The sequence below is a fragment of the Nanorana parkeri genome, unplaced genomic scaffold (genome assembly GCF_000935625.1).
Source record: "Nanorana parkeri isolate BGI_ZX_2015 unplaced genomic scaffold, ASM93562v1 scaffold220, whole genome shotgun sequence".
Taxonomy (NCBI): Eukaryota; Metazoa; Chordata; class Amphibia; order Anura; family Dicroglossidae; genus Nanorana; species Nanorana parkeri.
The window spans coordinates 1,389,171-1,450,402 of record NW_017306488.1 but is presented as its reverse complement, the minus strand read 5'-3'; the positions used below and the strand labels follow the sequence as shown (position 1 = coordinate 1,450,402).

The 61,232-nt window shown below is 42.2% G+C and overlaps 1 protein-coding gene across 1 annotated transcript; it reads right to left on the bottom strand.

Moving 5' to 3' along the window:
* Positions 1–542: 542 nt before the first annotated feature.
* On the bottom strand, positions 543–28,718 carry FGR (FGR proto-oncogene, Src family tyrosine kinase). The gene is made up of 11 exons (XM_018555962.1): positions 28,511–28,718; positions 27,933–28,032; positions 25,553–25,651; positions 24,107–24,210; positions 19,994–20,143; positions 17,108–17,263; positions 14,160–14,339; positions 11,928–12,004; positions 5,022–5,175; positions 1,039–1,170; positions 543–795 (listed from the first exon to the last, which is right to left on the bottom strand). The coding sequence occupies exons 1-11, from the start codon at positions 28,716–28,718 to the stop codon at positions 587–589; spliced, it is 1,569 nt and encodes a 522-aa protein (XP_018411464.1). The 3' UTR covers positions 543–586.
* Between the last annotated feature and the right edge of the window lie 32,514 nt (positions 28,719–61,232).

The following is a 61,232-nucleotide window of genomic DNA, read 5'->3' as shown; positions in this document are numbered from 1 at the left end:
GTCTGATGTAAAGGGGGTCTTTTGATGTGAAAGGGGGCTTCTGATATGAAGAGGGCTGCTTATGTGATCCCGATCCCTATGTGGACTAAGGGTCTGGTATAGATTTTGAAGGTGCAACATGTCATTTTTTTACATTTGTTTGTTACATTGTAGACTGGGGTGCCTAGAGATTTTGCATACTTTTAAAGGGTGCCGAAACTAAAAATAGTTTAGGAAATGCTGCCCTAGACTGTCATGTCCTGTCTTCAGCTATTATAGAGCTGCAGTCTTCAAAAATACTCCATCTACTACTGTGGAACCACAAACATTCACACAACATTAACACAAAATGCTAAATATATATTTTTTCTTTATATGTTTGTGGAAAATAAAAGGGACATAATTTACAGTGAGGCTAAACAAAGGGAGAAGCTTAGGGAGCCAGAATTTCTTTGCCCACAGGCACAGGTATAAATCCAGCACTTGTAGTCACAATAACAATCGTCATCTCTTTCATGAGGAAAGTCCCTTGGGGTTTTATATTGCAAAGATCCAAAAGGTGATTTTTTTTTAATTGATAATGCAGTTCCCACAATCTTTCTCAGTCTTAGATGTTGTCCCCTGGCTGATACTGAGGCTCAGTGGCTGTAAAATAATCTTCCAGAAAGGACTGCATGTACTCAAATGTTGGCCGTTCCTCCGGGTCACCCTTCCAGCATTGCAGCATAATGTCGTAAAGAGATGGGGGACACCCTGGAGGGCAGGGCATACGGTACCCTTTTTCCACCTGCTCAAGCACTTCTCTATTATTCATTCCTAGTGTAGAAATAAAATAAGCAACAGTTATCTAAGGGGAAGGATTAAAAAGAAATACAGGCAGATCTATAGGGGGAGAGTTGTTTTTATAAACATCTAAATGTGGGCTTACTCATACTTAAAACTGTATGCTATCTGTACATATCCATCTATTAGTGTGTTTTTCAAGTATAGCTGTGTATCTGTTACATTACACTAAGCTCCCCGGATCCTGTTGCCTAGCAGATTTTTTTTTTTTTGCACCTGGATACGGAATTCTTCCCTTCGTCACCAGCTCAGACACCATGATTCCGAATGACCACACATCAGATTTTATAGTGAATCTGCCATACATGGCTGCTTCTGGAGCTGTCCATTTGATGGGAAATTTGGCACCTGTTTGAAAGCATAGTGATAAGAAAGAAAAATACACAGTTACATCAATAATTAAGGTGCTTGCATTAGTTGCATTGAAAGAAAGGGCATTGCATTTTGTATACTGATCCTATGTGAACATCAAGATACGCTGATTTATACTGCAGAAATGTAAGGCCTCAACTGGACACTGCAGTGTGCATAATGATATACTGTATGTGACATTACCCTTAACTAGCTATTCAGGGATTGAACTTTGTCATTTTCCTGCTGAATTGGCCAAAAGATCCGTGGGTGGCCCTGTCTTACCACTCAGCTCCACACAAGTCGATTCTTCAATTGAGTCACTGCAGTCACTGTTCTGGTATTCTGACACCTGCGGGTGCCAGAAAACAATAGCTGACAGGGGAAATTTGTCCATCTATGCTCTTTATCGTGGACTGGGGAATTCAATGATTTCTCTCAATCAGTCCTTGGGGCTTAACAAGAAAAATCTTATGGTGGACGGGCAGCTTAACTCTTTGATAACTGTACCCAATCATAATATAGCCAAGGATACCTTAAACTTCTGTGTGTTTTGCTTGCATCTTGGGCTTATTTTTATAGAAATCGTGCATAACTTATTTTCAGTTCCATCTTGGGACCTATATGCAATATGTGCTTCTGAAAATACCGCTGCTATTTGTCTGGGTTTTATGCATGCCATAAGTACATAAAAAGGGCCTCCTGCATATATTTATACTATTTAGAGTTAAGGAAATGTAAACTAAAAACAAAAATGTAAGTAAGCCAGTTATAGGAATATGGGGGCTACCACTGCCAGCCAGAGCATGTGCCCTTCAACAAGAGACAGCAACTTTAGAGAGTGCTCCCTCCCTGATGCAGGTACCTTCATCACCGGCTGCTTACAGCCAGAGCATCGCTGTCCCTCTATTATTATTATTATTATGCAGGATTTATATAACGCCAACAGTTTGCGCAGCACTTTACAATATAGGGAAGACATTACAATCACAATACAATTCAAGACAAGATGGTAAGGAGGGCCCTGCCCAACTATTGACCTTCTAGGTTTAGTAAGTGATGTCACATCTGAACTACCACCAGGCTTCAGTTCACATATGGGCTACAGCATCCTCGAGGTGGTAAGAGGCTCTGAATGGTACTGTAACAATTCAGGTAAGCTTGGCAGCCCTGCTCAAAGAGTATACAATAAGTGCAAGAGGGCAAACAGATAGGGACAAAGGGGGCAGACTCCCAATCCCACATGCCCAGGCAGACCACCAGAGCCAAAGCCAAACTTTCTACCCCCAGGTGGTATTATTAGCTTGCTCTGTAAATGAGTGGCACCAGAACAGAACCGTGATAGACAAATATGTCATATTGATGTGGCGATGCTGTGCTGTATGTTCTACATTCCACACTGTCCCACTCTATATGCTGTGCTGTATGTTCTATTCCACACTGCCCCACTCTATATGCTGTGCTGTATGTTCTATATTCCACACTGCCCCACTCTATATGCTGTGCTTTATGTTCTATATTCGACACTGCCCCACTCTACATTCTGTGTTGTATGTTCTACATTCCACACTGCCCCACTCTATATTCTGTGCTGTATGTTCTACATTCCCACTGTCCCACTCTATATGCTGTGCTTTATGTTCTATATTCGACACTGCCCCACTCTACATTCTGTGTTGTATGTTCTACATTCCACACTGCCCCACTCTATATTCTGTGCTGTATGTTCTACATCCCCACTGTCCCACTCTAAATGCTGTGCTGTATGTTCTATTTTCCACACTGCCCCACTCTATATGCTGTGCTGTATGTTCTACATTCCACACTGCCCCACTCTATATTCTGTGCTGTAGGTTCTATATTTGACACTGCCCCACTCTATATGCTGTGCTGTATGTTCTACATTCCACACTGCCCCACTCTATATGCTGTGTTGTATGTTCTACATTCCACACTACCCCACTATATATTCTGTGCTGTACGTTCTACATTCCACACTGTCCCGCTCTATATGCTGTGCTGTATGTTCTACATTCCACACTGCCCCACTCTATATGCTGTGCTGTATGTTCTACATTCCACACTACCCCACTCTATATGCTGTGCTGTATGTTCTACATTCCACACTACCCCACTCTATATGCTGTGTTGCATGTTCTACATTCCACACTACCCCACTCAGTCATGGACTGAGAGCCCAACAGTGTCAGGAGAGAGGAGGGGATCCAGAGGCATACCTCATCCCGCCGGGTGAACGTCCCCTCCTCTCTCTGCTGGCGTCCAGCACCAAGATGGCCGCCGGCAGGCGTCAATCAGATGGCCGCGCAAGCGCGATGACGACACTGCGGGGTGTCACCCAGTCTGGAGACTGGGTGACACCCGGTCTTGGGACGTCCCTGCTGAAATGCTGGTGTATTTTTTCTGGCTTCTTGATTGAAAAGCATGGAAGGAAGAAGATCAGCGTCACAGCAAGACAAGTATTTTCAGCAATGGCAGCCTCTATGTTCATATCCTGTTTTAATTGTATTGTAACTGTACTGCCTTCCATTCATTTGTATGAGCTCTGCAAACTGTTGGCGCTGTATAAATCATGTATAATAATAGCAATAATAATAATGCAGAATATTAAGCTTTATGAAAACATAAATACTGTGTACATGTTGTTAAGATTCATTAGTATGAATGGGCTCCAAGGATCAAGAAACAAACACAATGGTGAGACACAGTGACAAAAGTCCGTATTTGGCCAGATTTGATGACAGTTTCATGTTTAGGTGCCCTGCACACAACCACTTATTGCTCCGGGGGAAAAGTTGGCTGCTCAGGTTTGAAGACTTGAAGACTTACTCCATTGACTATTGTTTCTTTTGTGATAAGCAGCATCGGTAACATCTGCCAGTTCCACCCTCCTCCTTCCTGCCTTCACGTATGACAAATATTGGCTGCACTGAATGGTTATGTTTGTGACTGTTGTCCAAGGACAGTCAGATCGTGCAAGTACATTCAGCTCACCTTAAAAGTATTTCCCTTTTAAGTTTTTCTTAAACTGAATATTCCTATAGGAAGAGGGTTAGGGATTACTGTTTAACATAATGTACCCTGTCTGTACTGTGCTGACAGATCTCATTATCAGTTTTAAACCTAGTTTTGAACACTGTCTGTCCTTAAAAAGTATTAGAATGACTGCAGTGCAGCTTTGTGCACTTTTGATGCATCTGCGGCATGAACAATCTCTCTTCTTCTTTACTGTTTGATTGGGACTGGGCGTGTCATTTGAGGAGATGGGTGAGTAGGGTGCAATATTGTATTCTTTGTATTGTTGTTTATACTTTTTGTTACTTGTTTATGGTTGTTGTTATATTTGGAAAACTTGTCAATACACATTTTAAATCAATACAAAGAAAAATCTCTGTTTTGAATGTTTTCGCATTAATTTTTATATTGTATGGACAAAGAATATGCATACGTAAACTACAAAAAACGTGCATATAATGGAAAACAATACACATTACTGCATATGCCCTGCATGTGCAATACCCCATACATCACATTTCATCTTACCTTCAGAACAGTCTTACATGGCTGCCTATTGGATGCTCTGAGTTGCTGTATTTTGCATTTTGTTCTGTTTCCTATTGCATACACTTGGTAGTATAATGTAGCCTGATCTTTCTTAATATGTTACTTAATTCTGTTTTAAACCTGCCTACTGAGGTTTCCTTGTCAGAGCTGGTGCAGTTCATCTACCCTCATCCTTCCTACAAACACTTTAAGTTTACCCAGAAGCCATCGCTGTTATCAACTTGAAATGGAGACCAAAAAGTGGAGAATAAATGAAATGTCATTACCCTGTCGAGCTGTGTATTCATTGTCTTCAATGAGACGAGCAAGGCCAAAGTCTGCAATCTTACAGATCAAGTAGTCCCCAACCAGAATATTGGCAGCTCTGAGGTCACGGTGAATATAATTCATTCGTTCAATATATGCCATGCCAGAAGCTATCTAAAAAAACGGAAACGATTTGGTCAGACGGATGAGGTTGACAGAGTGGGGTTGAGAGTCCTTGGCAAGTGAGAATTAAGTGGTCACATGTGCCAGGGAGTTCTAAAAGTAGAAACTAATATTGATGGAGAGTCTAAGTGAAGAAAGTAAGCAGAACCAGCTTCTGGGTAATGCTGGCCACACATACAATTATTTATTAACCAGTATAGCAAGCTTTTGAGCTTTCTGAATCCTTTACATGTGTGGACACTACTATAGTTCAAGAATATAATACAAATTACCAGCATGCTAAAAAAGACAATAGGGCAGCAGTTACTGAAGTCCAATATGCAGCTCAAATGATCCTTTCAGTGCATGTATTAATGAGCATATCAGCATTAGAAAATAATTACATTCTAAATAACCACAACTTACTTCTTTTTTTTTGCTATGAGTAAAAAAAGTTTTCCTTATATGACTTACAGTAAAGCTCAGCTTGTAAAGAAATCCCTCTGGTATCTCCTCCCTTCTCTAGTAAGCTGTGGTGCTGTGCCCTCTGGAGGTGTTATCCCAGGGGTGCCACAGAAACACTATGGATTTGGGACCACACTGTGTGCCATTGGCACAGGGTCAAGGCACTCCAGCCTTTTCTGCACAAAGCTTCTTGGGCAGGCCTTGCAGCCAAGATTAAAAAAAAAATGCCCCAGGCAAGCTGGAAGGCCTGCCCAAGAAGCTTTGTGCAGAAAAGACTGGAGTGCCTTGGCCTTGTGCCAGCGTGATGTTACTTATTTATAGCACTTAGCATGACACTTTTTACCCCACAGATGATGGAGGGTGTGGGTGCCTTTGGGGCCCACCCTGGTCTCTGGGGAGAGGCTCTGTGGTCCTCTTCAGGTCCTTTCCTTTCCCCAACCAATTACTTGGTAGACTGGCTTCAGCTGGTCCCTAAGGATCATCTGGTTTCGGTCTAATAGCTTATTGCCCTGGGGGTTCAGAAATTCGAGGCCCTTCCTCTTCAGAGGAGGACCACAACACCCTTGTGCACTTTTATCTGTTGTGTTATTTAACGCTTCACTTTCCTTGTTCACAAAGGATTGTTTTTGATGCACGCACTGCGGGGTCTAATGCTCATTAGGTCTAGGGGCTATAACATACCTTGCAGCACTAAGGCCCCTGGTTCAAATCCAGGTTCAGCCAAGACCCTGTCTGCATTGAGTCTGCATATTTTTGCTTTGCTTGCAGGGGTTTCCTCCCACCCACTGCTGGTGGGTTATTTGGCTCCTGTCTAAATTGGCCCTAGTATGTGTCCATGTGAAATAGGGACCTTAGACTGTAAGGTCCTTGAGGGCAGTGGCTGATTAGAATGAATACTATTTACATCGCTGCCAGGGCCAGATTTACTCTCCCTGCTGCCCCAAGGCCAGGTTCCGCAATTTTTTTTTTTTAAACTTTTTTTTTAATCAGGTGAGAGGGGAAGACTGCTCTCCCCTCTCACTGTGTACACGGAGTGAAAAGTAACCCTGCCTCTCTGCTCCCTGCATCGGCCGCAGGGACTCGAGACAGGAGAGAGACTCGGCGGCAGGGGAAGGACGGAGCCAGCGAGGAGAGAGTTAGATGCGGGGGGTGGGCGAATGGGTGAAGGGGAGGACGGACAGGCTGCAAACTTATTACAAGTGATCTTGGCGCCATCGCGGAGATCACTTGTAAACGCTTCCCTGTTCTACATTTAGCCCTGCTTGTGCAAAGCAGGACTAAGTGTAGAAAGCAACTTAGGCCCCATTTACACTGAGCGATTTATGGAGCAATTTTTGCAGCGATATCGCTCATATTTCCACGCGATATCGCTCTATGTAGCTTCTCCAATCTATTTCAATGGAGCTGTTCACATCTCGTCGCTCAATATCGCTCAATATCGCTTGTAGCTCGTCGCTGGTAGCTTGTCGCTCCTACATGTTCCTTTTTTAGAGCGATTTTGAGCGATATTGCTCCTGATTGCATACAGCCCAATAGGAAAAGTCGCGATAAGTCGCTCAATATCGCTCAATGTCGCTCAATGTCGCTCAAAGTCGCTCAAAGTTGCGTGATTTTCATGTCGCTCAGTGTGAATGGGGCCTTACCGCCCGGCACCCAGAGCTGTATGTTCCGGAATTTCACAGCACTGCCGCCTCTCTGCGCCCTGCCGCACCGAGGCCAGGCCTCGGTGGCCTTGTGGGGAATCCGGGCCTGAGCGCTGCATACATTGACGGTACTACAGTATATATAAACACCTATAGTAAATAAAACCGTATGCCTTGCTCCCCCCACTAGCAGCTCCCGAAAAGGAGGTGGGGCCCTGATGTACTCACATACAGTGTAGGACCACTGGTTCTGCATTGTATGTGATGACGTCGGTGAGGCTGCACGACTGGCGCAGTGGAGCGGCTTTGAGTGGAGAAATAAGGAAAGTATTTTTCTGGTACAGCCCCGATAACTTAGTGAGTTTATTAATACAGTACTTGAGACGGCGACAGCTACCAGAGGGTATTTTTTACAAGCTGACCGGAGTTCAACTTTAAGTCAAAGAAGGAAACAATTTTCACACACAGCAAAAAACTGCGTTGGGAACTGTTAGTTGTGCGTTGAATGCTTACTGGTAAAATTAGGATGTTTTGTACCACAAAATCTTTACACTGAGTTTAATAAAAGACAAAGCATTTCAATTACAGAGCTGCGGCAATATATACCCGCTACTGTCTAATTGCAGCACTGTGTCCCTCAATCAATGATAGAGAAATTAGGATTTTTTGCACTCAACGTAAATACCTTTTTTCCAAGTTTATTACATGACACATCACTGCAATGACAGACCTTTAAGTATATACTGCCACTCTAATTGCTGTGCTGTGGGCCTCAATGAATGATGGACAAAGAAAAATTGGATGTACAGTAGGTACTGTCTAGTGAAATCAGAAAACATTATTTTGAAAACAGAAGCTTTGAAAACAAAATAAACCAAACCAATTATTATTTACTATTAATGCATGTACAATGAAGGTGATTTAAAGTAAACATGTCATGAGATAACTATGGTTGCAACTGCCATTGCTGATCTCTTTCTGAAAATAAGAGTTACTTGGCTGCTATGCTGACCATACTGTCTTTAATACTTTGGGTTACTGACCCACAAGAAGTCAGGAGATAGGGAAAGTCAAAGAGGCATCAGAGGTCTTTAACTGCATACTTGCTCTGGGTCAGTGAATTAAACGAGAACTATGGGGTCAGTGTTTTTCCCCATAGTTCTCCTTAGGGTAACGGGAGGACACAAACTAGCGTCCTCCCGTTACCCTAAGCTCAGTATAGCGCGAGCTACAGCTCGCGCTATACTGAGACGTCGCAGCCGGAGCGGATCCCGACGTAGATGACGGGATCCGCCCAGCTGCGTGATTGACAGCTGGCTCTGCCTATCTAGAGTCAGAGCCAGCTGTACCCGCCCCCTCCCCCATCCGTTCCGCCAGTCAGCGCTGGCAGATCGGAGCGGGGAGAGGGGAATCCAGCCCTCCCCCTGTCACGGCAGAGAGCCGTGACAGGATCGAGAGGTGAGCGAACCTGGTATGTGTTCGCTCACCTCCCGATCTACTGAGCCGACCTGTGACAGTCTCATTGTCACAGGTCGGCTAGAACTATGAGGTGAGTGGAAATCACTCATCTCATAGTTCTCCTTTAAGTGCATTGAAGTTACAGCCTATGTCTAGGGTAAATAAAAAAAAACTCCCCTTGCAGAGGGGCTACACCTGCACTCCAAAAGTTAACTGCTCGTTTACGTCTAGAGCAGTGGTTCTTAACCTGTGTAACCTCAGGACCCACATTTGTCCTTGGCCATTAAGTCGCGACCCAAGGTGCACTGCAATGGAACACAAGGCACCGCGTGTTCCGCTGTGGGCGTACGAACTGTGGGTGGGAGGTGCGCTTGGGGCACCATTTAAACTAATTGCAACACAGAATGTGATGTCATTCTGGTACAGGCACCTCTACAACACACATGAGGGAGCTGCAAGCAATGCATGTGTGGATGGAGCTCCCTCGAGGCTATACCCCCAATACCATCTCAAGCTGACACTCGGCATAGGGCACAATATTTTGAATGGCTGCTTGGCTATAGAACTGGCTATAGAACTTGGCAATGGGGGGAGGCAGAGGAGCCTCTCACCTAGAAAAATGGAAGCCATGTGGTGACCCACTGAACACGGGGTCGCAACCCATATTTGGGTCACGGCCTACCAGTTGAGAACCAAGGGTCTGGGGTATCTGTGAAAAATCACTTTCCCCACTTCCCTGTCAGTCAGCGCTCACCTCATTTCTCCTACAGTCCTTCTTGTACACTGTCCCTCAGTGTCCTCACATATAATGAAGGTCTATGGGCCCTGCGCTCTATGTGATAATGTCCAAGGGGCCTCTGGAGTGGGGGGAACAGGTTACGTACGCTGGTCTTGGAGCATGTGGGAGCGGGGATTAGGTAAGTAAAAGTCCTTTACACAAGTACCCTAGACAGAAAAGAGCAGTTAACCCTTGCAATGCAGGGGTAGCCCTACATCAAGGGGTGTTTCTTAAGTTAAGTCTTAAGTTAAGTTGGGATTTAAGCAAAAAGGGCACTGAAGTGCATTGAAGGAAGTAGGTCAGCCTGACAGCCACGCAACTAGCAAATTCAGAAAAACAGGACAGTAGTGGAAGCATCCATGTTTTTTCATGGAACAAGATTAAAAAAACAAAGGCGTTGATTTTGTACAAACCACAGCATCCGTCAGTATATCGGACTAACTCTGCCTTATACTTTCTACATATTTACTTTCTCTTACATATCTATTTAAAATATTGTTTGAATACAATTATTTTCACAATCTCATCCTCCTGCTTGGGCACAAAAAAATAGTTGATCTTTTACGGGAGTACAGTGAACGCAGACCAGCATGCACCCCAAGTGAATAAAATCATGTCCTGGGCTCATAAAAAGTGGGTTAAATGGTTCTGGGCATAATTCAATATAGAATAGGACCAGCAATGGATCAGAGAGTGATGAGTCTGTGAAACAGCACCAGAGAGGAGGTGGAGGAGGTAAGTATTGCAGCCAGAGGTGCCTTTTTTTTTTTTTCTGCTGCAAGATCAATATTTTTTTTTTGTTACAAAAGTGGAGTGGGGCTTTAAATACATAAGGTCCTGTGAAAGTTGAGTTTGGGGTTACTAAATACCAATAGGATCTCTATTTTGTACAAGCAACACTACCTTATTTACTCTTACAATCTCGCTGTTACACCAGCATTATATTTGGCACAATGAGAATATTAATGTTTGCACATGTTGCCCTAACAGTGATAGAAACATTTAAATAGGTATATTGATTTATTTACTGTGCTAGTACTTCATTGCAGATTGTAGCGGCCTTTGTGAAAGCTGCTAATGTTTAGAATTGGCTTTGTGAGACTGAATCTGAGTGAATGTTTTGGCGGAGACCCTGGGCTTGATTGAGGCAGGAACATTAGAGGCACGAGAGACCTGTGGTTTACAGGCGTTACCCAATGCATTGGAACTGGAACTCTGTGTAAAAACCTGTACGAAAATTAATATGGAGATTGCCATTGTCCTCGCCTTTTGGAAATGCTAGTTGCCTAGCTGTCATGCTGCTCTAGTGGCTTCGATATCCTGAGTCACTGACCTTCATGAAGTGTGCAGATAATTGTGCAGATGTTGGTTTAAACAACTTTACAGTTTTGATCCCTTTTGTTGGTTCTGATCATTGAACCTTTGGTACTTGTTAGCCCTTTGCCCATTTAAATTCATAATATTTCATGTTATATGTTTTTTAATACCTTGATCAGGTTACACATTTGCTTTATTATGCAAATCTCAACTTCTGACATTGATCTTGGGCCTGCCCCATTCCCAACCTTATTGTTAGTGAGTAAGGAAGCCTGTCATAGTTATTGACCAATAACAAGGTGCTGCAATTGGCCCAAAACCTGAAAGGCGTCTGAAAGCACAAGAAGGTACGTTTAGCTGCCTGTTCTTAGGTACATGGTTGCATTAGTAGGTGTACAGTAACAAAGGTTCACTTTATGGGCATTAATGGATCACGAACATGCACTACATTGCATCAAAGAAAACATAAAGTTAAAGGGCAAAATGAAAAAACAAACATTTGCATCTCTCTAATACATGCCCATTGATTTAAAAAAACCTGCAAGCACAGATGAATGATTGTTGGTCTGTCAGAATACTAGTGTGATCCTAACTTCTTGTTTGGATTGACAGCACCGTACCTTTTCTGCACTGAAATCTCAGACTGCGTTGTCAGCCCTGTCTGCTGGACTACAGAACTCCTATCCCCCACCACTCTCTGTTTTTCTTAACATGCAAATGTTGATTTCTTAATCAGCAAATCAATGTTTCTGCATTGACTTCCAAAAGCCTGCCCAAAAACTTGAGGTCTTTGGGATATGTAGATCTGGGGTCATTTCTACATCAGTAGAAACTGAGCTTCCAGCACCTGTCCCTGCAAGAATTAGTAATGATGATGTCACAGTCAAAGCTGTCACAAGCTATGAGAGCAAAACAAAAGAAACAAATGAATGCTGCAACATGCTCTAGAAGGTTTGGGGGCGGTTTGGGTGTAAATTTGGGTAATGATTGAACATACCCGTTAACATTGTGTAACAGATGGAGAAGGAAATAGTGACTACAGGAAGAAGTAGTCTGGACTAGTGGGCATAAATTATAATTACACGGTACGAAATCCCACTAACCTGTGCCGACATGTCCACTAATTCTGGCAACTTTAAATATTGTCCATCCCCATCTTTCATGAATTCTAGCAGGCTTCCTGTAGAATAGAAAAAACTAAGAAAGTACACATCACAGCAGTAGGAGATTATAACTTACCATGTCATCATTTATACTGCTTCTATGCTAACCTGAAGTTCACAGCAGTTTTTAAAATTGTCCTATTCGCCACAGTAGAGAAAAAGGATAAGCCAGTTCATAGAGAGATTTTCCATCTAGCTGGAAGATCTCTCTGAGATAATGAGTACCTCTCACTCATTATAGCTCTAGGAATTCAGAAATGGCCAAAGATTCACAAGCGATGCTTGAAATCAAGAACCATCCTTGTAATGACGGTTCTATAAATCTGGTTACACATGTTACAATCACTGTATAGTCTACTTTAGATTTTCCAACAACTATCTAGTGTGAGCAACTACCTAAACAACCCATCCAATTGGTATCCAATCTTGTAGGCCACTACATAGTTGTTGGTAAACCTAAAGAAGGATTTACAGACTGTTTGTAGTACGTTTTAAATCCCATCTCGAGCTTTAAAGCCCAGGCAAACCAAAAAATGAACCTTGCAGTGGGTCTTGTTTATGCCTAGGGGACTGGAGTAAAGCACTTTTACTTACCTGACACCCATGCCCCCCCACCCGGCTTGCGGAATGTCCCTCCGTGTCCTCACATCTAATGTTGGAACCTGCATTAGACATGACTGGTGTTTAGAAGGTGAGAACTGTGGGAACTAGTCTAGTAGCCTAGAGGGATCTGGTGGGAGCGGTGATCCGGTTTGTAAACATGCACAAATCCCCTCCTGATCAGAGCAATACAGGTCCATGTCCGTTCATTCTTTTCCTCCATTTTGCAAAGGAGGAAAGAACTAAAACTGCCAGACCCCATGTCGATCTATGGGGAATCAGGTGTATATAGACATGTGTCCGTTTACATCAGATTGCCAGATCGGGGATAAAGTGGAACCCTGTTCCGTTTGTTTTTACGGACCTGGTCGGAGTCAGGGGTAACCTGGGGTGGATTCCCATCCACTTCCACCCGGCTGCTGAGGATTGGGTCCTCCTGAAAAACTGACAGACAGACCAGATTGGATCACCCGTGTGAAAAGGGCCTAATACTGTCATTTTTTTATTACTTCAGAAGCCCTCTAAGCTCCACTTATGGAGGCACAACAACAGAACTGGTGTTGTTCATAGACACTGTTCCAATGCAGCGGTGAGCCAGAAGCGCAGCTCCCCGCTGTACACATCAGCAACTCTCAGCAAAGCTCAGAGAAAACCTGAAGTAATACAAAAATGACATTGGTAATGTGTGAATTAAAGATTTGAAAACAGAAAAAAATAGCTGTGTCTGAAGTTCAGCTTTAAGGAGTTGATTTTTCATTCATTTGCCATTCAGATTTGCTTCTGCAGCTGAATGATCAAGATGAAAAGTAACTACCGTTTCTGAGACTAAATGTTATAAAACTGTGAATAATGAATGGAGTCATTTTGACAGTTTAAAGAAAAAATACCACTGAGGGACAATTTTCAGAACATCGGCCCCCAAAGGCCCCCTTTGCCATCAACTATAACCACACATCTCTGCGTGGGCACAGTTTTGTACAAGAGTAATGGACCTGGTGTATGAAAAATGTGTTAGCAGTAGAATTTTTGTTATCTGTAGCAACCAATTAGCTTTCAGTTATAATTTGTACAGTCCAATTAGTGAAGCTGATTGGTTGCAGTGAGCAACAAGAAATATAATCTTAAGCCCAGTTATACTCTACACTCATACGTTTAGCCCAATTTGTCCTTTGTGCATAATTAAACATTACGTTTCTGATTTTTCACTATATCCTGGGGACTAGATTGTATGCACTTTTTATGAATCTGTGCCTAGGTATGGAAAGGAACGATGGGTGAGAAGAAGCATGTGATAGAAAAGGGATACTTACGCATTTGAATGATGAGGAAAAACCCTTTGTGTCACAAAGGATATATTTAAAACAAAGAGCTTCTGAAATCACTTAATATAACCTATTAACAATTTGTGTCCATGACCAGAATTACACTATTCTGATGGACAGTGCAAAGCAGAATAGTGTAGCCGCATAGAAGCTAACAGCATAAGACTTCCTTAAGTTCTTGGCTGGGAGAGAGGTATATCAAATACTAAATGATCAATTAATAAAGGGGCACTTGAGCTACAAAACTTACCTTGTCCCATAAACTCAGTCACAATAAATATGGGTTCTTCAGAAACCACTGCATATAGCTGAACTAGTTTATCGTGGCGGAGCCTCTTCATTATCTGAGCCTCTTGTAAGAATGCTTCTGGGGACATTGTTCCTGGCTTGAGAGTCTTCACAGCTACCTTTGTTGACCCATTCCATGTTCCTTATAATTGTGAAGATATATAAGAGATATAACAATGCTTATGCACCCCTGTATATCAACTGTGATCAGCATTACATGATCACCATCTTACCAGCCAATTTCAATTAGATCAGAAAACTGTCGTAGGTCTAGGGATACTACTTGGCATTTCTGTGCAAACAACCCTGTAGCTGGACAAACTAAAGGATTTTACTTTTTCAGCTGGTCACTATTTTTCCACTGATAGAAGGCCAGCGCCAAGAATATATATGCAGTGTACTATATATATTATGCTATACAGGGGCATCCATAGCCTTTTCGCTGAGGCAGCTGCGGGAGGAGGAGGCAAGGTGCTGGTGGTGAAAGCTGTGGCTTGTGGTCTCTGCATCATCTCCTTACCCAGCTCGCTAGCGCCCCACCCAGTGACATCACTGGTTGCCAGGAGCTGAGTGGGACGCCAGCCAGAGTCCTAGGTTGCTAAGACCTGGGAAGGGAGATGTGTTTGGCCCTTACACATGTCCCCGCCCAGTTCTTAGCAACCTGGGATGCTCTGGCCAGAAAGGGGGCGGCAGGCACACTGCAAGCATTGTACAGCAGAGCGGCCATACCACTCTGCTGCCGCACCCCCACATGACCCAAAGAGATACAGTTTGAGGCAATAGCCCCAGGCTGGGTCATTATAGCCGTGGTGCTGTGTATAGCCCTGTGTATGCTCTGTTCTTCAACTTTATCCCATTTTATCTTTATATATTTGTAGATATAGGACCCCTATGTCTAGCAGATCTTTTACAAAGTATGGGCATTTAATTTAATTTTTTCATACTGCTATAATCTCTATACTATAGCAGTATATGTTGTGGCATATTTGCAGCCTTCAGCATGCTCAACGTATGGGCATCATACAGGGAATTCATTTTGTTTTCAACCAAATCATTTTACTTCTAAAGGCTGTATATTGAAAACAAAACCGTTCAGTGTGCTGGAAATATTCGATGGCACCTGCTACTGCTTTGCAGTGACTTGAGATATACACTGTAAGGTTTGATCATTTCTAAACCATAAACTATCTGCTTGTTGAAAGTGCTGTTGAATATGTATTTTACAAATATCTCATTGCACAAAATCAGCATTATCGAGTGGCAGGAAATCTTTTCCTCTGCAGAATAGCTGGGATTTTCTCAAACTCTTCCATTGGAACTAAAAGGACATAAGCTTCTGACAGGTTCCTCAGTTTCCAGTAACAGTTCCTCCATGCATTTAATTTGACATGCTTCAAATATGTATTCAGATACTATGGGTGAATAAGGTGTTTTCCAGCGGAACTACTCATCTAGCTGCTGCAATCAAAGAATCTGTTTTTACTGAAACTGAGCCTGGAGCATTATCAGTAAGGGTGGAATAATTATTGGGTATTTCCAGATCATCTGCTGTCTTTAAAATGGTAAGGACCCATCGATAGAAGTATAAGCTTTTCTGGAAAAAAAATAAGGCAACATGTGCTGTTAGCAATGGACCCAGGCTGAATGTGAAATATATAGATGTACCTAATGTATGAAACCTCTCATCATATAACTAGTGTTACCTGTACTCAAAGCACAGGAAAATAGTTTTATCTAGAGGTGTGATTTTCAGCTGCATGTCTGATAGGTCTGGGTAAACAGCAGTCCTTCTCAAGAAATACAAGCCACTCAATGAATTATGAGAAGGGTATGCTGGGGCATGCAGTTTCTCAGCGGCTACAGTGCAAGTAATGGCCTATGGTGATGCAAGGGGTCAAATCTGATGATCCTTTTAGATTACCTTGCTAGTTGGGAGAAGATTCAATCCTATAACAGACAGGCTAATAGTGTTCTTGCAAATAACTGAACTGGGCTCTGCAGAGAAACTCCAGGACTCCTTTAACAGATTACACTCAGAGGAGTGAGCTGACAAGACAAACACCCTCCAAGTGACATTAGAGTTCCAATAGGTGTCTTTAGTTGAAGAATGGCTGTATATTTAAAAAAAATGAGCTCCCCAAGCTTTTTATCTCCTCAATAAACTGTTTTAATAACAGTATTGACCTCAGATGCAGACTTGTCTTGCTTCACCCTGCAAAGGAGGCACAGGACCCAGCACTGTTTGCCTATCTCAACCTTTAGTTCTGTAACAATCCAGCCATAGCGAATAATGAACTAATGTCCGCACTGTTAATACACAATGTGATCAGTAGGGTTGGCATGGGTAGGTTAGGGGTTCTGTAAGAAACATGCTACCCATCAATAAATGGCAGAAATTAATTAGCAGCTGGGTGTTAATTCCTCTAATGCCTAGGACCAAGTCTTCTATCTAGGTTTTAAATTGTGAGCCCTACTACTGACCATTGAATCAAGAACATATCTGAGATCTACCTCACTTCTTTGTTTTAATGTTGCATACCCTCTCTGCACCCATGTAACAGCTGTGGGTCAACCACAAGGTACCAGCACTGTCGCAAAGTAGAGGAGGAACGTGTCACCTGCTTACCCAAACTTGAAAGTTCCACTTTTTTCTCTTCGCTCCAGGTAGGTGAATAGAGTGGCAGGGAAACAAAGGAAAAGTGAGTATATACTGCTTGGGAATGGGGGAGTTAACTGGCCCTTTTACTGTACCCTGAATGGGCAAAAACATAAATCTATCCAGAAACGTGGGTACTGAAAGGTAATGAAATCTGTAGTATCGGGCTTCAGATCTGAACAGTGGTTTATATAAGTAGTTTTAGTAGTTTAAGTAGTTTTGTAAACACATCAAAGAATCTTAGAGGGTCTTACCCTTCCAGACATCTCCAAAGCAGCCCTGTCCCAATTTTTTGTCTAGGGTGATAGAGTCTCTTGATATTTCCCAGGCATCTTTTGCTAGCCCCATAGTTTGAGGCCTCAGGTTGACACACGGCCTTTTTAATAACTGGCACAAACCATCGTTGTATTCTAAAAATAAAATACATTTCCATATTATCACTGGGTAAATTAAAAAGTATGAAACAAATCTTTTAGTTCCATTTTTTTCTATCTTGAGAACAAATGAAAAAACTTGAAATAAGACTAAGATAGAAAAGCCTCAGACTAGCAATACCAAATGTTACCACATGATGTCACCATAGTCATAGTTATGTACATCTCAGCGGTGCTATTTTTAGATGCCGATTGATTATATTCATATATTGCTAAATCGTTGTATTTTTGTATGAATGGAGATAGAAATAACTCATGTTGAAGGTGTTTTACTTAGAAATATACTTTGACAATGTTTAAAAAAACAAAAAAAATGATCTAATGAAGCAACATGAATCCGTTTATTTTTCACACACATTCTCACATTAACACAATACTCTTCTCCTAACCCCCTAAAACTCAGGGTTTTTTTGTTTTACAGAAGTTAAAATACAAGAAATCACAGATCTCAAACATTAGTACATGTTACAGATTTGCCACACAGCTTAAACTAGGCTCAGAACAGCCACTATACACGGCCCCCATATTTTGTCAAATTTGGACGTGCAAGTTCTACTGGTATAGGTTTTTTTTAAATTAGGCAGTATGTAATTTATGATGGTGACAAGAGTCTTTGGGGATGATTTACTAAAGAAAAATAGACTTTGCAAGATAATTTTCCATTAACTTATTGAATGAGGCACAGCTCTGCTAACTTCCAACATGCAATCATGTGCAAGCAAAAATCCTGTTTTTTTTCTTTTCTTGCTTTTGAATGGGTATTATTTGCAAAGGGAATTATCCCCACATTCACTAAACTATGGAAAAAATTCCTTTGCAAAGTGAACGGTAAGCCAGCAAAAAATTAGGTTTGTTTCGTTTTGGATTTTTTGTTATTTTGTTTTTCAGAATTCAGGTCTGAAAGTCAATTCATTTCGGGATTCAGATTCAGACGAATATGACATTTTTGTTAATTTCGGATGAGTTAAATGATATTTACAAATGAATTTTCGTTGCAGCAAAGTAACATTAGAAAAAAAATTATATTTTTCTTTTAATTTTCTCCACAGAAACAATAAAAAAAACAGTGTGTGCCCCCCACCCCCCAATTCATACCAGACCCTTTAGGTCTGGTAGGAACTTAAGGGGGGGGCCCCAACCCCCCCCCCAAATTTTTTTAAGTGTGGGCCCCCCCTAAAATCCCTTATCAGACCCTTCATCCTAGCAGCAGCCTGGCAGAGCAGGAAAGGGGAGGGTGCACCATACCCTGCACCATACCAGGCCGCATGCCCAGTCAACATGGGGAGGGTGCTTTGCCAGGCGATCTCCCATGTCGATTAGGACAAGGGCCCCTTCCCTGTAACCCTGGCCCTATGGATGTGGGAGTCTGTGGGCCAGGGAGGTTTATCTGAATCTAGATGCACACTTTTTTCGTTATCAAAAATTAGAATATGACCGGATTTGTTATTTTTTTGTTCGGAAATTCTGATTCATCTGAATGTCTGAATATGCAGAAATTTGTCCCAATTTCAATTCGAAACGAAAAGAATCCCACATGTTTACTATTTGCCTTTAGTAAATCAATCCCATTATGTCTGCTGTGGAGGTGTCCTTCCATTTTAGTAGGTTCACTGGCCAGTAGTTTAGTGTGTGTACCCATTATGTAGTTGTGCAGTATAGCAAGCAGATATTTTTCTGGACAGTAAGGTAGATAATAGCCAATAATTACTGTTGGTAAAGAATGTATTGCCAGAAGGATGATATTTTGGGACATGCCCAAAAACTGTGGAAAACATCTGCTGGTGTTGCAGAGCAGCGGTAGCATTGAGCAGAATGGGGGATTGCAAGTTTGAACATTTTATAGGGAGCATATTACAGTCTATGAGTAAAATAAAATTGTGAACTTTGAGTACTAATAACCGTAAGGAAGAAGGTTACTTCCATTTCCTCAATGTCCTCTTTTGTTAAAGATGGTATATCTCTGTGGGACCAAGCTCTTTTAGGTAGTGCAGGGGTCTAGGCTGGGTAGGAGCAGTGCTTGTTTGATTGTCAGAGAGTCAAGGATGGACTAATGCTCAGCGCGGTGAGGGGTTTGCACTTTTAGCAGCTGACAGGAGGTGAATGACAATGCAAGTCATGGGATGTTTGCACTGATTGGTGAATTCATTGTACCGTGCGCCCTGTGCTGTTTTAAGTTCATGGGCCCCTTTGCCAGTTGAAAGTAATAATACATAAGGGTCAGTGTATACAGACATTTGTGTTTTGCTTCTGACATAGATTTATTAAACATTTCTGCAGGATTCAAAATGTAGTGTCTAAATCCTAAATTGGATCATAATACAAATTATAGTATTTGTTAATTTGATGGTGACAGATAATATAGAAGCAGTGCTTCCAGGCACAGCAAGGGTGCATATGTATTGTGCATTCATTTGACTATCTTAAATGAAACTGTTACTGAGGACAATACAATAGCTGCCATTGCTGATCATTGTCTGGAAACAAAAATCTAAAGACTTGCATAACTGAAGAGCACTGAAGCAAAGACCTTTTTAAGCATCCCCATAGCCCATTTCCTCCCTGGTGTCTGGATGTCCAGGCAGCTGTCCATTCTGCACTAGTTATAATCTTGTATTAGTTGTGCTCCCCCTGCTGCTGGTGTGTCTAAGTGGGTGCCTTCCTGTCATCTCCGTTAGCCCAGTCATGCTCGTTTTTTTTTTTACTAACCTTTATAATACAGCACCAGTTCGTGCACAGTATCAAACTGGACACGTGTTGTAATGTAATACCCTCCATAATCAATCTTGCGGATCTTGTAATGCTTGACATGGTCTCCTTTCACGTTATCCAAATCACGGACAGAGAGTGAGAATGCTCCTAGAGCGGGAACACAAAAAGGTACACAACACAAGTAGTGAGTGAAAAAGCAAAGTACGTGAGAAATATGAAACACACGGTTTTCCCTGCTGAGCTTATGTAAAGTTATAATGTGCCAAATTTGTAGAAAACATCATTCCTATAAAATGAAAATGTAAATTCACCAAATCTCATGGGACCAACTAAAACAGGTAGGAGACTGTCTGGTTCCTATGTGCAACAAGAACTGCCCATCAACCAGACACTTTTTAGAATTAAACCTCTATATCTATAACAAATAAACTGCTCTTTCAGATAGGCAGTCCGATCAGGTTCACCTGTCAGTTTTTTAGGTGGACCAGTATTGGATGCCCAATATAATTCTATAGGCAGCAGATGGGCATGCATTTACACTTGGTTACCCCCGACTCCAGCCAGGTCCGGAAAAGCAAATGCAACAGTGTTCCGTTTTGCCAGACCTGACCGTGCCAGATCGGGGGTAATCGGATGTAAATGGGCTCATGTTCACTTACTTCAGATTTATCATAGACTGACATGGGGTCCGGTCAATTCAGTTTTTTCCTCCATCACAAGATAGAGGAAAACAAACTGGACCTACACAGATGTCACAGCAGTGACATCCGATCCGCACCACTCCGATCAGAATGGGAACCATGGTGTAAAAGAGGCCTTTGGTTGTACAGGCTGCAAAGATTTTCCTTTAAGCTGAACTCCAGGCAGATATAAAAGACACACATGAATGCAGTTCTGTACTCATTAATACACCATGAAATGCATTCTTTAGAATACAAGCAGTGTAAGTACCTGAATTTGATTTGGTATAAGCTTCTTGCAATCCCCTATACAGCAGAGCTCACAATAGGAGAGGGAGCAGCATCAAAAATAGTCAATCAGGTGTTCTGCAGTGCAAGGGGCATACTTACAAGAGGAGAGAGCAGAGTGACAAAGAAAAGCTCATCAGCGTGCTGTTTCTTCTTTCACTGTCCAGCAATAGTAGGTCAAGACCTGTGAATGTAACTAAATTGTAGCAAAGAAAAATCAGGTTCTCTGTCCTGGATGGACAGAAATATAAATCCTTTGGTAGGTAAAACAACTCTCATATATGTATTTCATCTGTGCATTTAGCTGTTAGCCTGGAGTTCGGCTTTAGGTCACCTGTGATTATAAATCGCCCTGATAACTGTATACAGCAGCTACAACGGTTGTCAGGGCAGTGGTCAATTGAGGTGTGTAGCTGCAGGCATTTCATATCTGACAGTATTTTTAAACAGCATCATTCGGCAGAGCTGACACATCTCTGCAGAATATTGAGCCTCTACGGTCAATAATAGAGTTACATAGCCCATTATGCAATCAATGTGCATTCTACAAAAACAACATTATTTTGAAAACATAACACACAAAGAATGGACAGATGGCGCTATGGTAAACATACAGAATCACAGCAATTTATATATTTATTAATATTACTGACATGAAAATGCTTAGAGAAAAATAGGTTTTAATAGTCACATTCCTGAAAGCTCTTTGAATCTCACTACTTCACCAGCCAGGGCTGTTATACACTTGTGGAAGTCCCCTTTCTTTGAATGCCACAGTACGCTCACTATAGCTCGGGTCAAAAGCTTTACATGCCTAGGATTTCATTCCTGCGATCCTGTCAGATAAGAAGATCTTCTCCCAAAAAACACTGCATGCCTGACAGGATCAGAGCATTTATCATTGACTTCCAAGGCTGCAAACCTCAGATCACAGAGGAATTTCAATTCTGTGATTTTTTTTTCATTTTAAAATAATTGGCATGCGGGGCGTATATGTGGTGTCCCTTCCACACATCAAAGCTTAGGATTCTTAGAAGCTATCTATACAATCCTCTCCTTAGGGCAATTTGGAAGACCATGACCCATCTAAAAAGAAGAAAGCTGAAAAGTCTACTGCACCTCTGCACAACCAAATACTTCCTGAGCTCTTTGCTGCATAACGAGCTTTAACACTGTATTTTCAGCAAATCCCCTCCTGATAGTAATGTTGTTTATGGAGCCATGCAACCACAGTGGTATATTACACTGCAGAGAAATATACTAGCGCATGTAAACTGTTGTTTAAAGAGAACCTTTGGGCTCACCTTTCCTTCTAAAGTGGCCCCGAACCCATGGAATAAACACCTGTTCACATGCTCGGGTTGTCTTTAGAGTACCCTGGAACCCACAAACCAACGGTGCACTATTATGCAAAAACTGATAAATAAGACCAATGTCATCTTGGAGTGATAGGGCTGTGCCCACGCCCTCTTTACCTTTCCTTTCCAAGCACAGATTGCTAGGATGCTGTTGGTCAGAACATAATTCCAGAAGTTTTGGTTGCTATTATGCTGTTGGCAGCACAGCATCCTTGGTTCCTATGACGCTGTTGGCTGCATTGCATCGGAGAAGTTAAAGCACGGTTACTCCCTCTAGTCACCTCAGCAAGTTGTTTAGAGGGACCAAGCCAGACCATGTCAGACACAGTGGAAGTAACTACCACTTCTGTGCCAACCACTAACTACCCCCCAGCTTCCTTCTTCATGGACATAGGAAAACTGGTAGAGAGCATTATAAAAATTTCCTCGCCATCTGTGAACTATGGCTACAGAAAGTTGAGAATCTTTTCTGGAGGGTTGTTGGCTAGCCTAGGACAATACTACTGGCCAGTAGTTTAGCGGGGGATAGATACTTTTAAGTAAAGATATTAATGTTGATTGCATTCAATCTAAGTATATTATCTGAGACATTCTGACATTGCAGGCTTTCCTGCATGCAATAGATTGCTGCTGCGTGTCAGATTACCTTATCCTGTTATTGGTTGTATTACAGGTGATTGGGGAGCCGTTAAGTGTTTGTTCTATTCCATAGTCATTAAATCTGTTATAAAACTTCACAAGGTGTGCTGGTGTGCTGTGGGTTCATTGCTTGTGGTGTGTCACAGAGGTGAAACAGAAGACCCGATCATCCAGCGGCTCCTTCGGGGGTGAGCGCTACACATCTTTGGTTGCTAGAATGCTGTTGGCTGCAGTGCATCCTTGGTTGCTATAATGCTGTTGGCAGCACAGCATACTTGGTGTCTATGACGCTGTTGGCGGCACTGCATCTTTGGTTGCTAGAATGCTCCTTGCTGCACTGCATCCTTGGTTGCTATAACGCTGTTGGCAGCACAGCATCCTTGGTTGCTATGACACCGTTGGCTGCACCGCATCTCTGGTTGCTATGATGTTGTTGGCTGCACTGCTACCTTGGTTGCTATCATGCTGTTGGCTGCACTGGATTCTCCGTATCTGGTGGTATTTGCTAATTAATTTGTCGCAGCCATAGCGAGCGTCATATTAGTAAAATGTTGAAAACAAACTACTTGAATTTTTCACACGTGTCGTAACAGACAAGGAAACCTTTGCAAAGCTTACATGAATTGGGCACTACACTTCCTTTTACATCAATAACACCAGAATCTGTTGCAAAGGCAATATTGAATCACCCCTAATGTGTTTTAAAATCTGAATCTTTTAATATGTCATCGCAACCAGCCAGATTCCAGATGTATAACTCCAGTAAGAAAATGAAAGGCAAGATTTGAATAGGTGCTATGGGGATAGTTACTTTTGTTTAGCTTTGGATTCTACACATAAGATGCAAGGCAAAAATGGAACTGAAGGAAATGATAACTCCACCACAATACAGAATCATTTTTAAAATTGGACATAAAGGGTCCAACAGGACCAAGTTCTCACAGACATTGTAAGAAAGAGGATGGAAATCCTCACACTTACGTGTATAGCGTACCCCTGAAAATACTTTTTCTTTCTCTCACTGATGCTTACGCTATTATAAGTGTGATACATACAGTACATAAAGGGATCTCTCTCTCTCTAATATATATATATATAAGTGTGTGTGTGTGTGTGTGTGTGTGTTCACTGTAACTGGGACTCACCCTTTGTAGTTTCACTTTCTCTTATCATGAAGCTTCCTTGTGTGTTTCCTTCACCCAGGAGTTGTCTTTCTGCATCTTTCCTGCCAAGTTTACCAAAATACCACCTACAATGAAGAATGATCATAACAGAATGTTATTGCTCCTAGTAAAGAGACAAAATGCTATTGTGCTGCATTTCCATAGACAGAGTCTAAGAAGCTTCCAAAGCCTTGCAATTGGACCCTCAGTCTTAGTTGATGTATAGATATTAGGCAGTCAGGCCTAGACACACTACAACCACTCTGGAGGCCGCAGAGCTTCAAACTTACATAGATACAGTACAGTGAGTGAGTGAGTGTTGTCACCCTTGGAGAGGATGTGTGTTTCTGGTAGGATCACCAGATGAAAATACAGACAAACATGTGAAAAAACAATAACTCAGCTACATCTAATGACAGGCAAGCTGCATTATATTGCATTTTGTTCTTGGGTTTAGATATAGTGGGGAAATTGAACATTGCTCTTATATCACTATAGTGATAAAAATAGAAAAAAATTGAGAAATGATGTGTGCACAAAAATCAGTTTTCACATCAGATTTTTTTGTGTACAGTTACAATTAGAGTTCATATAATCTTGCTCAAAAAAGGAATTCACAGTCCTACTGTTAATTTAGTCCATGGGGGAACACAGTGAAGTCAATGTGTATATAATATATGGGATATGGGCCAATGTATATACTGTACAACATATGTATAAAAGACTCCAGTGACCAATAAGCCAGGGATCCCATTGACATCGCATAGTCTGTGTTTATTATTTTGTAATGTGGGGATAAAAAGAAGACATGACAGCTCACTCTACACAAAGTTTCCCGCGCTCGCTGACAATCCTCCCCTCATAGTGCCAGGTGAGCCAGAAGCTGGATACAGCGAGCGTGGGCAAATTTAGATTGAGGGGAGGGGGGGTGCCAGAGTTTAGTTTTGCCTAGGGTTGCACAAAACCAAGATACACTATCGGTCATGTTGGGAGTGAGACTGTTGCACCACATTAATAATTTCAGTGCACTCATGCAAATATCTATAGGTGGAATAAATATAACTATCGGCAATTGGAAAGCCATCATGTTCATCACAATGAATCCAGCAGGTTGAAATGTTTTATCTGCTATTCCCAGGGTAATACAGATATGAATAGAATGTACACAGCAATTCACATTACTGATCCATATATATTAGTGATGATATTGCTCATAATATACAGAATAGATAGATCATATCTCTCAATGTATGGTTAGCTTTACAGGCTAATGCCTGGTCTGTGCAGACATAAACAGACTAATAATATGAACAAGTTTCAGATGTTTGCTACCTATTACAAAGCAGGAGATGTTTTTTTCCCATGCAAAAAATTAAAAAACGTAGCAGAAAATTATGCATTTTGGACATTTACATTCACTGCACTTACTCTTCAGCTTGTATTGAATTCAGTGGTGCGACATAGTTACTGGGAATATATCCTGTCTTTCCAGTGCGCAGAGATCGAGCCTCCCACCAGTCACCCTCACTGTAGAGAAAGAGGATGACATTTTAAAACAACAATAACATATTATTTTGGCTTATGATCTACAGATATGGAATCTTTATTTTTTATTTGGATACTTAGATTAAAGAAGTAAGGAATCTTTCTATACCTTGGAGCACCTACCTGACCTATGTTGTGTTCCTAGACAGCGTTACATCCCTATTGTTTAGCAGTACTCTGTTTAATTAGTGTAGGAAACAATACTTGTAGGAAACAATACTTGTAGTCGAATTGTCAAATTTAAAAGTCATGGGGGTTATTCACATAGGAGCTGAAGGATCCAGCCGTAGCTTCAGCTGATCCTTCGGCTGTTTTCAGCCGCCGGAGCCCTTCGGGACCGCTGAACCGAAGGGCTGCTGTACAGGCTATTCACTATAATTTTTTCTACTCTAAGACTCATTCTCACCACTGCACAGCAGCAGTATGCATACTATATTTATGGTCTTTTGCCCCTGCATGGTCTCATTTAAGTCAGTTGACTGGGATCCTTCATAAACATAAGGCACTACAAGGCAATAAGCATTACTAATGTGTGTTGATGTAAACCTTAGAATAATAACAGGCCACTGTGCTTATAGTGATGACAAGGAGACAGTTTGAGATTTTACGCTCCAGAAGAGATTATTCGCTCCGTAAGACGCACTTTTTTCCCCCCAAAAGGGGGGCAAAAATGTCTGTGCGTATTTTGGAGCGAATCCCTATTGCCCGACGCCCAGGACATGCAGTTTCAGGCACCGGGCGAGTAGCTTTTTGTACATTCAGCCCTGCTCCGGACAAGCAGAGCTAAATGTACAGTGGGAGTAGCTGCTTGTTTAATACAAGTGATCTAATCAGATCACTTGTATCAAATCGAGCGGTGGCAATCGTGTCCGGGCCCCCCCCGCCGTGGTTTTCGGGGTCCCCCGCTCCTCCGGTGGACCCGAGACCACGGCAGAACAGCTCAGCCATAGAGTGTAGAGCAGACGAAGAACGTCCGTTCTTCGTCTGTTCTGTGTGATCACTGAGACCGTGGCCCTGTAATCACAGCGCCACCTGTCTCAGCTGTCACTAACTGCAGCTGTCACAACCCTTCCCTCCCTGCGTCCTATGGCCAGGTGCGCCTTATGGAGAGCAAAATACGGTATGTTTCCTTTCCTGGATAGCATTATGAAACATTAGTGTGATTTCTTTGTAGCCAGTACTTTTCGGGGAAACACGGTAGGCTTAAAGGATATTTAAACCCTCAGCAGTTTTTGCATATATCTACTGCTAGCTAGCAAGCAGTAGATATATGCAAAAACATTTTAAAAAGTTACGAAAAATCTCCCCTCCCAAAATCTGAAAAATCTCGGGCGGCCGCAAAGGATCATGGGCGAGCGCATGCGCATGCACTGTACAGATCTTCGGCCGGGAGATGAGGAGAGACACAAGGTAAGTCAATGGAGGCAGCGTGCACCTGCACAGACTCCGTGGGACAGGAAGTGCCATGAAGAGCGAGGAGTCAGCGCTGAATCGGAGACCGGCACCAGCGCTGGAGGGACTCCTGAAAAACTAGTTCTGAAAAAAGTTCTAAAAAAAAGTAAGCAGTGCAATACGCTGGGTTCAGTAATTCGGCACTGTGCCGGGGCACCACACACCAGGCGCTGTGCGATTAGCGCAGCGTCTGGTGTGAATGGGCCCTTAAAGTTTGCATAAACTTTATCAATGAACATGTATTAATTGCTTCCCTTTTGGTCTACCTCCATTGAAAACATATTGCTATAGGTGCTTAATATGTACCTAAAAATACCTGTTAATCCTGCCGGACAATTTGTAATATAATAATTTCCTGTGTTCTCTGACTGTGCTTAACTCATATGTGCAACATTGCCAGCTCTCTATATATAAGAGAGCGCGCGCGAGAGATAGAGAGAGAGAGACTATAACACACCGCCCCTGTAAGCTGAAGAGAGGGAGAAGTATTCTGTAGTGCTGCCCTAAGGTGATATTGCTGCTCCTTCTTAGATACAGCAAAGTGAGTGAGCATTGTCACCATAGGATAGGAAATGTGTTACTGCGGTAGCAGGATCACCAGGTGATAAAGAAAATAGAGGAAGAAAAAAGAAAACAAATGCAGCCAACATCTAAGGACTGGTAATCTGCAATGTAATAAATGATTTCTTTTTAAATATGCCTTTTGCTCTTCCACATCCGATAGTCTTTTACTATGCGCATACATGACAAATGATTACATTATGCTTAGGCACACATAACATCACATACACTTATTTAATAAATTACATACGCATTGTTTATAATGTGGAATTTCTCTCCCTTTACAAATGTTAAGTCTTCCACAGTCCGTGAATCATAATTGTACAATGCAATAAAAGTGGTTGCTCCTCCTAAATAGTAGAAAGAAAACAAAACAACTTAGAATAAAATTGTGCATTTTTAAAAGTAAATTTTGTTACATTTTGTGTAAATATGATAAGTACTTTTCTATATGGAGAGAGTAAAGCTGGTCATACCCTGGCCATTTGTTCTTCTTCAGCTCCATGAACTGAATGAGAAAAAATGCTGGATTCCCCCATCTACACTAAACAGCGTGAATGGGGAATCCCCCCCCCCCCCTCCCGTGGGGATATAGTATTCTGACAGCGGCAGGTGTGCTGCTTAGCTGCAGTATCCTTCAGGCCTCACATTTTCAGATGGCTTCTTCAACAAAAGTCAACTGTTCTGACGGGTTACACAATGCTCACATTTTGGCCAAAATTCAAGCAGTGTATGGCCGGCTTAACAGTAGCATGCCCTCTGACACATCTCTTTACGTCTTTGTGTAGTGATCACATGGTATAGGTATAAATTAATTAGGCTTCTTACCTGAGGATGCATTGTACCCAAAACTAGGTTGTACTCCTCCCAGGAAAGATCCATCCATGATGCATACTGACTTATTGACTGGCAAGTTGAACTCATAGCTTGGGCGTGCTGTGGTGGGGTCTGGATAATAGCGTTGATTAGGAACCCCCTGCACATCTATTTCCTCTGTTTTTTCTTCGGTTGTTTTTTTGCACTGTGCACAGCCCATCACCTGCACAGAAAGTATTTTTATAGTAAATAACCATCAAAAGTGGTGTCCCCATATACAGGTGTAGCACAACCAAGTGCCAATAACATTGAGAATAATGTGCAAGATCTCTTGCAGTCACTGCAGTCATAGACTGAGATTTACAGGTGAAACTCGAATAATTAGAATATCGTGCAAAGTTCATTTATTTCACTAATGCAACTTAAAAGGTGAAACTAAAATATGAGATAGACTCATTACATGCAAAGCAAGATAATTCAAGCCGTGATTTGTCATAATTGTGATGATTATGGCTTACAGCTCATGAAAACCCCAAATCCACAACCTCAAAAAAGTAGATTATTACATGCAATCAATAAAACAAGGATTGTACATAGAACAATATCGGACCTCTGAAAAGTACAAGCATACATATGTACTCAGTACTTGGTTTGGGCCCCTTTTGCAGCACTTACTGCAATTACTTTTGCACGATATTCTAATTATTCGAGTTTCACCTGTACTTCTCAGGTTTCTGGAACCTGGTAGGGATCAAACCATGCCTGAGTCCAATCAAAACAGAAAAAAACCCCTTTTGGGTTGACTTAAAGTAGTATTAAACTTTTTCAATAATGGATCCACATCTAACAAATATACATTGCCCACCAAAGTATTTATTTAAATTTTTGCCAATTACAAAGTCATCATGTCTCTAAATAGCCGGTTCCAACTCTCTGAGCTCTGCTTCACTGAACTTCCTGTCCAGTACAAGAACACAAGGGACAGCACAATACCCAGCAACCTTCCATCTAATAGCTTGGAGGAGGAAAGAAGGAGCAGGAGAGGGGAACAAATAGTAGGGGAGGGAAGTGGCTTGCCTTGCTGTCCCTGTGTGTTTGTGGAGACACACACAGCTTACTAGCACACACAAGGGTGGCTCCATAGGGCCCTGCAAGAGAAAGGAGTCACCCTAAAACAGGAAATCAGGACCAGTGCTCAGAGACAGGTGATTTTGCAGGTAACTAAAATTGTTAAACATCAAGAAACAACATCCATTGTAAGCATTTGAAATAGCTTACAAACCTTTTGACTATGATATCACTTTAACCATTACAGCCCAACATTAAAAAAAAAAACCTTTTATGATTTGTTAAATCCATAACTTATTTTTGAATTACCTTGCTGTTACTAAGCCCCACTAAGCTGGTACCAGAAAGTACAGGGGGAGCCACACTTCCGGCTCCCCGCTGCATTGGAACAGTGTCTGTGATAGACACCAGTAACAGTATTGTGCCTCCCCGCCTTTGCACTGTTCTGCCATTCACAATGAACAAAAAAGTGATAACGCTGCAGCTGTGCTTTATGAATGGCAGAGCAGAAGGAGGGAGTGCAGGCACTATACCGAATTTGGTGTCTGTCATAGACATTGTTCTGATCCAGCAGGGAGTCTGAAGGACGGCTCCTGCTGTACTTTCTGCCACCAGCTTGTTGACGCTTAGTAGCAGCTATAAATGTCAAAAATCAGTTCCAGTTTTAACAAATATTAGAAAATATTGAAAAAAAATGTAAAATACACACAATATGTCAGTACCCGCAACAAAAAGAATACATCAGCCAATTGAAACATTTTACTTACGGGTAAGGACAAGGTCAGAAGTCATATGAAGCACATCACCAAGTCCACCAGGTAAAGTCTGCAAAACAGAGTTTTAAAATTAAGAACATTGTATATCTAAATCCAAGAGCATAACTGTAATATATTGCCTTTTGCCAATTCTAAGGCTGGGTTCACACCTGGGCGTTTTTCAGCAAGTGAAATCCCATTATTTCCTATGGGCATGGTTCCCACCTGGGCGTATTTTAGCGCGTTGAAACGCGCTGAAAAACGCCCTACGCCCAAACAAGTACAGGAGCTTCTTTTGGGGCGTATTTCCGCGCGTATCCATTAGGATGCAGCCGTATAGTTCTCGTAAATGCACGCTTCGTGGACCGCAAATCGCTGTAAAAACGCACGGCTCGAAACGCGCATTATACGCGCATATTATGAACGCCCAGGTGGGAACCTTAGATGTAGTAACTGCAGTAGTTTTATCAAGCTTTCTTTTCTGTATTTGGAGGAGCAGCGTTGTCACACTAGGACAAGAAGTTATTAGTACTAGAGAACACCTCTCCTCACCTCCAGTACAAAGGGAGGAGATGCTCTGTAGTTTACAGAGGAGAACTGGGCATGGTATATGACATTGGACAGCACTGGATTTCTGGCAGAATCAAATTATTTTTTGAACTTATCAAACAGATATAACAAAACACATTTAACTGTATATTTATTAGAATTAGACCAAAAGTGAGCAAATAAGGTCCCTTCCATATGGGTGGTCCGATCGGGTCTGCCTGTCAGTTTTTTTGCATGTGGACCTGATCGGATACCCAATGTAAGTCTATCGGCAGCCGTGTCCGTTTACACCCGGTTACCCCTAATCCCGGCCAAGGTCCAGAAAAACAAATGGATCAGAGATCCATCCTGCTGGACTTGATCGTGCCTGTTTGGGGGTTATCTGATGTAAACAGAAGGGATGCACTGATACTGATATTGGTATCAATATCGGTGCTGATACTGAGCATTTGGGCGAGTACTCGTACTCGCTCAAAAGCTCTGATACTTACGCCGATACAAGAACTTCCGCCTCCCGGTTTCCTGATTGGCTAGGAAGCTGGCTTTACGCTGCCTAGCAACGCTGTGAGGCAGCCTGGCTTCCTGACCAATCAGGAAGCTGGGTGGCAGGTCATGACCCACCTCCCGGGTTCCTGATTGGCTAGGAAGCCGACTTCACACTGCCTAGTGACACTGCGAGGCAGCCCGGCTACCTGACCAATCATGAAGCCTGGCGGCAGGTCATGAGGGAACGTGAAGTCGGTGTTTTCTTGACAGAACACCGGCTTCCCAGGCAATCAGGAAGAAAGTATCGGCGAGTACAGAAAAAAAATATCCGAAAAAACGGTATCGGTGCCACCCTAGTAACGGACACATGTCTGTTTACATCCAATGTCCATAGACTGACATTGTTTCCGGCAGTTTCAGTTCTTTCCTCCATCGCAAGGTGGAGGAAAAAATGTACGGACACGGATGTCAAGTCAAGTTAGGACCAAAAAGGACAATGTTCTGTGTGATCCTAGCAGAGGCGGTTTTCTTTTGGCATCAATGGCTGTGTGCCTACTGACTGCAGTGTTGGAAATCCGGCCCTAATTTTATTATTGATTATTTTAAATGTACCCATCTTGTCTTTCTGTTGACTCCCTTTAGTTTGTTTATTATTACACTTTTTCACTTTGGTTAGTTTCTCCTGCTGTTTTTACGACTATCACAATCCACAACTGATTTTCTAAGGTGTAATAGAAGACCCTTCATTGCTCTATATGTCAGCCACTTAACCTTTATTGAATATAAATAATGTCAGCTTTTACATTGCTGCAAGGTCTGCGTAATAACTTTAGTGATAATTTTTATTCTTAGTAAATTGTAACCTCTTCCTTCCTGCTTAGACTGACATGGTCATTTACTTCCTCAATAGTTTGGGGCTGGGGCTGACAAGCTGTCTCTTAAAGAGAAAGTATAGTGTATTTGAAGCGAACATATATTTTAGTGTTTTATCCTAAAATATTTTCTTTATCATCTATTGAGGGACATGTAGTAATTGTTGGACATGTGGGTTATATGCCTACAGGAGGCAGGCACTGAAAACCTGTTGAAGACAAGCCCCCAATAACCCTGCCCTTAACCATTATACCTCAGTGTTTTTGTTAGTGTCCTAGGAGGTTGGACACTTTCTCCTTAGCTCTGCTGAAGTTGCATTCTTCCTCATTTTTATTTCACCACCCTCTCCAGCTTTACTACCTCAGTCTGACAGCTATACCAGATCTACCAGGCCTCCTACCTCCATCTCTGACTTTGTCAGTCTGTGCAAGATTCATTAAAAAATCTTCTTGCAGATATTCAGAACGTTCCACTGCTACCTCTTCAGTAGCACATACTTCTGTCCCTATTGGCACTTCACCTGTAAGTTTGCCTGAGGCTATCATAATTTCTGGCTCTGATCCTTCACTGCCTACTCCTGTGGGATCTGTTATTAATGGGTCGTTAAAAAATCTGAAATGCTCAATATTATGTCTAATCTGATTAATGCAGTACGCCTGTGAAAACTTTCAAGAGCTTCCTGTCCTATCATGGCTTCCTCCTGAACATGTTAAACAGTTTTTTTTCCCTGGGATAGGGAATTCCTTGACAAATGGTCTCTACTTTTGGTGGACAGTCCTTCATCTTAATGGACATCTCATCACCTTGGTGAATAATGCCTTTGGATTTACTGAGGCTCAGGTACAATCCTTGTTCAAGTAACAGTTTGAGATAATTAAAATGTCCCTCTGCCAACTGCTGGTAGGGACTTTAAGTTGTGAAACCATGACTCAGTGATGCAAAACTTTTTTAATGAATTCCTCAAATCATGCAAATGCATGAAGCTCTTCACTCCAGCTGTGCTAGCCTCTTTCAGACATCTAAGATAGCATCTTGCATGGCAGTCATAGCTGTCCATATATGTAGGGAACTGTAGCTATGTGCCTGGGACGTAGAGGATATGTTTAAACAACATCTTATTCACTTGCCTTTTTATGGAGGGCATCTCCTTGGTCACATTCTTAACAGTGGCATGTCCTAGCCTCTTGATTCTTGTTCTTGATGCCTGCTTTACTGTAGGATATCTGTTGATAACGTAGATGAAGTGCAGGCTTTGTAGCCACAAACCTTCATGCACCCACTTTTACCAGTGGGATATTTTTTCTCTGTTTATTTGGAAATGATACCTTTCAATTTAAATACTCAGGTTTTCACCTGCAGCTTCAATTCTGGATGTTGTAACCAGGTGTCTATTCATTTGTCTTTTTTTTGTCTAGCAAGCCATCCTGACACTGGGTGTGCTCACTGGCTAGGAAGGTATTCAATTCATTTAGGTGGCAGGTGCTGTGTCTTCATAGCTAGCTACTCTTGAACAAAAAAGCTCTATAATACTGATTCCTTTCCTGACTGTTGCTGACTCAGATTAACCTGACTACTCTCTCGCAAGCCACCTGCCTAGACCCCTACCCGGATCTGACTAATCTCTTGTTTGCTGCCTGCCTTGATCTCTGTCTGGATAAATCAAGTTTTGTTGGATGGAGGGGTGGCAAAAGGGGACACACACTGCTAAGATTTCATCAGTAGGACTCAGTGGTCCTGCTGACAGTGTTGGCAAACTGGCCAATAGCGTATTGACAGCTTAACACCTACCTACTCATCTCATAGAAAACTCAGATAAGGAGGGTAAAGCACATCTATGATGTTGCCCTGGACCTAAATGGGCTGTTTGTCAAAGAACAAATGTTTTAGTTGCACACATTTGCAATTACATGTGGAAGCCACACTGGCTCAGGAAGGCCCATCTGTGAAGTGTGGTACCTAACTCTGGTCTATGAGAACCTCCATGTTGGAGCATATATAGCAATGAATAAAGGAAAGGTATGCCTGGAAGTAGCCCATGGGAACTGCTCCAATCAATTTATACCTAGCTTTTTAAAGTTTGGGGCACATTTTAGAGAATAGAAAAATGTCACCAGCACACCATAAGTTGAAAAAGCAAAATATTTGATTGCCAATAGCAGTATCTCAATGGCCAATGAGATACAGTTATTGGCAATAAAATATTTTGCTTTTTCAACTTATGGTGTGCTGGTGACATTTTTCTATTGTTCATGTGTGGCGGTGCCATCCGCAGTCATTTTGAGCACCCATCCTCATCAAGTGGGAATCCCGGTAAGGAGTGCGGTATGGTTCCTGTTTCTGTTTATACATTTTAGAGAACAAACACAATACATAAAGTTCCCAGCAAACGTACCAGCTAGCCAGCAAAAAAACAGGATTTTGTTCTTACTGTAAAGTCCTTTTCTCGGAGTCCATTGAGGGACACAGCTCTAAAGAATTCTAATACATAGTATTATGCTGCTGCCTTCAAGAGAAATGGACACTAGGCAAAACAATGAAAAGCCTGCCACTGTAATGACATAACCTCTCACACCTGCAAATTGTAGCAAGCAGTGTAAAAGACCATGGGGGGAGGGAACTGTGTCCTGGTTTCTTTATGGTCCATTGAGGGACACAGCTCCGAAGAATTCTGAGACATAAGGACGTTCAAAAGCACTCCAAATAGAGGGACGGGCAGCACAACAACTAGAAGAACCAGCTCAACAAAAAAATAACTAAGAAATATACTGAAACAGCTGCCTGAAGAACTTTTCAGCCACAATTAGCATCAGAGGAGGCAGAAACATCAACTTTATAACATTTTTCAAAAGTGTGCACAGAAGACCAAGTTGCAGCCTTGCAAATTTGAGTAACAGAAGCTTAATTATGAAATGCCTAAGAAGTACTAATTGCCCTAGTAGAATGAGCAATAACTGGAAAAGGAGGTACCTTATCTAGCAACTCATACATTTGAAAGACAATCTGATGAATCTACTTAGAAATAGCGGATCTAGAGGCTAAACAATTTTTTCTAGGTCCTTCTGGTAGGACAAACTAATAATTTGAACGTCTAATGGAGGCTGTTGCTAACATATAAACTCTAATAGCCCTCACAACATCCAAACAATGAAGAGACATTTCCTCAGGATGTACAGGAGCTGGACAAAGAGAAAGTAAAACAATGTATTCATTTTGATGAAAGGCAGAAACCACATTGGGTAAAAAGACCTGTGGTCTCAAAACAACCTTGTCCTTATGAAGAACCAAATAGAGTTCTCTGAAAGACAAAGCGGGCAACTCGGAAACCCTTCTAGGTGTGGTAATGGTCACAAGAAAGACAACCTTTTTGGACAACAAAGAAATATCTCGTATAGGTTCAAAAGAAGGTTTTTCAAGTCCCGCTGGTGAAGAGGAGACCTAACAGGAGGAACCACACATGCAACTTCCTGAATAAAATACGAATCAGAGAATTAAAAGCAAGAAGACATTGAAGAAGGACAGACAAGGCAGATATCTGACCCTTAATGGTACTGAGAGCTAAATGTTGATCAACCCCCATTTAAAGGAAAGAGAGAATGTCTCAGAAAAAGCAAAAAAAAATCACAATAAAAAAGTAGAAGAGGAGGAGACATCTATTCTTCTGAGGACGCTAAGTGAAACTGGTAGGTGTGAGGTGGTGGTTATGTCCTTAAAGTGGCAGGCTTTTAATATTTTTGCTTAGAGTCCATTTCTCCTGGAGGCAACAGCAAAACCGTACATCTCAGAAGTGAGCTGTGTCCCTCCATGGACAATAGAGAAAAAAATGTTTTTACTATTTAACAGTTTGTTTGCCACGGTTTATAAATAAGGATCTTGTAATTCTAGTTTCTGAGCAAATAAGGAAGGAATTTTTAAGTCCTTTTGTGGTGAAACTGAGACCAAGTGTTCTGTTTCCATTGTATTCACTTAACCATTACTAAACTATGGCAGATTTAAAGAGCTATTTCATTTAGATTGAAAAGTAAAGCCCACTCTCTCCTCCTGAGTCCAGGCCAAGGGACAGGTGATGGAACAGAAACGGTGTAGCCACTGCATCTGCAAATCTGCGGGGGACAGCCCCAGAGATCGGGCAAGTAAAGCAGCAGGAGATGCTTTTATATTTGTGAGTTAGAGGGGGAGAATTTTTAATGTATTTTGCCCAAGCTAGAGTTGGCCTTTAAAGTGTATGTCATGGTAAAAACAAAACACATTCAGGGCATCTCTACAATACATGCATATTCCCCCATGTTTTGTCTCATTAAAACCCTAATACTGACAGAAATCTAGTGAGCATGTATCTTGAGTTTTAAATCTTAATCAGCGTCATCGACTTTGCTCAATTCTCCTCGGGGAACTACAGAACACCTTCCTCTATGTTAAAGAGATGAGGAGGGGGTGTTCTGTAATCCAGATCAGGAGCAGACAGCCTAGGGGGACCATGTTGCTTTTTTATAGATACATTACAGCAAGTGAAAGTTATCACTCTAGGACAGGAAATGTGTTACTGGCAGGTTCACCCTATGAAAAAAGAGGTATTAAAGGAGAACTATGGGGTCAGTTTTTTTCCCCATAGTTCTCCTTAGGGTAACGGGAGGACACAAACTAGCGTCCTCCCGTTACCCTAAGCTCAGTATACCGCAAGCTACAGCTCGCGGTATACTGAGACGCCGCACCTGGAGCGGATCTTGGCGTAGATGACGGGATCCGCCCAGCTGCGTGAGTGACAGCTGGCTCTGCCTATCTAGAGGCAGAGCCAGATGTACCCGCCCCCTCCCCCATTCGTTCCGCCAGTCAGCGCTGGCAGATCGGAGCGGGGAGAGGGGAATCCAGCCCCTCCCCCTGTCACGGCAGAGAGCCGTGACAGGATCGAGAGGTGAGGGAACCCGGTATGTGTTCCCTCACCTCCCGATCTACTGAGCCGACCTGCGACAGTCTCATTGTCACAGGTCGGCTTAGAACTATGAGGTGAGTGGAAATCACTCATCTCATAGTTCTCCTTTAAACTTTATAAAATGCGCATCTAAGGACTGGTAAGCTGCTTTGACTAGTGCTCTTTAAACCTACAGCAGGAGTTCATTCTAGGCACAGGGGGATATCTGTGTGTATCTTTATAATGTATTGCTGGGATTTGCAGTTCTCTATAGATGGTCTCATTACTCCCTCCCCTAGCTGCCTCTCCTTACTCTCTCTCTATTCTCCCCAAAAATTTTTTAGTGGCGCTAGAGTGTTCGGGTTTCACTTGAAGAAAAGGTGGCAACCCTAATCTTTAGTTATCTTTCAGAACTGTTACTGCCAGCATGCTTGTTCCAGGTCTGTGAGTCCCTAGGCAGTGAAGCAAGGATCAAGTTAACATTCTTGGAGCTGCAAAAAAAGCTTAAAAAAAAAAAAAACAGGTCTACAATTGCTGCAGCACTCTTTCTGTTCTCATGGGTTGTTTTCTTTTTTTTTTTTTTTTACAGCCACACTTTTGCAATACTGTATTTAAGAGGGCGGAACTTCCTGTTTGTGCATGAACAGCTGATTGCTCCTGACCCTTGGTTTTTTTTTAGAACTGCTTAGACATATACCCCAGAAACATTATTTCTAAACGTCAAAATCATGAAGTCTAGTTAGGGGAAGGCACTTTAACTATAAATTCCACTTTATTCTGTCTAGTTTATTCCCTTTGTAAATTCAGGCTCCCCACAAAAGGCCTGGCACTATTTTGACACTATATTTGACACTATTCTTTACATTTTTTTTAGCATGGCACACTTTATCTTTGGCAAGGGCTACACGGGCGTGTTTTGATCTCAGGGACTAAAAAAACACTCTTCTATGTAAAAATCACTCTTCTGTGCTGCTGCAGACATTTGTTAGGAGATACAAATCATACGTTTAATTATGATTTACAATTCAATTATTTGGGAAATTATTTTTTCCATATAACTGAATGGGAAAACTCCTAAGCCCATGAATCCCCTAATTAGCAATTATAGATTGATTCATCTGCTTCACCTGTTTAAGTCTATGGAGGAAAAGAGAGGAGGCTAATGGTTTCTGCTACATGATGTGTTATTGTGTATTTGAGGGCAATCAATCACTATGTTAGGTCCGAGGTGTGGGCCCGAGGTGACGAGAAGGACCTCCCTTGCAACCCCGTCTGACGACCACTGGGGTTGAGGACAGTGTGCTCAGGCAGGGGGTGCACGTGTGCCGGATGAGGATCCTGGGTCACTTGCGGTGAGTGGTGGCTTAGCAGAGTAGGCAGCCGTGCACAGATGGTACTGGAGTCTAATCTGGAAGTCAGGAGGCATGCCGGGTTGGTAACAAGCGGGCAAACGAGGTACAAGGCAGAATCCAATTGGAGGGTCAAGAGGCAGGCCAGGTCGGTAACAAACGGGCAGCAAGGTACAGAAGGATAATCCAGGTTGGGACGTCAATGAGGGAAGCCAGGTAAACAAGATCAGGTAACAGGAGCAAGGCAGGAAGGACCAGTACTGGCTGAAAATCACTCAGCAATGAATCAGAGTCCTGTGATGCTTTATATAGGCCGGGGACGCGTCACTGCGCGTGCGCCAGTGTGATGACGTCACCGGCATGTGCCAGCGCGATGACGTCACGCCGTGCGGGGAGGATCCCGCCGGGTCTCCGGGCATCTGCACGGCCTGGATCTGCCGGTGGACGCCCCTTCCATGTGTGTCCCCGCACAGGGGCTCGGACCGGGACCTGGCATGTCCCGCGGACCGGGACCTGACATGGCCCGCAGACCTGGACCCGACACACTACATCACATTATTGTACATCTCTTATGTAGCAGCTCACATTTCAAGTAATGTCATACAAAAGAGATTGATCTTATGACATTTTAGTAGCACCACTGAGCTACTAAAATTCACTTATAAAGCCCTAGGCTTAGCATTAAGTCCCGCCTTTCTTATCAATCATTGTTCTGAAACAAATCCTGCATGCTGAAAAACAGACATGAATATTAATATAATCATTCAAAGCCCAGAAAAGACCCTGAAACTGATTATCTTAGAATGAGCAAGGCCATAGCTTTACTGGGTTAATAATACACTGCATAATTATTCTATGATAATAGTATACAACAACATTACATTTGAGGCAACAACCTGTGCCAGTCAAACTGTGACTAGCAAACCACAGCACTGTTAGCCCCACAATTTGGTTCAGCACACTATAGGGATGATTTACAAATCATCTGTCCAGCCATAAGCTGGCCGAACGCCGTTCGTAGGGAATTCTGGCCACTCGATAGAGACAAAGAGAAAATTCCTATGATTTATAAATCATCCCCTATGTGTGCCATTATTAAATAAGTGCTTCTGTTTAATTGTGAAAAGTTCAGTGCTATTATTTCTTCTTCTTGTCCCAAACCAATTTCTGTTGCCAGGTATGCTTATCAGCCTCGCCCAGGTTACCTTTGTGAACTACACAATAACACCCCAATGTTATGGAGATGAGGAGAGGGGATGACAATGCTGCTTCTCCACAGATACAGTACAGTGAATTAACTTTGTTAACCTAGAACAGAAAATGTGTTACTGGCAGGATTAACGAGTGAAAATAAAGGGGAAAATGCCTTAAAAAATAAAACTAATGCAGCCACCACATTTAAGAACTGGTGAGCTGCAACATGTTACATTTTTGTTCTTGGTTTCGATACACTTTAAATTCACTTAATGTTGACTGACGGACTGCCTACCTCTGCTGGAAATGTATTCCAAGCATCTGCTACTCTTCCGGCCCCTGAAGACATAACATACCTTGCAACAAGGGTAGGCAAACTCTGGCCCTCCAGCTGTGATGAAAATACAAATCCCATCATGCATCCCTCTCTGGGAGTCGTACCTTAGGCTGTCAAATTCTTGGAATGCCTCATGGGATTTGTAGTTCCGGTACAGCTTGAATGCCGAAGTTTCACTACCCCTGCTTTAGAAATGACATTGTTAATTAGATAGAACATTTGTTTAAATGTTTGATATTGCCCAATTTCCTAAACATCTCCTTAAAGACATGTGAGGGCCCTATAGAAGTTAATAGGGATGTACTATGCAGGAGAGGGAGACTTTGTACGCAGGATGTAAACAAGCATCGAAGCTGTAGATGGAGCTGAGGAGCATAGGGAGTATTTCTCTAGTAGCCATAATGTGTTATTACATCATATTACATTTGAACTCAAAGAAAAATATTCTACAAATGCTCATTTTTTCCTCTATTTGCAAAGAACAAACATTCACAGAGATTTGCAGGGTGAATGGCTCTGCAGATTGTTTATAAATAGACCCCATAGTGTGTCTCTTCTGCAATAATAAGCCTGCCTGCTTAGAACTTTGTGTGTGGAAGGGTGTAAAGTTCCACTTTAAGTGCAATATGTTATATATACAGAGAGAAGAGAGAAGCTGATTGGTTGGCATGGGCAACCGCTCCAGATTTTGTCTGCTCCAGTTTTTTCCCTCAGTTTTCCAGTTATTTTTGCACTTAGCCATTATCGTATGCAGGGCCTTCTTTATAACGCTAGCAGGTAGCAAGGGCTTCACCAGGGTACAAGGTCTAAGCAGCCCCCAGGTAAACCCTACGGATGGTGGTGTTAGCTTGGAAAAAGGCTAGGTTAGGGTTTGGGAGGTAGGAAAGAGTATATTATGCACCTGAATCAATATTCAAAAGAATATCCTGACACATGTGACACCAAGCAATAAGTAGAGGCATAGTCTGGTAGACAAACCTAGATCATCTATAGCCCTGGTTCTCAACTGGTGGGTCGTGAATAAAAAGTGGGTCGTGACCCCATGTTCAGTGGGGCACGAACCCATGATTCGTGGGTCACCCCATGCCTTCCTTCTAGGTGAGAGACTCCTCCGCCTCCCCCTAGCGCAGCACCGTCAGTTCTTGTGCTGAGCAGCCATTCAAAGTATGCTGCCTGGCCCTGCGTGTCAGCTTGAGGTGAGTTGGGGTGGACTGGAAGTTTGGCCATAAGGGAGCTCCATCCATACATCATTGCTTACAGCTCCCACATGTGCCCAGTAGTGGTGCCTGGACTGGACCGACGTCACATTCTGGCTCCTGGCACCTCTACAGGGCGCGCAAGGGAGCTGTACAAACAATGCACATATGGATGGAGCCCTGTCACAGCACAGCAGCCCACACTGGACACCAGGCTGAGGATCCATTTCAGTTTTCATAAGGTAGGGAGACTGGGTGGATCTTAAAAAAGGAAAAAAATATATAATTTTGTTGGGCGTGTGTATGTGTGTGTGAGAATGTCTGTGAGTGCGTGAGACTGTGTCTGTGGTTTTGTGTGTGTGTGTGTCAATGTTTTTGAGGGTCCGTTCACACTAGTACAGTATGTTAATCACACAGGCCCATGTGATTAATGCACTGTACCATGCAATCGCACCTACTGCGTCTTCTAGTGTGCCTTGCATTGCCATTAATTTAAATGACACCCCAAACGAACCTCCCACCCACAGTCCGATTGCCTGCACCCGAATGCCCGGTACTGCAATGCCATGCATTTCATTGCAGTGCGTCTTGGGTTGATTTATTTTATTTCATTTTAATTTTAAAAACTGGTTTTTTTTTACTTTACTTTGACTGCTATCACATGGGGGGGGCTTGCAAGCCCCCCCATGTAATAGCAGATGGTGGTGACAGGTCCTCTTTAAGGTGATGCTGGGGTTCCAAAAGACCCTCAGTGTCACCTTTACACTGGAAATAAGCTATTGAAGTGCAGTACCAGAAACAAGGTCTCATGAGACCAAAGTCAGCAACAGTAGGCAGGGATGCCAAGGGAACAAGAACAAGCCAAAGGCTAAGAATATAGACATTTGAGGGCAGGCCATCAAGAAACAGGATCAAGAACATTGAGTCTCTGAACTGAAGGTAAGAGAGCATGGATCCTCAAAAGAATCTGTATACTTGTGTGCTGCAGCACCAGTTCTGCTTTTAATCTGTGTTGAAGGCAGTAGATGTGCACAAGTTTTTGTTGTGACAAAAATATCCAAAATAGCTGGTAAATCACCTCCAATCGCTTATGTGCTCTATCACCGTAACTGGAGCTTAACTCTGATTACTAATTGTTTAAAGTGTGTAAAGAGTATTTTTTACAGCCAAAACTTTAGTTTTTTTTATAGTTTTGAAAAGAATATTCTGTTCTAACTAGTTTTATTACTCAGGATTTTTGCCACCTACAAATACCTTCATCTAGGGATGTTCGGATACCATGTACCATACTCGGTACAAGTACAAGTACAGATACTTTTCCAGCTCCATGACTAGACTAGAGAAAAATTCAAAAGATAGGAGGCAGCTGTCATTTCTAAGGAGCATACGGAGCTCCTGGGATTTGTACATCTCTGTTTTAATGTATGATGTTTTTTTTAATAAACATATATAAGGAATGCACCAATACCATTTTTTCAAGTAGAAGTACTGATAAGTGTCCAAGTACTCACAGATACAAGTACTGATACATTTTTGTTTATTGTCATGTGACAGTTTTTCTAAAACAATACAGACTAATGATTTCAGGACAGTGGTGGAGCACCAGAGTTAGGTCCCAGCTGCAACCCTGGTAGTTCCTTGTGAAAATGCCAAGTATCGGCACTGGTATCTGAACTGGTATCTGGACATCCCTACCTTCAACCCATCAGCAGCCAGAACAAGTGTTGCAGTACTCAGCAGAAAGGTCAGTGTCAGATTTTGTTTTCTAAATATTTTAGGCCAAATATGTTTGCAGTGTAATTGGTGTTTATCACTGTGTTCTCTGCAAGAGCTATTGGGTTGCTGCACTTTAAATAGACTGTACAGATTAAAGTTATAGCTAGCTAAACAAACACATAAATACATTTACTAATGAACAATACCAGTTGCAGTTGCCAAGCTACTCTGAACAGTTTGAAAGTGAAAGTAGGATGTCTTTCTACTTTCTGAGCTTCCTCTCATTAACATACAATGCTTCTAAATCTTTAACCCTTTATTAGGACAGACAGTGTTCAAATCTCTTTTACAATACTATGAGATCTGGCAGCATAGTACAGATACAGTAAATAAGAGTAAACATAATTTCCCACTACCCCCTCCACCTTTACATTAGATGGGTGGAAGCTAGGTACTTAAAAAATAGTCATTTTTACATTGTATAAGGTATGCCATATGAATGGTACAAATATAAAACAGTTGTTATTCCAATTTGGCTGCAAAAGTGTAGCTGCCCATACAATATACAATCTGTACATCTCCTTTAGATCTACCATCAACTATGTAGGGCAAGGCCTTGCCTGATTTGGTACTACCCTGTTTCCCCGAAAATAAGACCTACCCCGAAAATAAGACCTAGTACTATGTTTGGGAATTGCTAAAATATAAGACCTACCCTGAAAATAAGACCTAGTTGTGACCATTCCCAGGGCCGATGGTGGCATAAGGGGGAATGAAGCCAGCGCTAGAGCAAGCGAGGCGGCAGCGGAGGGAGCAGAGCTGCATAAGCCGATGCCTCCTCTATAGCGCCGGTTTCTGTCACAGGCGGAGTGATACCAAATGCACTCCGCCTTTGAGGAATTGATAGTGAAAGTGCGCTTCGCTCATTCTGGCCAGCGATTAGTTAGCAAATTGGTCTTGGAAAGGTACAGCATCCTTGATTGCCCTGATCACCATATTTTTGTACATGAATACATGTAGACTTTTCTACATGAATAAGTGTAGATTGTTGTACATTAACAAAATAAAAATAAGACCTACACCGAAAATAAGACCTAGTGTGTTTTTTTGAGCCAAAAAAAAATATAAGACAGTGTCTTATTTTTGGGGAAACACAGTATTTAAATGGATTGTTTAGTTTTGTCTTCATATTACATCGTTTTGGTGAATTTGAAAAAGATTTTACAGAGATTGTATAATGTATGGCCAGCTTTAGGAGACTTGTTCCTCAGTGCAGTCTTCTGAGAAAAGCAGTCACATACTCAGCAAATTAATTTTCTAGGGACATTCTGTGCACCATATTGCAAAGAAGCAGCATTTGATTTTGTTTTACAATGTAAAAAATTTTAAGCGTCTGCAGACTGGGATGTAAAGTTGATATTTAATACATTTTAATAACTTTATTGCCCAACTCCAAACTTGTTATAGCTGCAGACAAGAGTGGGGAAAGATTAGGCCTTCTGTCTGTTTGACTGGTGTCACACAAGGGAAGACACAAGCAGCAATAAAAACAATCTTCCCAGTGCAGTGAGGAAAGTTTAGAACCTCTGTCAGTATTTTATTGATGTCTGAGTCCCCATGAGGGAGATTTACTCTTGTTTCCTCTGCAGACACTAGGTGTAAATTAGAACAGGAAGAGAAGCCAACATCCTGACAAACATATCGTCAATGGAACACAAGCAATGTTTAAAACCTGACAAGTCATAACCCTTCCCCACTTCATCCAAAACTCTTCCCCACTTCATCCAAAACTCTTCCCCACTTCATCCAAAACTCTTCCCCACTTCATCCAAAACTCTTTCCCACTTCATCCAAAACCCTTTACCACTTCACCAAAAACCCTTCCCCACTTCATCCAAAACTATTCTCCACTTCATCCAAAACTATTCTCCACTTCATCCAAAACTCTTCCCCACTTCATCCATAACCTTTCGCCCTTGGCACCATCACATGCAATACAGGGCTATTAGTATGTGGAGGAGGAAGCCAGAAGGGCCTTAGAGAGGAGGACTCATGGGACTGGTGGTACAGATGGAGAGATCCTACTGAAAATACACTGCAAGTGTATTTCTTTTTCCCAGCCTAGTGTTCAGCTGGACTTGTCGTCTGCCTGTTGTAAATAAACGGATGGACAGCAAGTGCCTTACTACGGGTCATCATATATGAACGGAAGCTTTTTTTTCTATTTGTGCACAAGGTAGCAGGGCACAGTAAGAGTTTTAAACAGCTGGTAACGGCTGTTACATACAAGTGTTCAGGCGACTCTACAGCCACCCGTTTGTATGTATGGTGCCGAGGAGTATGCGCGCCCCCCCTTCCACTGCCGGCTATCCCGGGCTCTGCTATCCCCCATGCGGGCCTGGCACATCGGCTCTCTGTATGGAGATCAGAGGAAGATCAGTACACTTCCACCTGCTGATCTTTCTTCTGATTTCTGAATGCATATTAAATCACTTCCACCTTCAGCCTGTCATTTCCCTGGCTGCTATAGTCAGAGAAGAATCGGATATCTGCCTCATCAGCTTTTTTGGGGTCCCTGGATGGCAATAAGGGTCTTATAGACCCATGATGTCTCCGTAAAGAGGACCTGTCACTGGCTTGTTAGCCCCTATGTGATAGCAATACAGTTAAGTGTAAAAAAAAAATAAAAGTAAAAAAATTAGAGTCCCATATAAGAAAAGTTTAAAAAACACAAAAAAAGTTTAAGTCCCCCTTCCCCACATACACGCACATATAAAAAGAAATTTGCGTTGGGTGCGCCTACATGGGAAAGTACGATTACACCGCACATGTTACATGTCACCTTGAATGTCGAAGCATGAGCAATCGTTCAAGGGCCATTAATCACTATTAACACTAAACTGGTAAACAGTAAAAGCTTTTAAAATGTCACCTATGGCCAATTTTGGGGGTGGTAGTTTTTTGCGATTGCGCACAATTTCAATATTTGACATGTTTGGCATCTATTTACCTGACGTGACCCCGTCTTTTATATTTTACCACAAAACTGGGCAATAATGTTTCATAACATAACCAAAAGTTGTTGTTTTTTCAAAATGTTTGGTACTTTTTTCTTTCTATGGTAAAAAAAAAAACAACCTGCAGTGGTGATTAAATACCACCAAAAGGAAGCTCTAACTGTCCCCCAAATATTATACAAAATAGATTTCATGACTGAATAAATGTCAGTCAAAATATCTCAGTGCTGAATACTGAAAAATGGCCTGGACAGGAAGGGTGTTTAACACCCCGTCTTCAAGTGGCTAAAGTGTATTTCTAATTTTGCAGACAAATTGGGATAACACCTATTTTATATTTGTTACATGTTTCTCATTCACATAAGCATAACTTAAAACATGTTTTAAAACTGCTGCTTACACAATTCATGCTCTATCTCGAAAGAAAAATTAACATAATTAACCCTGTCAAAGGATTAAAGTCTTAGAATAATTTTATGGAAGGGAAGCTCAGCCTGTCCCTCGTCTTTCTATGAGGTCTTTCTATTCCTGTCAATTGGAGATTGCAGAGAGAAGCTTGCAAAGGCTGTTACACAGACATCTAAAAGGCGAGAATTTTTTTAGGTATGCTGTGTGAACTGAAACACAAACATAGAGGGGTTTTCTCAAACGTAACAGCAAAAGTGCAAAGACACTTTAAGTATGACTCTGTTAACGGTATCTTAAGGACCCTATCAAGGCTTTCCTGCTGTAAATAGTGTCCCTTGCTCAATGATTTTTTCTCTGTAGCTGCTATACTAGTTTACATATCTTTCTCTCGTCTCCCTCATTATTATGCAGAATCATAACAAGGAAGGCAAGTGAGAAAACACATTTTTGTACATACATTCTATCATGGACTTCTCATGCAATGCACATTATCTAAGACTTTGCCATTGTAACCGTTAAAGGTACTTACTATATTCAAAAAGAAAACGGCTGCAGATCTTCCTGATATTGTCAGCAAAGTAAGTTACGTTTCTGGTCATTGCAGACTTTGGTGTGCGGAGGAAGGAAGAGCAGGGGAGTGTGCGGGGTGGAGGTATAAGTGTCAAAATTTAGCAATACAGAAAACTTAATGACCTCATAGTAAACTATCCATATTATACAACATTTCACTAATGCAGTGTGCCGGTTTGTGTGTTCCATGATAGACTACTGTGATAGACTACAATCTCATGTCTTTACTCATTTGTATTGAGTTTGTAGTCCATCACAGGAATGAGCTTTACAGCACACAGGGACCATAGGGAACAAAAGTAGCCATCCTCCAGAAGGAAGGACAGTATCAGAACAAATTCAAAGATGATTTGAGGATCTACAGCTGAGCGATACACAAATAAGATACATTTTCATTAATAGTAAAGATACTTGAATGTATTTTTAAGATTTAATTCCCGAGTTTACTGTCCCTTTTAAGGCTACAGTTTAGTTGTTAGGTGTTAAGAGTTAGTTGTGGGTTAGGTGTCTGGGTCAGGTTGTTAGGGTAAGAAGTTATGCTTGTGCAGGCTTTATCAAACTTCTTTTGCCACCAAAAGCTCCAAGCCAAAAACAACCATCAGAAAAATACTGAATAAAATAACAGATTTTTTTTAAAATTAGGAATGTTTACAACTTTTCAGTGAATGATCATTTGTATTGAAGGCAAATTCTAAATCATTTGTATTTCTATTAACTTTTTTAAAGGGAAAGCAGTCTTTTTCAGTGAGCACATGAAGTTTCTATTGTAGTGTTTGTGTTAAAGTAATTTTGGATGTGACTTAAATATTTTTACAAGCTGTTGAGAAAAGATATCAACAACATAGGGAGTGCATTGCTTTTGTAGAGCATTGTACGAAGAAGCAGTAAAGCACAAGCATTGTGTAGCACTGCAAAGCAGGAATCCGAGCCTCCATATTTTATGAGTAAATATGGCTGCTCTTATATACATATACAATGTGATTACTAAAGATGCACTGAGTTCGAGTACAAGTACTGATACTTTGCTTTCCGTACTTGTCGATACTAAGTACCGATACCCATGGGGCGTAACTAGAAATCACAGGGCCTCATAGCAAAATTTTGTATGGGGCCCTGTGATTTCTAGTTATGCCCCTTCCAGAGCCCACCTGATATACCAAACAGCCCACCCTATAGTGACCATGCAGAGCCCGCCATATACTCTCTATGGTGGGCTCTGCAGGGTGTCAGGTGGGCTGCACACCTCTTACCTGTCAGCGCTGTCCGCCTCCATGGTCGTCGGGCTCCGCCTCCTCTTCCGTCCCCGGGCCACGCCTCCTCTTCCATCGTCAGCCCTGTCTCTTCTTCTATCGACGGGCCCCGCCTCCTCTTACATCACTGGCCCCTCCTGCTCTTAGGCCGCCGGGCCCCACCTCCTCCTTCACTGCAAACACCGGGTCCAGTCTCTTCTGCAGCAGCTGCTGGCTGTCACTGACACAGACACAGCTCAGCAGCGGCTGTGAGGAGAAACGAGCCGCTGCACACATCACTGACAGGTTGTCAGTGATCTAACAGCGGCACGTTCCTCTTCACAGCTGCAAGTGACAGCCAGCACCCTGATATGCCACAGCAACAAAGGGATGCTCTGGCCGGGCCCCCCTGTGCCTGGGCCCCATAGCGGCTGCCTGGGTCGCTATGACGATTGTTACACCACTGCCGATACCGGTGCTTCCACTGGCATGGAGCCAGCTTCCCGGGCAATCTGATTGCCCAAAAAGCTGGCTCCATGTTGTCTGGCTAGCTGGATTGCGCTTGGCTGGGAAACCAACCTCCCAGCCAATCAGCATCGAGTCGGCTTACCGGCCAATCAGGAAGCAGGGCGGCGAGCAATGACCCACCTCCCAAATTCCTGATTGGCCGGGAAGCTGGCTTGATGCTGATTGGCTGGGAGGCCAGCTTCCCAGCCAATCAGCATGTATCGGTATATCGGTGTTGGTGCATCCCTAGTGATTACAAATCATAGAGCTATAAATGGGGAAGGAAGGTTATAGATATACACTATGTAGCAAAACAGTATCTAGTGGTGAGTCTCCTATAGTAATTCTAACAAAGAAACAATATTTGTAATAAACAAATATTTATTAAACTAACTTAAATATTTAAATGTAGACATACAGTATATGACACATATATCAGTACAAAAAAACAAACAAACATATACGTAGGATTGCACTCGGCTAAGTGAGTTTTGTTTGAATAAGAACAAATAAAGTGATCAGTGCACCCCTAGAGTAAACCTAATCTTTGAGAATAAAATCCCCCAGGAAAAGGTATCTCCAAAGATGAAAGAGATTGCAGTCCCGCAAGTAATGATTCAAAAGCACAATGTGCATGGGAAAACAAGTCTCAATGATGGAGCTCACTCCTTGTCAAAAAAAGTACGTGAGTAGACAGCACTCACAGTGGCGTTATTTGATCCTCAATCAGGAAATCTGCAATGTCACACATCCATAAGTGTGAAAAGCAATAAGATGCAATCGGCATAGGGTGTCTTAGCAAAGGATGTTCGATAGTATGGATATCCTTAAATGGAAATACATAGTTCTCACATAAACTCCATGTGAATTCCAATTAGCAAGTGCAGCCGCAGAGTAGGTGCTCCCACTTGTGTAGATTCCATGTGAGCAAGCATCCGGATGTCCTAGATGAATTTAGAACAGCTTAAATCATATGGAGTAAGCCTGAATGTCAATCTGGGGCTGAATGGAGATATTCAAAAGGACTTTCTTCTCTTTGGATACCTTTAGATACAACTGGTTATTACAGACAGGGGTGTCCGTAGCCGGGACAATCCACAAAACACCACGCCAATGCCTTGACACGTTTCACCCCAAACCGGGGCTTCGTCAGAATCTTTATTCTCAAAGATTAGGTTTACTCTAGGGGTGCACGGATCACTTTATTTGTTCTTATTCAAACGATACTCACTTAGCTGAGTGCAATCCTACGTATATGTTTGTTTGTTTTTTGTACTGATACATGTGTCATATATGTCTACATTTAATATTTAAAGTTAGTTTAATAAATACATTTTTTACTGACATTGTTGCATATTTGAAGTGGTGGTGGGATCTCCTTATTTGGGGAATTGTTTCTTGATTACAAATCATACATATATAGAGACTATTCTTTTAAAATGCTAACACAATGTTTACATCAAATATGGCTGTTTTATATGTATACCTAAAATACGCATGGAAGAGACTATACATTCCCTTTAACATAAATTGTAACCATTAACCTAATCCCTACACAAAGAGCTAACCTCTAAAGCAGCATGCACACCTTATCCTGCACTTCATTTTACCCAGCAATGGCATAGTAGCTACCAGTCCTGATACCAAAATCACACAAGTACCAAGAAACCACCCTGCTATTATATAGGACAGTTTGTGTCCGCAGAAAATGGTTCCTTCTGCTGTTTTGTGCTGTTGATAGGTCTGCTTTAACATAACCACATCACACCATAAATTACATTTCAGATTTAAATAGCTCTTGTCATGATGAGGTTGACTTATTACTATGGCTAAGTAATAAGCGCTACTTCCCCCTGTACTGAAAACTGGATAAACCACATTTAGCAGCTAATGGTTGGAAGGTCCCTGACAATGTTCTAAAACTCAAGTAGAAATACAGTATAAAGCCATTCTTATTTGCTTGTTATAAGCGGAGGGGACGGTTAGGGTGATATTTTGAGACAAGGTGTGATATATATCCGGGGGCAGAGTTATGGATGGCTTTGTAAGTGGTTGTTAAAATTTTGAATTTTAACCTTTGGGCGAGTGAAAGCCAGTGCAGGATTGGCAGAGGGGGGTTCAAAACACTGAGCGGTTGGATAGGTTGATGAGTCTATAAAGGTAATAGTGATGTTATCCATAGCAACCATTTCAGTTGCTATATTTCTCTAATTCAAGAAATATGATGTCTTTACCACGTTACATGTGTCAGAGAGAGTTCTACTATATTTGCACCAGATAGTACCATGCTATTTTGTAGCTGTCAGATATGAAGATATAATGAAATGTTATTTTACCCAGCAATGGCATAGTAGCTACCAGTCCTGATACCAAAATCACACAAGTACCAAGAAACCACCCTGCTATTATATAGGACAGTTTGTGTCCGCAGAAAATGGTTCCTTCTGCTGTTTTGTGCTGTTGATAGGTTTACATAATATACAGGGCAATACTTCACTTGCTAGATGCAGGGCTGTATTACATGTGTATGGCAATGTGCCATGTTACATGAGCTTTATACAGTGTGGGAGCTGCCTAGTCATCTGGTTTAGAAAAATTAGTTGATGGATTGGTCTTGGAGGTCATTTTAGCAAGTTGCTAGTGAGGTGGCCAAAGTGTGATCACACCTATGCATACCTCTCAACTGTCTCTCCTTTAGAGGGAATGCCCCTCTTTTGAACATAGACCCCGCAGACCCTCTTTCTTGCTCAGATGTCACTCTTTTTGGTCCAACGTGTATATACTTCAATAAGAAATCATCTATAACCATCAGCAATGTTATACTGCACTACACCTTTCATTCAACCTTTAAATTATAGCATTTTGTACTTTAAAAGGCCACTATAAAAGAAAATAAGTAGTAAAAAAAAAGCACTTGTGGACTTAACCAATCACATTTTGCATATTAATTCTTTGTTACTTGTGTTACATGAGGTGCGGCTATAGTGTTTCCTTTGTTTACATACATCGGACTATAAGTGTCCCTCTTTCTCATCCCAGAAAGTTTTATATATTTTATAAAAATCCCATACTTTTAAAACAAATATTTAACATACAGATTTGTAGATGCACCATAGTGTATATAGTAATACCTCTTAATGCATACATGTTATGATTAGGCGGAAGATCCAGAACTGAGTCCATTCTTAAAGTGTACCTAAGCCCAATAACAAAAATGTAATATAATGCAGCATACTAGTCCTTAGAAGTGGTGACAGCCTTAGCTTTGTTCTTGGGGTATGTATTCCTTTATTTTTACTTTATGATTCAGCCAGCACCATGCTTCCTCTTCTAGGGTAACATTGCTCACTCTATGGAGAACCAAGCTTATTACCTTAGGCTAGGACAACAGAACTAATTTTGCTCTACTCTTCTTTATAACATAGTACAGAAGTGTTATGTAGTCCAAAGAGATTGCTGGGAACAATGCTAACAGCTGCTCAAAAGATTTATAGTTTTATAGCTAGGATTACCTGTTTTTTTTTATTGCAACTTTCACATATAACAAAATGCTTTCAAGGGCATATTTAAGGGAACAAAAGGGAACAAATAAGAGAAGATCATTTTAGGGTTTACATACTCTATGTGATATTTACAGGGCTCACTTTCCTAGAAATCACACAGCAACTGGCCTTCCCATTTGTTTGTTTATTCTATATGGGGAATCCATTATTGGTGTGTCACAGCTTAATTTACTCTTCTGTTTGAGTGACAATTGACCATAACTGGTGTTCCGGAAACAAACAGTATAAAAAGTGAGTAGGTATATTAACTTGCTATGGACCACACAAAACGAAAATATCAATGTCTGTTTCGCTAAAGGTCAAGGTATTTTAGCAGGCAAGGGTTAAAGGCCAAAGTGCCCCCCTCCCCTTTCCCTAGTGAACTACTTTAGCAGCATAGGTCCCAGGTCCTGCCTCTTGCGCACCCCTCCTTCTAAAGTGGCCAACCTCTTCTGCGAAAAAAGACAATATGTGAATTAAGAGCGCTACTACTGTTTGAATGCAATTATGAATAACTTACATTTAGGATGTCCTGGCAAACACTGGAGGTGGTCAGGTGCAACCCTTTGAAAGAAGCAGCCGGGTAAAGCTCAGTGGTATGAACAGCTGAGAACTTATATGCACGAAGTGATATAAGAACAGCTGTCTGCCTTCAAAAGAGCTCAGCTGGCCAGGCTGAGCCGTTGCGGCCAAAGACACTCTGTATCTGGATACTGTGTGACGGGAACTGTCAGCGGCCATCTCTATGTCAGTTGGATCAGGAGATAGAGCGGTAATGTCGTAGATAGCGAACTCCGGCTGAAGCAGTAGGGGGGGTTAAAAGGCAGTTAAAAGTGTTGTGTAGGGGGTAAATCGCTACGCGTTTCGAGGCGAAGCCTCTTTGTCAAGCTCTGGTGAAGTAGAAGAAACGAGTTAGCGGGAAACTTGCGATTTTAAAAACTGACAGCTGGGCGGGAACAGCACTAGTCACGCTGTCTTGATAGGCCTATAGGTGTAAGGGGGCGGATCGAGCACGAATGCGCGCCCATAAGCATCTCGGGCAACATTTAGCTAGGCGCCTGCAGATCGTATCTCTCATTCATTTCAATTTACAGGAACATCGGGGTAACCTACGTATTGGTATAAAGCGTATATCAGTAATAACTGAAAGATAAAGGACAAAGGATTGTATAAATAATACAAGGTGCAAATTTTATTAAAAAGGTTTATTAAAAACAAATGGTACCTATCCGAAGCCACACGAAGCAAGCCGATGTACGGCTGATTTCAGCCGATATACGGCTGAAATCAGCCGTACCAGCCTGAAGTGAATAGCCGAACGGTGTTCGGCTCACTTCACTTCTGATCGGTCATTCACTCGGCTCCCCTTTGGCAGCTTTGTGAATAGACCCCTTAGTGTCCATTTCTGATTAGAAACTATTTGAAGAGTAAAACGCTACTGATATTGGTATCGCATTCAATATCAGGTAATTAAAAACTATGGTGGAAAAAGGTTTAAAAACAACTGGAGTGGAGGTATGACAAGGTGACAAGGTAATGGTGACAGCCAAACAGTTTGTGTTTTGTTGGCTTATAGAATGGTATGAATTTCTATCTCCTCCTTGAGACCTATTGGAACCAGGGTATTTAGTTTGTAGATCCAATAGGTCTCTCTTTTGCAGAGAAGATGGATCCCCCTTTTCCACTTACAGAGCTAGGTTATTTTTCTTTTAAATAAATATTAATGTAATTTTATTGGTATCTATTTCTATAGATATATATGTTGTTAGTTAACTGACCTATGCACAGCCTGTGATGGGGAGACTTGTGGGAGTTGCAGTGCAGAGAATGGGACAAGCCATGCTGTGGGAGAACGTGGAGACTGTCATTCCCAGGAGGCTGAGTTTTGAGAGAGAAGGAGTGATTCTGGGCTGGGGTAGCTGAGCGCACTCAGTCTGGGAGAACCCTGTAAAGGAGACAGAGCTGTGTGGCTGTAGAAAGGCATCATGGCACACTCACAAACTAGCATGTAAAACAACTTGTCTCACCACTAAGGACAATGACAGAGGTTTGGATACACGTCTTCTGCAAAGGATGTGTAAGCCGCACTGCCGCGCCAAGGCACCTCTTATAGTGCGGTCCTAACTCTAAACTATGAGAGTCTCCATCTTGGAGCACATGGGGCAGAAGATATCAAATTGGGTGCAGGCTTGTCAGGAGGACGCCCCACCTCCTTAAAGGTACAGAAACACACAAGGGATCCCGCACATCCCATTGGCAGCTGAGAAACCCCATGCGTCGCTGTACCAAATCGGTAAAGCAAAACAAACGACAAACGCACTCAACAATTTGTTACCAGTTGTACAGTAAGGTGCACACGAAATGGGCTTTGAACAGTAGAACAGTAGAAAGGGGCAGCCACACAGTAGAGCTGTGTGGCTGCCCCTGATGCAGAGGGGGGCACTGACTCTGGGTGTGCTGTCTGGGAGAGTGCAAGGAGACTGAAGAGCCTCTGGATCAAGAGAGACTTCAGTGGGGGTATCTGGACGACCGGCCAAGTCTGTGCAGTGAGGGATCCGAAGGCCCAGCAATCCGTGGCAGGCCTAACTGTGTCTAGAGAGAAAGCTACTCAGCGTCTTAGTGTGACCGGTGATCTTCTTCTAGGGACCACAGAGGACTTTAGGACCAGCAAAGGTGTCGGCCTGAGAGAAAGGGGATGCCCGTCTCTCTCTGACGGACATCACAGCTACAACGTTGGCCTGAGGAGTGGTGAGAGGCCTTCAGCCATCTTATGTTATTTCTGCAATTCACATGATCAACACAGCATTGGTCCCAATGATGGCTAGCCTAAATTATTGCTACTGGCCAGAAGTATAGAGACTTGGGGATTAATTTGGACTGGTACATTATCAATCAAGTTCTCAAAGTCAAAGATAGTTTCTTAAATAGTTCAGTACTGCACACCCCAGCATACAGATAGCCATGGTTGCTCATTGTCTGAATACTTAATGTATACTGTTGACTGTTCCTTCAATTATTGTGCCCTTATATGCAATGCCTGACAAAATATATATATTTGCTCAGTAAAACTCAGTAAAACAAAAATCTCTAAGGTGTGTTGGTGTGCTGTGGATCCTTTTTGGGTGGTTCATTTTGGCTTGGGTACCGAAATACCTGGGTTATTCTGGCGGCTCCTTCGGGGGTGAGCGATACACTATATAACCTTTTATATAGCTGCTGGGGGAGGAGCGAAGGTAATATTATAGAGTGATAGCTTGATAGCTTTGAGTCTGCTGGGGCTGCTGACATCACATCTATGATGAGTTCATGAAATTCCTGAAATTTTCTATTATATCAATCTAAATGCTACCTGATGATGACACCCCCCTTCATCCCCTTGTTGTTTCCTGCCCAGCAACAAAGCTAAAATTACTGAAATACTTTTGGCAGCCCTCCAGGCACCATTGGTAATTGCTCAAGGCTGCTATCTTCAATTTTATTTTATGGACATTTGCCCAAAATAATAGCTCAAACTTGTTACATGCACCATGACAAAAATCATACACATTGATAGGATGATCTAATAGTTTACCGCAGCACTGGCAATGTTATAGTATGCTGCCCTGTAACTTTTATGTGTAATGGACAGAAGGCCTGACTAAATTGGCTACACACTGTAGAGAGCTGCATGATATACAACGTATTACCTAGTTGAGAGACCACAAAAATATATTTTCAATTGTGCATCATGCTTACATGTGGTAAGAACATGGTGAGCTGCTCCTATTCAACTGCAGAGTCTCATGGTTACTTACTCTAATGATCCAGTGCCAGTGCTTCCTCTCTGCCATGTGCCCGTAGGCACTTTAGGTTTTGCCTGGAGTGTTATAACCACATCACATTCCTCCATTTAAACTCGATAAGAACACTGGTATCTCTTGAACGTAGTCTAATTGTTCCCCTGATCTACCAAAGTTATTTGCCTTAGTATGGGCAGCATAGTGGCTTAGTATTTGGTACTTCCACATGGCAGCACTGTTCTTCAATTTGAATCCCATCCAGGAAATTATCTGTATGGTTTGCATGTTCTTACTGTGCTCCTGTGGGTTTACTCTGGTTTCCTACCACATTCCAAAGACATGCAGCTAGGTCACTTGGTTCCTGTCTAAATCAGCCCTAGTATGTATGTGCGTGTTTGGCAGAATTGTGAGCGCCTCCCACAAGCTGAGCACCGAGATGCGATGCAGCGATCCTGCCCAGCGCCGACTACAAGAGGCACCGCGTGAGGCTACAGGGATCGGAGTGAAACTGTGAGGAAGGGAAGCTGGGACGGGGCTGGCTGTAAATCTATTGCTATAGTGTACTGGATGTGTGTAATGTATATGTAGTGCATATATATATCACACACCTCCACTACACTCCAGCAATAGAGTTACAATTCTCCCCTGCTAACATGAATAGGTTAAATCATGATCCATATTACATAACATGTAGTTGTACTATGGATCATTTAAAGTCACCTGTCCCTTTAAGAAAAAGTATCGGTAATTGGTATCGGCAAGTACATGAGGGGATGTACTTGTACTTGGGCCTGAAAAAGTGGCATCGGGACATCCCTAGCGTGTTTGTATGCATGTGGGATAGGGACCTTAAATTGTAAGCTCAATGAGTTCAGGGACTGATGTATGAATGTACAGCCGCATCCCGCGACTTCCTAAGTTTAAACTCGAGTGGGATATTCTGTCACTGATCCAGCATATATCAGTGCTATATATATATAGTACTAGTACTATATACATATAAATGCCTGTAATAAATAAATACGTTACAGCCTTAGTGCCTGCAACTTCCAAGGCATCTTGGCTGTATCTCTGTAACTCCCACAGTCTGAGCTGTACTTGCAGCCTCCGCTACACCAGAGCGACCATCCCAAGTTTCTGCTTCAGTGGTATCCACAGTCTCTGCTGCACCTGCAACTTCTATGGCACCTCAGTTGCTTCTGCAGCCTCCTCTGCTACATCCACTGTCTTCTCTGTACCCACAGCCTACCATGTACCTCAGCTGACTCCGCAGCACCCAAAGCCTCAACCTCTGCTGCACCTGCAGCCTCCCATGTACCTCAACTGTCTTTGCAGCACCCAAAGGCTCAACCTGTGCTACACTTGCTGCAATTGCAGCCTCTGTTGAGCTGTATTCACAGTATGAACGTCTGTTGTGCCATCTCTGCACCCACAGCCTCTGCCCTCACTCCTGTTTCCAGCTACCCAGTGCCACCTTCACACTTCAGTTGCTCGTTACCTGGCACCTACTCTTCTCTGGGTCTGCAAGTACCTGTTACGTGACCTGGGGGTAGCCAACAGCTAAGCCCAATCCCCTGTGAGGTGCTTCTTAGCAGACCACCAGTTACCTCTAAGACTTCACTCTCAGAGAAAGTAGACGCACTGAGGAGCAGGGTCCACATATCAGATTGTAACACTGTATCAGCTCATTATATTTTACTGGAATATTTTATAATTTTGTTGTTTTGCAAACACTACAGGCAACCTTGATGTATCAGTATGTTTTTCATATACTGCCCATACATTTATGGACAGTTGGCATCCCTGCCTCTGCAAGAATATGAGGGCTCTTCTACTCTTGGGTAACCCATTTATCTTCATTAACTTGCTCATGCTTACATTCTTTCTAAGAAACTTCTTAGTTACAGAATAAGATCCGCTTATCTGCACAATACTACAATATTTAAGCTTATTGAAAATATGGTAGCATTGACCAAGCCTGCCAGCATAAGAAAATGTACTAGCATAGATATACTTGAAGTGAAATCATTAGGAGAGTGGGGTTTTTTTCTACAATACTCTGCATCACGTGTTACGTGCTTACTCGTCCTTGCGGGAAGTAGTCATATCCTGTGTACAAACAGGATCTTATCTTATAGCTTCCAGCAAAATTATTTTCATTGAAAAATGTAGAAGTACTTTTCTCTGTATATGTGTAATTGGCGACTATGCGTAGGCTGGCCAAAATATGCAAATATCATGCTAGCAATAACATTTTGAATGCAATAAATTTAGGGTAATAAACTTGATATTTATCATGTCCAGTTTCATTATTATTATTATTATACAGGATTTATATAGCGCCAACAGTTTGCGCAGCGCTTTACAATATAAGGAAGACATTGCAATCACAATACAATTCAAGACAAGATGGTAAGGAGGGCCCTGACCATGAGAGCATACACATACATGCTTATATTCTATTAAGATTTATGTATAAGTGACAGGCAGACATCCACTGTGCCTATCCTATCCCTTCACTATGACAAGAAAACAATAGGCTATAACATTCCAACCAATCACTTTTTACCCCACCTTAGTGGCCCAAGAGAATCTACTGAGGAGTTGTCATTAGTACCAAGTTAAGAGCCAGCTGACCTAATCATGCTTAAAGTGACATTAAAGTAAAAAAAAATGTTCCCCCTCCCCCCCAATGTTAATGTCAGCACTTACCTTAAATGATGTCTCTTAATCCGATCTTCCTCATCTTTCCTGTCCTTTTCAGCTTTCTCTCGAGCACTGCGGCGGGTGTCCGATCCAGCGCTGACTCCTCTCTCTTTGCTGGCACTTCCGATCCCGCGGTGTCTGCATGCGGATGCACGCGTCGATAGACTTTCATTGCGTCTCTCCTCGTCTCCCGTGCGAAAATCCGAACTGCACATGCGCCCGCCCCAAGATGCTTTGCAGCCACCCGAGCACTTTCGGTTTCTCGGACTGGAGCGCGCGGCAAAGACGGGGTAAGTTTCAACCGCTGTTAAATCGGTTTTTGCTTTTTTAAAAACTTTTTGCATATATCTACTGTTTGCTAGCAGTAGATATATGCAAAAAAAAACGGAGGGTTTAGAAACCCTTTAACCAGAAGTTATTGGATGTTGAACACACAGTTTACAGTATACGGGTATTTTTCGTTTTGTGTGCAGACAGTAATTAAATGTCAGAGAGTAAAATCACCTTATTTTGCAAGCATTTGAAAATCAGTAGGGGAAATAGTTGAGCTATTACATTCGCATCTATGCAGCACATGGGGTAAATATACAGACACACAGGACCATCCTTTCATTCATAAATGTTAGCTACTAAAGTTATAGTTCAGACAAAAATCAAAGTGCCTTCATATACTATATATGAATATGATGTTCCCTACCTTGAAGTGCGTGATGGTTCTTGCACAAGTGTCATCCACCCAATGCCTAGCGATCTCTCTGGTCGTTTGCTTTGTAATTGCTCTACCTTTCACTATGTGTCTATAGATTCTCTACTCTTGCTCAGTTTGACACTAATCTGTCCCTCAAACTTCCTCCTTTTTATGGTTCCTCTTTGCTCTTAGTTTGCAGTATACTTACTGAACCTTGGAAATTTGGTCATTAACACATCATTTTACTCCAGACTTTAAAAAAGGAAGTGAAATGCTTAAAGGAAACTGCACATATTGATACTGACATGTTTGGTATTTTATTATGGAACTTAATGTATACACTAATAAGAGTGTTGTTTTAGCATTTGGCAGTTCATTTTGGGTACCTTTAACCCTGCACCAAAAATAAACTGAACCCCCCCCCCCCCTTCTTTTTAACCTCCTGCCTTCCCAGCTATCACCTATTCCTTAACCTTAGCACTTTACTTATTATTAATTCTACGCTCTAAAACGGAAATGTACAGTAACTCTTAACTTTGCCTCGAAAATTAACCCTAAAATCTAACCTATGCAAGAGCTTTACTCTTAACCAATAAAATTAAACTCCTAACACCTAATCCAACTCTGAAATTGAGTTATTAAAACTTGAAGGGGTTGATTTATAAACAATTTGCAGAGCTACTGGCCCTGCGAATGTCTCTGAACATTTATTCTGTCTGAATAGATGCAAAAAGGAAGTTTTTGTTTTACAAGTCAATTGTAATTTCGAATATAATCATGTATTACTGCATTATAGCCACTAGATGGAGTGAGGAGCATAGGAAATAAATACTTATTTTCTGTGCTCCCCAGCTCCGTCTAGTGGCCATAATGCAGTATTACAGTGTAGCACCCATCACCCTTTGTGATGTGACTACCATGCATTTAGTGATAGCCAGGGCTGTAGACAGCCTGGCTGGATTTGTAGTAGCAATGACATGGTTAATCCCAGGTGTCTAGCCTTGTCTGTACCCCCCAGGGCGGAGTGAGACTATGTCATATTGTGGGACAGCCAGTGGTGGATACTGTAATATGTGTACAGTACAGCGGCCAATCACTGGGTTTCTTGCAGCTAGTGGTGCCTGCTGGCAGAGTGTACATATATTGGTGGGAGTTGCCATGTGCTGTCTCTCTCGCCTGGACCAGCCATGGATTAGGGCTGGGTCCTGTTCAGCCTGTCCCCCAGGCCAGGCCGAGGCCTGGGGGTGGGCAATGGCTGAAGTGGGGGAAGATGTTCCCCTGAGGCTTCCTACATGGAGGAGGCCTGAGAGATGGAGAGAAGAAAAGAAACAGGACCAGTACAGGCTCTTGAAGTGCCCTGGATCTATTTGGACTTCGGAGCATGGTTAGTATTCTTTCTTGGATTGTGGACATGCATTCCTACGGATACAAGATCCGGTGAGTCTGGAGCGGATGATGATTACCCCTAGACATCTAGAACCTCTATATCCTCTCTCCCTAATAAGAAGTTCAATAAACGGTTCAACTAGCATCATACTACTGAAGTGGACATCAATTTATGGACATCAGAAGAGGGCGGTTAGTGTTAATGGGTGCAGCTGGAAATCAACCCCCAGACTGATTAGATGTGGACTGGGCAAACAGCGGCTCCTTGCAGGGAGTTATCGCTACAACATTTAAACATGCAAAATTATATTTGACTGAAAAAAGAAAAGATACTAAGAGCCAATTCACACCAGCCGCTGTGCTGGTGTGCCAATCCCAGCGCATTGCACTGTGTACCTTTTTTCAGTTGAACTTTTTTGAAATGTCACAAGTGACATTTCATTCAGTTTTACGGGCACAACGGGGTGAGGCGG

Bases quoted from the DNA above. Each gene is read 5' to 3' on its own strand.
- FGR (XM_018555962.1), bottom strand. From the start codon at position 28,718: ATGGGCTGTGCACAGTGCAAAAAAACAACCGAAGAAAAAACAGAGGAA. The intron at 25,652-27,932 runs GTATGTAATTTA...CTTTCTCTACAG, and splicing joins TTCCACATTATAAACAATGC to TGAGGGTGACTGGTGGGAGG. The intron at 1,171-5,021 runs GTAATGACATTT...GCTTTCAAACAG, and splicing joins TGAATACACAGCTCGACAGG to GTGCCAAATTTCCCATCAAA.